Raw genomic sequence first — 71581 nt, forward strand, 5'->3', positions numbered from 1 at the left:
GTCCCGGATCTCCCTTCTTGAGGTTCCTTAACTTTAAACCCTGCTTGACCTTCAAATAGAGCCCCATTTCAAACCATAGCTGTCAAGTGTCCCTTATTTGAAGGGACAGTCCCTTATTCCAGCGCCATGTCCCGCTGCTGTCCCTTATTGATGGATGTCCCTTAGATCAGTGTTTCCCAACCTTGGGCCTCCAGCTGTTTTTGAACTACAATGCCCCTTCCGATCTTCAGGAGGAGGGGGGGTTGTGGGATCACGACCCCGCCCACACTCGCTCTCGCGAGGCTGGCGTCAGCCTCGCGAGGGACAGGGATTCCCCCAATTAGCATACCCTGTGGCGCCAGCCAATCGGCTGGCGGCAGGGGCGGGCCTTCGTAGGGGCCACTTAAGGTCAGGGCAGCCCCTGGCTCGCCCCCTTTCTTCCCTGGAGACGACGCGGTTTGGTTTCCCTCAGCTGCTGGACCACGTGGAGCTATCTCGGAAGAGGCTTGCCGGCAGGGAAGTTTACCTTTCGTTATCCCTTTCTCCTCTAGGAGTGAGCGCTGCTTAATTTGCCTTTATTGCGCTGCTCTCTTCATAATTGGGTACTTTGGCTGAATTTTGGTTGGGGGGGAGGAACGCCATCACCTCCCCCAATGCTTGAAGGGTAGTTCGTTAAAGGACTCCGAGGGGCGACGCCTCGTCCGAAACCTACGGAGGCTAGGGCCTAAAGCGCGTCCCCGAGCGGTAACCCCTCGGGGAGCGCCTAGGGATATGCATCTCGGGTGGCTCCCCCTGTTGGTGTTTAACCCTTCCCGGTCAGACCGGATAGTCGGTTAGGGCCAATGCCTAAAGCCAATACCCTTCTTTCCTGTAATCAATAAAGTTGTGGCCATTTTCACCCATTAACCTAAAACTCTGTGTCTGTTGTCTTCATTTATTCCACCTGTGGGGGGGAGGGAATAGCCACACAACTCCCATCATCCCTGACTAGCAAGACCAGTGGCAAGGGACGATGGGAATTGTATTCCAAAAACAGCTGGAGGCACAAGGTTGGGAAACACTGCCTTAGATGTCCCTTAAATGATGTCCCTTAAATTTCAAAGGAAGCAGCTCCTCTCCCTCCCTCCCTGCCGGCCAGGGAGGAGGGAGGCTCCAACTGTGTTGCTTGGCTGTGTTGCTAACCCAATAAGAAGTCTAAGAACGACTGGGGGGTGGAGCTTGCATGCCTTGTGTGTGGCTAGTTAATGCAAGCTGAGGAGGTTTTTGAATGTTGGATGCCATTTTGTTGCACTTGCTGCTGCAAACTTTGCAGTGCAAAGCCAGGCCGGGGAGCCATCTTAAGCTGAGGCTGCATAGGCCTTGTGGTGCATGTGATTCAGATTCTATTCAGTTGAACCTCTGGTTACAAAGTTGGTTGGACAGTGTTCTCGAAGCTACCCAGCATGAGTTTGACCAGACTGCAGGAAGACAGGAAGACTGGAGTGCCTGGAACAGGTGAGGCTGCAGGTCCCTTATTTTGGCTGCTGGTCCCTTATTTTCAAGGCTGCTGGTTGCTTATTTTCAAATCTGTAAGTTGACAGCTATGTTTCAAACAGATGACTGCCCTCTGAGAAACCTTTGTTGTTGACTATGGTTAGACAACTTTCTGTAGCCTTCCACCTGGGAGAAGGCACCCTTCTCTTTTCAGGGTCACGTGTCTCTTATCTGCAAGTTTCAGACCAACTGCACACAAAAACATGTGAGGAGATTAAGTTATTTCTATTTCACTCACATCAACACTTTAATGGCTGCCCTGCAGCTATCTTTCTGAAATTTGCCAGCAAATTTTATCCTATTCTGCCCCAAAGTAAAAAAAGTTATAGACATTTCCTTTCAAAAAACAAACTTTAAAGGTGTCCAGCACAAAACCCTAAGACATATTTGCCTGAAATTTGGCAAGCTTTATCTACTACAGTTGCAAATATCATCCACGTCTGCCAAATAGAAAAAAGTTATAGCATTTATATTAAAAAATCACAATAGTGAAGGGGAGGGAATAAAACAAAATTGAACAGACCCTGAGCTGAACTAGAACCTCAGAATAAGGTGGATAATTTTCCAAAGTGCTGGAATGGGGTGTTAACTAAATTTTGTGGTTGGCTCATACTCCTAATAATTATGTTCAGATCTGCACTTTCATTCAGGAGGTGAGAATCAGGTCAGTTCACATCAGAAATCACAAATAATGAATTCCTCAAGCATCCCTGTTGGGGATAAGTAACAGCTGGCCCAGCTACTGCCAAGAAGGACAGCTGAGTGGCAGTGAGGACTGGTAAGGATCTTAAGGGCCAAAGAGAAGGAGGAAACATCTGCCAAGAGAAGCAAAGTTTGGCAAAGCCAGCTTGAAAGAGAAGCTGGAGCTGGCACTCAGAAGAAGAAGAAGAAGAGTTTGGATTTGATATCCCGCTTTATCACTACCCGAAGGAGTCTCAAAGCGGCTAACATTCTCCTTTCCCTTCCTCCCCCACAACAAACACTCTGTGAGGTGAGTGGGGCTGAGAGACTTCAGAGAAGTGTGACTGGCCCAAGGTCACCCAGCAGCTGCAAGTGGAGAAGTGGAGACGCGAACCCGGTTCCCCAGATTATGAGACTCCTCTTAACCACTACACCACACTGGCTCTCACACTACACACACTCAGCCATCTATGGAGCTAGAACTCAACAGTACAGTGGTACCTCGGGTTACGTACGCTTCAGGTTACAGACGCTTCAGGTTACAGACTCCGCTAACCCAGAAATAGTGCTTCAGGTTAAGGACTTTGCTTCAGGATGAGAACAGAAATCGTGCAGTGGCAGTGCAGTGGCAGCAGGAGGCCCCATTAGCTAAAGTGGTGCTTCAGGTTAAGCTCAGTTTCAGGTTAAGTACGGACCTCTGGAACGAATTAAGTACTTAACCTGAGGTGCCACTGTATGGCTAAGTGTTCAAACTTATTCCCACCCTCCTGAGTGACACCTCAGGTTGTATTCAATGTAGCACTAAGGTGAACGTTCTAACAGCGGAAAGATTTTGTCTTGCGTGAGTGAATGTTCTCTTCCGCTTCCCTTGCACATTCGCTAAATCTGTTCTAGGTTTCCCCATAACCCTCCAGAGCAATTTGGAGGGCTGTGCAGGGCACATGTAGGGGAAAGAGGAGTGGAGAAAACCTTCTTGCACTAGCTTTAATCCCTCCACTAGTACAAAATGTGAGTTGAATGCCACCACGCAGTGGCGTAGCGTGGGGGGTGCAGGGGGGGCCGGCCGCACCGGGCACAACATCTGGGGGTTAGGGGTAGGGGTAGGATTAGGGGGCGCAAATCCACGGGTTAGGGGGCGCAAATTACTTGCCTTGCCCCGGGTGCTGACAACCCACGCTACGCCACTGCCACCACGGGTTACTTATATAACATTACCACTCACATTACAGGCAGTGGATCACATGTACTATTCAAACATCTATTTATTCTACAGTATTATGAATTGTTTCCACTGATGTCATAACATTTAGGTGGTGGAAGGAAGCCCTCATTGATTCAAAATATGAAATTTTATTCCTCTCCATTAAAGTCCACTGTTTTTGACAGTCATGCATCGACTGATGGAAGAGAGTCACTGCTCTGTTTTCTGATGATATTATTCCTATCATCCATCAACAACTTGCCCATTAAATTGTAATATTCATCGGTGGGGGAGTCGGCAGGGGAGTCTATTCCATTTTTTAAAATCCAGAAAAAAGCGGTAAAAGAAATCAATTTAATAGAACATCTCACTATCATATACACCATGCCATTTAAGATCTTAGTTATGTCTTTCCAACTTGGGTTTCATTTTTATTTTTTTATGGCTCCAGAACAAAAACTTTTCCCATTACCTAGTTCAGACAAACCCTTTTGGCTCAGGAAAAAAAATGCCCCAAAGTATAACATTTTATAAGCAGGTTATTTTCCAATTACAAGGGGTGGTATCCAATTCTGTCCATCCATAGGTAGAAGGAATCTGTCAGCAGAAGAGGAAAAAGAAACAATTTTTAGCCATTTGTGCTCCCTGCTCCAGCAGCCCACCCACCCCCCTAAATATTCTCCAGAGACTTGGGGAGCCTTCCAAAGCAGGCTTACAGGACTTGAGGGAGGATAGGAAACCTGATGCTTAGTTACTTACTGGTGGGCTAAAAGGCGGAGAAGGATGGGAGAGAGGCAGTTTGTTGTCTAGCTCACCTGCCCTCCCAGCTCCCAGTAACCTTGTTCGCTTAAAGAAGAAACACCTCCAGCAAAAACCAGCTTATTGGGAAGCTAGCAAGGAAGTTCTCAGTAGCAGTGACTCTTTTTAGATCTAAGTCTATTGAGGTGTAAAACTTGCAGCTCACCTTGATGGGGAAATGGAGAAGGGACACCACCAATAAGAACTGGCCCTTTGGGGTTGTCATTTTTTTGCTTTTATTTTGTTGACTCGTTGTTGTTTTAAGCTAGGCTGTTATGTAGCAGTATGAAGTTGTTCTCCGTACTGCTGGTGGGGACACTAGCAGAGGAACCATAGAAGTTTCATTCTCCAGGGTGCTAGCCTGTGGCTGTGGATCTTCCCTGCTTGGTCTCCACCCCCATCGTTCAGCCCGGACACTGAGATCCAGCGCCGAGGGCCTTCTGGTGGTTCCTTCATTGCAAGTGAAGTTACAGGAAACCAGACAGAGGGCCTTCTTGGTAGTGGCACCCGCCCTGTGCAACGACCTCCCTCCAGATGTGAAGGAAATAAGTAGCTATCTTATCTTTAAAAGACATCTGAAGGCAGCCCTGTTTAGGGAAGTTTTTAATATTTAATGCTGTTTTGTTTTTAATACTTGATTGGAAGCCGCCCAGAGTGGCTGGGGAAACTCAGCCAGATGGGCGGGGTATAAATAATAAATTATTATTATTATTATTATTATTAGGTGGGAGCATAGCTGTCAACTTTTCCCTTTTCTTGCGAGGAATACTATTTGGAATAAGGGAATTTCCCTTTAAAAAAAGGGAAATGTTGACAGCTATGGGTGGGAGACAGAAGCAGGTGAGTGTTGCATGCCACGTTTGTAGGATTTCAACCCCATCTTTTATTTTTATTCAAGCCATGGCTATTATAATATGGGCTTCTAAGTGTTTGGTCTGCTGCTTTGTCAGCTTCAGTGAAAGAGGAGACTGGTTTCTGTCCCAGGGTGAGATGCTGTTTATGGACCCTCTGCCCATGAGGGAGATACAGGCGAGAGTTAGGGAAGGGTGTCCCAGAAAGACACAGGAAAACAGATGGACTGATAATTACCTCTCCCAAGGAAAGGAGGAGTGGGTTTCCTAAGTCAAACTGACTTCAGAGACTAACCATAGCTACAAACTGAGGTCAGCAGTGGCCTGTGTGGTGGGGCCACCTTCCCAACATCAGAATGGCTGCCGTTTACCTGGGTGGGGATAGAGTGAGGTAGGCAGGCATGGATCCACCACCAAAAAACCCCCACACCCTGGATTGACACTGCTGGTGCACCTGTGTAATCACAACCTCGCTGTCACCCTGTCTCACCCAGGTAAGCTGCAGCATTGCTGATGTTAGGAGGTCAGCTCTGCCCTGCCACACAACTGCTCCTGATTGGTGCTGAGCTTGTGCTTGTGTTGGCATTTGATGAATAGATCAAAAACAGAACTGGGCATTAGCACCTGCCTTTCCCAGTTACTGTGGGCAAGTTGGTCTCCTATTAATGAAGCTACTTAGTTTACAACAAGACCCACTTTCTCAGTGATGCTTTTCAGAGACTCCTGCTTTGCCCAGCCATCTGTTGAGTGAAGCTAAACGAGCCAAGGAATTTAGTGACATGCTCAGGGGACAGCCAGATTCTGCATTTGGATAACACTTCTAACAGGTAATAAGAGTCCAAGGTCTTGCCGAAACACCAGTCGATCCTTGTACCAATAGTAACACCTTGAACTGATAACCTGTGCAGGTCTCTGAGCAGAGGTGTCATATGCTGGTAGGATCTCACTCCTGCCAGCAGCTGAGCTGCAGCCTTCTTTACTATCTGTGGTTTCCATGCCAAGCGCAAGAGAAGCCTCAAATACAGTGCATAGCAGTAATCCAGTCTTGAAAGCACCAGTGCTTAAACTACTGTGGATCAAGCACTCCTGTTCCAGGACATGCAACTGGCAGATTCCTTGAACATGGGAACCACTCACCCACAGTGCCTCTGCTTTGCTTATTTCCCCTCATCCATCCCAGCACTGTGTCCAAGAACTGGTCCAGGGCTATGCAGCTTCTGATTCATATGTTACATTCAACAGTGTCAACAGTGTACCAAGGGCACCTTGCCCCCAGACGTCAAATGACCACTCCCAGTGGCTTCATTTAGATATTAAATAGCATTGGGGATGAAATAATGCCCTGTGGCATCCCACAGCACAGCTGCCAGGGAGGCAAAAAGCACTCTTCCAATGCTACTGTCTGGACCCATTCCTGAAGCACAGTGCCCCCAACTCCCTTTCCAAGGAGCTGGTTCAGGAGGATACAATGACCAATGGTATCAAAAGCCAGAGAGAGAGCAAGAAGTAGGAGCAAGATTGCACTCCTTTTGTCCCACTCTCTGTAAAGGGCAACCATCGGTTTCTGATAACACAGACATTCTGGCACTGATAAGCCAATTAACACAAGCAGTGTGATCAAACTGATGGATTGCAATTCAGCCATTTCACTTTGTAGTCTTCCTTTGAAATTATTTTGTTCCAATATAGGCATCTTAAGCTTAGCTACAGAATACTCTGGCAGGCTGAAATGTTCCCCACTGTGTTTTTGTTTTCATTTCCAATATTGCCATTTCCGATGTCAGGTTTTGTATCCATTTAGTCTTCTGCATCAAGACCGCCCTGTTTGTCCTATATATAATGCAGGAGGGCATTGCCAGATGATGGCCTATATCACCTTGGAAGATCAGCAGAACCCCTGATGCTGTGGATGACATTATTAGATCCTGTGCAGGTGTTGCCAAAGTGAAGATGGGGACAGAGCTGGCATTTGGGTCTGTTCAGTTGCCTTCTAAATTTTAGCCACCCCCTAAGCTTGTAAGACTTAATCGTGAGAAAGTTGAAAATGCACAGTTGCTTTCCATTTGCTGTCCCAAGGAAATGTAAGCAGTTATTAAATTCCACACATTCTTCTTACTTTTGCCAAAGTGTGAAACTAGGCTATGCATTGCATTTCCTCCATGTGTCCTTGCATTGTACATAGCGACCTTTCATATACTTCCATTTGGATCACCAGCTTCAGCCATTACATTAGCAACACACAATTACCCCCTCAAGGTAGGCTCAAGTGCAGATCCTAACTCGACATAAATACCTTAATGAGATGAAAGTAATGCAAAACTTCTCAGTCATTCAAAGAAAGACGTTGATGTATTGCACAGGAATGCTTTCAGTTCACGTAATCAAGTAAAAAAAAAAAAAAGACCTTCGAGATGGATTAGTGACTGCAGTCAGCACAAACGTTATCAGAATGTTTGCGTTCCTTTCCATCTGAGTCATTAGGGGCTGTTTTCTGTGCAACTGCATATTGCTTCCCATTTTTTAACAAAATGATATGGCAAAGCTTCAAATTTATGCCTAGATTAATGCTCATGCAATGCACGCAAGACAACATTTGAGCACAGAAATCAACTTCATGGGGGAAACAGTCATTATATATCTTTAAAACACAGGTTTCTAGTCCTTATGGCTGCAGGGGAGAGAATATTAAAAAAAATTGTGGGGCAGCATTTCCCAGGATCATGTTTCTCAGGTGTTGTGCACTTGGAACTATACGGTATGGAATATGCAAAAGTTGGAATTCACCTTTCTCAATGTTCTTTCAACCTTCCCTGTAAATTAAAGTTAAGTTGACACTCTACTAGCTCTTAGTCATGGTCACCTGCTAGCAGTGCTCTGAAGAGTGTGGGGCAGAGGCAGGGGAGTGACCTTGGAGAGGGGACTAGCAATAAATGGGGTATGGCGCCACCTTCAAGGAAGGAGCCAGGACAGGGGGAGAAGGAAGAGTCAGGGCTGTCCAAGAAGTAGGAAGGAGTGCAGGATGTGATGAAAGAGGTGGCTGTTCTGGTGACAGATGGGTCAGTAGACCCTGTCCCCCCACAGGCTCCTAGAACTTGGAGGGGCTTGAAGTGGGAAGAGCAGTGGCAACTTCTGTGGAGGAGAAGTCTCAGGTTACAAGCACACAACCCATTGGGAAAGGATATATAAGCCAGCAGAGGGGCAGAGGCTCGTTGTTGCTGCAACTACCCCACAATGTGCAGATCTGAGGGGTAGCACATCCAGAGCACTGCGGGAGTTGCTGTAAGTGCTTCTTTTGTCAATAAAGGCTTAGCTATCAGGTGTGTGCCTACCTTAGCTGGGATGGGCCAGGACACTTGCTAGTCCAAACTCTTCTCCTTGAACCTATACTACCATTCTGTCACTACTTTCTGTTATTCCGGGGGCTGGGGGTGGGGAGAGACTATGCCCAGCTGTGGTCTTGTGTTGTTACTCACCAGTAACCAACTTTCCTCTTCAAGTTTCAGAAGACATAAGATGAAAGCCCACAAAATCAAAAAGTTGGCAAGAAAGCTTAATGTATAGAGGTGCTTTTTTTAAGAATGCAAATAAGCATCACCTGAAGGAGCTGATAATTTTATTCTCTGCTATGATCCTGGGGGAAAATTCTCCTCTGAATGTGCTATTTGCATTAGGAGAAATTTATTGGAGAGGAGGGTAGGTGCTGTGTTTGGATTTTAAAAAACATGCACATTAAATGCAAAGATGCATTTAGCAAAATGCTTCCTTTGGCCCTTAGTCAAGTGGTGGGGAACCTGTGACCATGTAGGTGTTGTTGGACCAGAGGTCCCTTCATCCATGACCATTGGCCATGCTTGCTGGGGCTGATGGAAGTTTGAGTTCAGAAGAATCTGGAAGGCCATGAAGGTTCTCCATCCTTACCTTAGATGGTTGTGGAAAATTGGCATGACAACTGGAGGTGACTAGTTTAACACCATAATCTCTGCTGGCGGGTGGGGTTCATGGTTGGTATGAAGATGTTAAATCTGTGAAATAGAGCAATATGTCATGGTGCTATTTTCTAATAAGCACATAAGGTTAGTACTTCTTCCTATATGGAATATCCAGTGTTCTTTCAGCTTTCCCTCTAAGTGGTAGTTAAGAAAAATCTTCAGTCTGCCAGCAAAGCTTCATTACATCTGGTTTCACAGCCCACTAGCACAATATATGGTAATACTGCCCTGGAGAACCATAACATTTGAAAAACTATGTTCAATCAGCTGAGAATTCTATGGAATAATAGTTGACAACCTGAAATATAGAAATATGGCTGCATTGAACAGCAAAGCCATAACCATATTGAATGCAAAAGCTTCCATCTTGGGTCAAAGAGGTCAGGTTTTACAGCCATCACAAGCCTGCAGGATGAACAATTCTGTTTAGTAAACAAAGAAGCCAACATGTTGCTAGGATATGATTTTCACTGTTTTAAATGGAACTTTCTTCCAAGTCATGTACTTGGGATACGATTCCTTGGGCTTTTGTGAGATGAATGTGCATTTCCCTCCCAGAATGGAGTTCATCACATTACTGGGCAATTTCTGAGACTGGCAGTCAGATTCACAAATTCAATCAATGCTGGCTCAAGGGGAGTCATGCCACTCAGCGCAGTGGTTAATTCATCACCTTATGTATTAGTTCAGGGGTAAGGAATCTTTTTTCCAGCCAAGGGCTACACAACCCTGATGGAGAGCTTTTGGGGCATTGGATTGCAGTAGTGGGCCGCACAATCACACCTCCTTAACACATAGACAATCATGTGTGTTGGCGTGCATACACTTGAACAATCCTCTACAAAGTATAGAAACACACAAATCTTTTCCCCATAGAATCATAGAATTGTACAGTTGGAAGGGACCCCCAGAGTCAATGCAGGAAATTCAGCTAAAGGATCCATGACAGATAGCCATCCAACCTCTGATTAAAAACCTCCAAGGAAGGAGAGTCTACTGAGGCATATAGTTCATCCTTAGTAACTCCAAGTAACTTCAAGTTTCATCTTCCATTTTCTCCATACATTGTGTAGAAAGAGAAGGAGCTCTTCAACATCCTTTATCTGTCAGATTTATCCAGATATTTGAGCTGGAGTAGCCATCCCTTATATGGATCTGCTTCAAATGATTTCAACCATTTGATTCTAGAAAGGCAGCAGAAATCTTGAACCAAAGTCTAGTATCAGTGAGTAAACAAACCTTGGCGTTTCCCAACAGTGATGAGGGCAGAAGGTGGGGTTTCTGATGGGGTGAGGGTGGGAGAAGGATAGTAGGAGAGTAAGGTTTGGGGAGCCTTCCAAAAAAAAAAAAAAACCCACCTCCACAACACAGCCACTCATAAAATTTCACAAGGCATTATTTTGTTAATATTGTATCACACCTTCACCTGCCGCAGCTGCAACAAAACATGTCTCTCCCATATCGGTCTCTACAGCTACAGCAGGCGGTGTAACTCTCCAAAGCTTTGACCACCCTTGAATGCTGATGCTTCCATTGACTCCTGAGACAAACGAATGCCTACCAACCAACAATCACCCAGTAGAATCAAGCTGTTACATAAAGTGCTTCCACTTATCTCCTTTTGTCCTACAGAGGTGGACCACTGCTTTTGCAGTGCCAATCTGCCCTTCATCTCCATGCATAAGTGCAGAACGTACCCTTTGAAGTAGTCTGTGGCTAGCAACCTCACGCTATTAGCCTGAAATTCCTTTCATTCTGCTTCTCTGCATAACTGTGACTGACGGTTGACAGTCACTTCTTTCAAACGTCTGTGGAGCGTGACCTCAGGTTAATATGCTGAATAATGAAAGAAAGCAGATGCATTTAGCATGAGAATTCTGCACTGGGAGAATTCTTTCTGGCAGAAGCAGTGAGCACATATGAATTGCTACATCGCGGTCAGCAAGTGCAGGGCTTCTTTGCACATTTAAATAACCCAGCCACTCCAAGCCATCGCCCTTTGAACAACAACAAATATTTAGGAAAATGGAAGAGCCCCAAAGCAGCCCCCTGAGGATTGGACATGGGAGCCACAAAATGCTGGCTGACTTTTGTTGTTGAGGGTGGGCAGGCAGGACTAATGGAGTGGCTAAAATCGTAGGAAGAACATAGGAAGCTTCCATATACAATGTCAGACCATTGGTCCATTGAGCTCAGTGTTGTCTACACTGACTGGAACAGCTTTGCAGGGTTTCAGGCAGGAATCTCTTCTAGTCCTGCCTGGAGATGCTGTGGATTGAACCTGGAGCTACCATGAACCTGGAGCTGGTTCTTTATTTGTCCCCACCTGCGCAAGTCAACTCTGATGGGTAGGTGAGGCATGTGACATTGGGCATGGGGCAGGTGCACATGGTTTGTGAGGAACAGCCCCTTGCCATGAAGGGACGCGGGCGGCGCTGTGGGTTAAACCACAGAGCCTAGGACTTGCCGATCAGAAGGTCAGTGGTTTGAATCCCCGCGACGGGGTGAGCTCCCATTGCTCGGTCCCTGCTCCTGCCAACCTAGCAGTTCAAAAGCACGTCAAAGTGCAAGTAGATAAATAGGTACCGCTCCAGCGGGAAGGTAAACGGCGTTTCCGTGCGCTGCTCTGGTTTGCCAGAAGTGGCTTAGTCATGCTGGCCACATGACCCGGAAGCTGTACGCTGGCTCCCTCAGCCAATAAAGCGAGATGAGCACCACAATCCCAGAGTCGGCTACGAATGGACCTAATGGTCAGGGGTCCCTTTACCTTTTTATGCCAAATTTAGCCCGTAGGCTGGAGGTTCCCCTCCCCAGCCATGCTGCAACTTTTTGCTCAGTTGCTAAGTCCGGAGGTTTGAGCCTTAAATGTGCACATCCTAACCTAGGGATCAAGGTCTGTCTGGTTGGGTGGTTGTGGGCAGCAGACTGCTCTCTTGGGGTAGAATCAAATGTGCCAGGTCTGTCATTCATGCACCCACCCATTTCATATATGGAGTGAGGAAGGCATGTGACTGGGCAGATCAACAAATGTAAATTTTACCTTTGCACGGAAAGCCAGTTTCAGCACACATTCACACTCCTCCATCCAGATGAAAAAGAACATGTTACAGCCACACAAAAGACATGGGGGGTGTCTTCGTCCAGGGATGGGGCCAGAAGTTTGGGGAATGGAGAGTTGGATCCAAGAGAGGCACCTATTTGGAGAGTTCCACACTTACGACATTGGATAACCCTAGACAGACACCTCCTGTTGGGTGCCTCCTTACATCAATGCAGAGCCGCTTCCTTTGAGAGAGATGGCTGAGAGTAAATCGGATGCTGAGCTTCTCTTTCTCCTCCAAGGTGAGCATGAACAGACTTTGTAAACCCAGCCCTCTCAAAGGAGTGCCTGCTTGCTTGACTAAATCACAGGACTCCATCTGCTGGCCATGCTGACATGTGTGCCCCATCCTTCAAAAAGTTGGTGCAGGGGGCATTTGCTTGTTGGATCAACATCTTAGTTTGTGCTTAGTTGTGCCTCTCTACTTACCTAGTACCTGTTGTTCTGTGTAATCTGAGCCTCGCCTAGGCACTGTTTTGATTTATGCATTAAACCCTTGGGAGGAAACAGAGTTCGTAGTTCCAGTGCTTCATCCAGCAGTGAGGGTCAGGACAGTAAACCTGAGAGTAGAGGGTGGGTACATGCCAGTGGTGGGTGGGGCCAGAGGCAAAAGTGGGTGAAGCAAGAAGTATGGTTTTTAGGTTTCTACATTCAGTCAGAGGTTCCTATATGCGCACAACTTTCTCAATCCAGGCAAGCAACAGTCACTATCCCCGTTCAAGATCAAGCAAGAACTCTCAAAGAGGGTATGGAAAAGGGCCAGAGAGCAGGGAGGGTGTGTGCCTGGGCTGAGTCCCAAGGGCCAATTAGAGAGCCTTGGGGGCCACATGTGGCCTCTGAGCCTGAATTTCACTTCCCTTGATCTTCAGGATGCACTCCTATTTATCCAACCTCTTTTTGTTATTCAAATGTCTAGCTATGAGCCAAGCTATTAAGAGAATAGGAGGCACAGAGACACTGGGGTGTGAGGTGGGACTTTTGATAGGCTGCAGCAGCCAAAAATGGGAGCACATCATTTGCACATGCAAGGCGTCATCAACAGATTGCATCCATTACGCCACATGCTATGTTTATAGGATCCGTAAAAATCATCCACGTCACTCTGTGGCCCATTGGAGATGAATAAATGTGGTGATGCGTGATGCATTAAATTGTCGTTGGGACCTGGGAGCAGGAAGCCTGCATCATCTCTTTGTGACAGGCTGTGTAGACTCAACCCCCTACCACTCACGAATCAGAAATGTCTCATCAGGGTCACATTAAATGCTCCAAATACCAAAGCAAACTGACACACTCTTCGTACATTGTGGGGCTATGCGGTCGTAAACTAAGAGCCAGAGAACAGGAGAGGCAGGAGAGGCCTTCCTAGGGCAGCCAGTGATGCTGGTGGGATCTTTTTAGTTTCTCTGCCACTAATAAAAACAGTTTGTGCGGTGAGGGCAGAATTTAGGAGGGAGAAATAGGAAACCGAAATGGCACTCACTCAGCAATAAAGCGATCCAGCAGTGCCATCTCCTGGCTTTTCTCACCATTGCAAATTCCTCCTTGTCTCTGGGAATTGTTGGGTCCTAAAGCAGAGATGGGGAACCTGTGGCCCTCCAGATATTCCTGAACTACAACTCCCATAATCCTTGGTTATTGGTTATGCTGCCTTAAACTGATAGGGGAGATTAACAAATTCTGGAGCTTGCCTGTTCCTGACATCAGGCATATGCTGTGCCAGGATACTAGATCTGGGGCATGTTTAGGTGTGGAGATTAATTCCCCCTCAAGCCTTTCACTGATGTTACCGCTGCTGGTTTAGGATTATTGCAAACCAATTACAGTGGTGCCTCGCAAGACGAAATTAATTCATTCCGCGAGTCTCTTCGTCTTGCGGTTTTTTCGTCTTGCGAAGCACGGCCATTAGCAGCTTAGCGTCTTAGCAGCTTAGCAAAAGGGGGGGGGAGGGAAAAAACTGGCAAGAACTCGCAAGACGTTTTCGTCTTGCGAAGCAAGCCCATAGGGAAATTCGTCTTGCGAAGCACCTCAAAAACGGAACTCTTTCGTCTAGTGAGTTTTTCGTCTTGCGAGGCATTCGTCTTGCGGGGCACCACTGTACTGGTTAATTTAACTAAGGATGGTTGATTGTGGGTTCATCAGTGCATGAATATGAGATAGTCTGGTAAATGGAGATCTCTTTCTTTCTCTCTCTCTCTCCAGTCTGTTCTTTAGGAACAGAAATCGTGCGGTGGCAGCATAGCAGCAGCAGGAGGCCCCATTAGCTAAAGTGGTACCTCAGGTTAAGAACAGTTTCAGGTTAAGAACGGACCTCCAGAACAAATTACGTTCTTAACCCGAGGTACCACTGTAATCTAAGGACCACCAGCCTCTTAGTTGCCTTCACCTGAGAGCCTGGAGAGCAGCGGGACAATATGTTCCATGCATGCAAATGTGGTCCAGGATTCAGCAACACATTCTGCACGGCAGCAAGGCACTCGGCTGAAGGGTGGCATCAGAAAAGGAAGGGGTGGTGATTACAGCATATTCTCTGAGAAGAAACACCACAGTACACTGGCATCAGCACAACCGGATGCCTTCATCTGCCCCCCAGCTGCAACAAAACATCTCTCTCACGTATGGGTCTCTACAGCCACAGCAGGTGCTCTAACCTTCCAATAGTTTGACTTCGCTGCGAAGGGCACTCTTCCATTGTCTCCCAAAATAGACAAATGCCAACGAATCTATGTGTGCCGTTGTACACTCTGCTCCCTGTACAGGGATTGACCTGCACCACTCCTTCAGGGTTTGGGCTGTGTGTTTGTTTTTAAATAACCCTGCATGCTAGAGGGAAGGCAGGTCTCACGCTGTTCATATTCTTCGCTGGGAACATAAGGTCACAGAACAGCAAAGGCTGAGCACCAATTGTTTATATTCTACTTCTTCCCCCAGTTTAGCTTCTTCAGTTGTATTCTGTACCACGGCTGTGGCTAGGAGGAAACCTAATATTTACTTTCACCTGTGTACACTCGTTTGAGTTTATACTGCTCTGTAATCTGCTCCAAGATAATAATAAGGCAGTGTGATGTAATTTATAACAACTGTTTTAAATTCTGACAGTTCTGACAGTTTCCAAAGTGTATTTGCTTTTAGGATTTGCTTATCTGAATGGCATTTCGTGGGGAAATATTTGCACATTCTTCAGTGTATTATATAGCCAAAGATGATGTGGTTGGGAATATGCAACAGGGACAGAACGGAGGAAATCACAGTGGCCTGCCTTTTCTAAGTCACATGAACTTTGGCTGAAAGCCTATGGAAGGGAGAAAAAATGGCGGAATCAAAACTAATGGCAGGAGACTTGGATAAATTCTGCTAAGGCTGCGAAGGTGGGTCTCTCCATCCCACAGGAATCTCATGAGGTGTCTTTTGTTGTAATACTCAGGGAAATCTACTGGCTTTATCGCATATCCATTTTTGTATTTTTTTTGTTTTTTGTAACATTTATCAAGTAGCTATAAACTCCTGCACTGGAGCTAGAACAACATGCCACATGTTTTTGTACTGTTTCAATACTTAGTACTGAATTCTGTTTCTGTACTGAATAAAGTTTGCTTGTTGGAATCTTGAGTAGCTGGAAATGCAATCAAGTAACAACTCTCTGGAGTCTTGAAGCAACTGGAGAGGCCACAGCAAAGAAACATTTTGCGAAAAAGTTAGCTTTCATTAAGAAGCATAGCAAAAGATAACAAATGGGAGTCAAGTATAAAATCAACAGAAATAGCCTCTATGGATTTAAGACTAAGACTTATTCAACAGAAAATAATATTCAGAGTCCACTGGACTCCAGCAAAACTATACCAGAGGAAAATAACAAGTGCAGACAGCTGCCAGTGTGGTGTAGTGGTTAAGAGCGGTAGACTCGTAATCTGGTGACCCAGGTTCGGGTATCCGCTCCTCCACATGCAGCTGCTGGGTGACCTTGGGCCAGTCACACTTCTCTGAAGTCTCTCAGCCCCACTCACCTCACAGAGTGTTTGTTGTGGGGGAGGAAGGGAAAGGAGAATGTTAGCCGCTTTGAGACTCCTTCGGGTAGTGATAAAGTGGGATATCAAATCCAAACTCTTCTTCTTCTGCTGGAGATGTGGGATTAAAATGTGAACTTAGTACATATGTTGATTAACTGCCCAACGATAAGATCATTTTGGTGTGAGGTGAGGATATTTATAGCAAGAGTAATAAAAAGAAATTGTTATTTAGGGGAACTGAATTTAATTCTAAATTATATTCTGGAAAAGTGGGAGATTTCAAGGGGTAAAAAAAAAAATGAATGTACCGTGCTATATTAGAAGCAGAAAAAACTTGTTTTGATAAATTGGAAGAGCTGCAAAAAGATTCCATTGGGCACATGGATTGATAATATGGACAGATTAGCTACATATGAACAAATTGCATGTCGACGCGAAATAAGAATTGATAAATATGAAGAAATCTGGAACGAATATGTTATGTATTAAGATTAAGTTGCAGTTCTCACTCAGGGCCACCAGTATGTAAATGAAGGATTGAAAACTGTCGCTCCTAATTGGTTAGCTGGTTGTCAGTTGTTACTGTTTCAAGTTACTTAGTATTATATAAAGCAGCCAGCTAGACTGCAGTCAGTCTGATTCCAGGAGCAGTTCTAACTGCTGCAATAAAGAGCTGTGAATCCAACAGAGCTGTGTTCTTCTTCCATCTTTTCCACTATTCAACAGAATATTTAAGCGGTAGGGCAGATAGTGGTGGGAAATAGGCGGAGGAGAGGGAGGTGGGAAAATATTGTTTATTGTGTTGCTATGGTTTTTGTTGTATGTGTCTTTTGCGGTTGATGTTTGTATCAAAAAAATGATTAAATAAATTTTAAAAAGAAACATAGCAAAAGCAATCATACACACACACAATGTCAGAAACATCTGGCTGCCTTGGCCATGGTGATGCTGAACTGAAAATAGCACCCAAGTCCCTATGTCTGAAAAACAAGGTAATTTATCATTGTTAATGAGCGGGGGAAACCGGGGGGTTGGGGAAATGAAACAACACATCCTTTCTTGGAAAGAGGAGAAAGACAGTCAAGCACACTCAGAATATGGAAGTTGCCCACTCTTCCAAGGATGCAGAAATAGAAATATAGGAAGATTAGCAGGGAGGCACACTTCAGTAAACAATGCAGCTCTGCTGTACATGGAACAGGATCAGGTAGCAGAAGGCTGATATGGCAGGTTGGACTGTACCACTTCAGACTCTAGGGCTGGATCTAGACACATCAAAGAAGCATTTCAGTTTAAAGCATTGTAAATTTAAACAGAGAAAACAGGCTGAGGAAAATGGGACTCTGCATCGCCATCTGGTGGCACAATGCTATATCGCATATACAACACACACAAAATGCTTTTTCTTTACCAGTCTAGCTGAGTCCTAAGTAGGTAATGAATTTGTTTTAAATTCTCCCCATTATTTTTTAAAAAACAAAAACAAATTAGGGATTTGCTGCAGGAAACCCTACAAATAGACTTACTATAAATGGAGGTACTCAAATAAATACTGCAACAGATAATACACAAATAGATAAATATATACCATATAAATAGATAAAACATACTGCAGATAAATAGATGGTGCAAAAATAGAAATACCCAAGTTAATTTGTTGTAGGAAACTGTTATGTACTGAAGTACTCACCCTGGCCACCAGGAGTATCGTGTATATAGTTTTCACTCAGGTCCACATCAGTTCCTCTAGGCGGGAAACCCTGGGTTGTTGTTGTTACAATGTTGACAGCTGGCTGCCTATAAAAGCAGGCCGGCTGAGCTGTTTGCTGTTCAGTTCAGTTCCAGCTTACTGTAAAGAATCACTTGGAGAAATCTCTGTGTTGTCTGCTTTGTCAACCCACTACTTAATAGAAATCTTACAGATAGAAAGCCAGCAGCAGGCAAAGGATTGGGGTAGAGCTTTTTCCCTGATGTGTAAGTTTATTGTATTCTGGGAGCATTTTGTTTTTTCTCCTGTTTTTAAGGTGTCTGACTTGAGGCAACCACCTCAGTATTCTCCCATGGCATTGCCATCTGCTTTACTTGCATATGTAGTCTAGACCAGGGAGGCCTTGTCCCCTGAAGAGGCCTATATGGATTTGTCTGTTTCGGTAATTCTGATATTACAGAGCTCTGCAGCTTCCCTGACCCCAGTCTTCTTTCTCTGACGTATTTCTGCAGCTGGCAAATAGCAGAAGAAATGTTAGGGCAGTAAGGCACGAAAGGGATCTCATTGCAGGTGTTGCATCTCTTATGCCAGCATAAGCAAGACATCAGAGGAGATGTGATGGGGATGTAGGAAATTACCTTATACCCAGCTGGGCTAGTGAATAAGTTCCAGAGTTTCAAGGGCAGAGGGAGAATAAAGTACCATCCATGAGGGCAGCAGGGTACAAGCTTCCTCACCCTCTCAGGCCCAACCGCAGTGTTATGTACTGAAGTTCTCACCCTGGGCCAGCAGGGGGATACTGTAGATAGTTTTCACTCAGGCCCACATATGCAAATAAGGGATTGAAAGTGACGTTCAGTGATTGGATAGTTACAGAAAATGGTTACTGTTGCATTCTAGTGGAGCTCTATATAAGCAGGCTGGCTGAACCCTTCAGTGCAGTTCTGTTCTGGCCTGTGAATAAACGAGAGCTGTTTGAAGAATCACTGTGTCGTCTGATATGTTCACCCACAACTTAACACACACTATACATTTAAAGCTGCATCATAACACTTTAAACAACCACGGCTCCCCCCCCCCCAAAGAATCCTGGTAGCTGTAGTTTGTACAGGCTAATAATAATAATAATAATAATAATAATAATAATAATTTATTATTTATACCCCGCCCATCTGGCTGGGCCTCCCCAGCCACTCTGGGCGGCTTCCATAGAAACCAAAAATACAGTAAAATATCACACGTTAAAAACTTCCCTGAACAGGGCTGCCTTAAGATGTCTTCTGAATGTCAGGTAGTTGTTTATCGCTTTGACATCTGCTGGAAGGGCGTTCCACAGGGCGGGCGCCACTACCGAGAAGGCCCTCTGCCTGGTTCCTTGTAGCTTTGCTTCTCACAATGAGGGAACCGCCAGAAGGCCCTCGGCGCTGGACCTCAGCGTCCGGGCAGAATGATGCGGGTGGAGAGTTATTAGGAGAGTCCTTTCCTCTTCACGGAGCTACCATTCCCAGAGTGGTCTGACAATCAGCCCCAACTTTGGACTTGTGCCTCTGAGAGGAATAGGGGTCTACTGACAACCTCAGCACCCTTAACAAAATTCAGTTCCCAGGATTCTTGGTAGGTAGCTGTGGCTGTTTAAAATGGTGTGATACGGCTTTAAATGCACAGTGCAAATGGGGCCTACAGCTAAGACTACTATAGCATCACTCCAGGTCAGACTATACCTAGCTCAGTATTTTCTATTCAGCTTTGACTGGCAACAGCTCTACATTATCTCAGAAAGTGACCTTTCCTATTTATCTGCTACCTGGCCCATCAAACTGAAGGTGCCAGGGATTAATCCTGGCACGTGCCCTATCACTGAGCTGCAGTTTCTTCCCATGGCTCTCTGTATGCTGTAATTTTGCATGAATATAGTCTGTTAAGGTGACCTGCTCCAGAATTGCTGGCTTGAGATGTGTGGTCTCCTTTGTTATGGGGAGCTGAATGACACAGCTTGTTTCAATAGTATGTTTAGATGCTTCGATTGGACTCTCATCCTTAATTACCTATGATTCATTTAAATTAAGGCCTTCAATTTTGAGAACACAATCTGGAACCTTAAGTTGGCTATTGCTTCACATATATATATGCTCCCCCCCCCCCCCCAGCATGTGTTTATTTTTTTGCGTGAAGGATGACTGTGACTGAGTCATGTGCAATCAAACTCCAGAAGGACTCAACACTTTGTGTGGGCTGGTAGTGGCAAGTCATTTGTTTGAAAATACATGCTTATTTTTTGTTTGTGTTTCACCTTTCTTAGAAAATGACAGAACAAACATTGTATTCCCCATTACGCAGTAACTCAGCACCCTCTTCCACTGTCTCCTCTCCAGTGTGCTCAAAATGAGCATCCCAAAGTGGCCCAATTCATTATTTCATTTGTGCCCAGATTGGAGACTGAGGGTTTTCAAACAAAGCATTTGCCGAAAATAACCAGCAGCAAATAAAAAGATTTCATGTGTGGGTAATTAAGGAACTCCCAGCTTACAAGTAAATGGGCCTTTATTGCTAGTCCTAATTTGTTTAATTGGAACTGCAAAAAGGCATCCAATGAAGGTTGTTGGAATGTTGCTGATAGAAAACTGTGCTGCAAGGAAAATATGTTTTATGTACAGTGAAAAACATGAATCCGTGAGAGCCATCTGGGAGACATCCTTCAAAATCTGATGCAACTCCGAGATTTGTTCCAGATATGAATATGGATTTGAGTGCTTTAGAAACTCTGTTCAAAAAAAAAAGTTCAGTGCTGCAGAGAATCTGTTTATTCCCTCGATTCTATTATATTTTGAACAATTGCTTTTCTTTTAAAGAAGCTAAGATAAAGAACAAATCTCATGGAAATCAGCCAGTTTAGAAATACTAACTGTCCCCTGTGTGATGATTTCTTGCAAGCATTCTCGAAATGAATGAGGTCCAGAGGGGTGTCCACATGCAGAGCTTGGTGGACTGTGCCCAATTAACTTATTTATAGATTTTATTCTATTTTGTTTATGGCATTTGTGTGCCACTCCATAACATAAATTTGTCTGGGAAGCAAAACCATAACATCAAAAGCAATGCAACAAAAATACAACTCCCACACTGCACTCCCAAAGTTAAAATAGAAATTTGAAACAGAGAAGCCCAGATTACATGAATTATTTAAAAGCCCTGGTATAGCAGGAAGGTCTTCACTTGGTGCTGAAAGTACTGCAAAGATGGCACAAGATGGCCAAATTATGGGAAGCCTGTCTCATAACTGGGGTGCCGCTACTGGAAATTCCCTCTCTGGCCATGCTTATGTGCCTCAGCTCATAGTGCAGGGGGACTCTGAAGTGTCTTGTATACCTGTATAAAGGTATATACAATAAGTACTTAGAGGATATTAAGCTATAAAACTGGAGGTATGTATGACCATAAGTATACTCACTGAAGCATCGACATACTGAAGGCTGAACCTTGTCCTTGCCAGGGAATCGTTTGCCCGCGTCCCCAGTGCCGAAGAAAGAGCAAAAAGCACCAGGAAAGTTTCTTCTTTGGAGAAAAGAGTTTATTGCAATCTGTGCACAGTGACAACCAGCAGGATAGCTCCTGCAAACTGGCTGTGTCGCAAGACACTTCAGCAGACTTTCTTATACTTTTCTGAACACTCTCCCCCCTCCCATACCTTCTCAAAAACTTCCCCAATCAGCTGGCAAATGTTCAACTTATTCCCTTATATGGCACATCTATATTGCTTACTAAACACATTTTTACTGCTTGCTAAACATTCCTCATACGTGTCTTTCTGCTAGCTAAGCACTCCCCCCCTCCCCTCTTGCTTGTTGTGTCTTTTCTTATCTTTGCATTAGTAAGCATAAGGCAGGAAAAGGGGCCTCTTTAGCAGGCCTGGTTAAATCTGCAGACAGCAGCTATAATGTTCTTGCAAGCTAACAAGGCAGGAAATGGACTTTTGACCTGCCAGCCAAATTTAGCAAACAGTCACTGGCGATGTGCTAACTGTCTGGCCAAAATTTGCAGAAGTAAGATTAGCACAGGATTTTACTGCAGATAGCATTTGAGAGCAACCTTTCTTAGGTACAAAGTACAAAGCACAGAGAGTATTGAGAGAAATCCTTCCCAGCTCCCTTTAATACCAGTTGGATACTCAGCCTCAGCAATGATGTGGAGCTACAGGACGAGAAACAACTCCTAGTTGCTCACAGTCTGGAAGTTCACAGCCTAAGTGGGAGCAGGACTTATATCCAATGCCATCTGTAATTTAGTGAATGAAAGGCCACTGGCAGCAGTGCAATGGGAAGAAGAAACCAGAATAAAAGAGCTCTCTTGTGCACAGGACAAATAGGAACTTCTAGGAGCTTGGGGAATTTTTAAGAGGTGATCATTAAGGAGGGATCTGCAACAAAATGTTCCAATGTGGAGTGCTGCTTTTCTGGATTCATAGAATTATAGAGTTGGAAGGGACCAAGCCCTGAAGTATACCTGAAGGAGCGTCTCCACCCCCATCACTCAGGCTAGACATTGGAGTCCTCCTCTGAGGGTCTTCTGCTGGTACCCTCACTATGAGAAGCGAAGTTACAGGGAACCAGGCAGAGGGCCTTCTCGGTAGTGGTGCCCTCCCTGTGGAACACCCTCCCTTCAGATGTCAAGGAGATAAAGAACTAAGCAACTTTTAGAAGACATATGAAGGCAGCCCTGTTTCAGGAAGTTTTTAATGTTTGATTATATGCTGTAAGCTGCTCAGAGTGGCTGGGGAAACCCAGCTAGATAAGTGGAATAATAATAATAATAATAACCCCCTGCAATGCAGGAATATACAGCTGCCCCATATGAGGATCGAACCTGCAAGCTTGGCGTTATCAGCACCAGCGTTGGATTTAGCCTTGCTTTCTTTCGGGATACTCCATTTCCCCTTCCATAGTAGTCATCCCCTGCTCCCTCAGTGGGCCCCCTGAGCTCCTTTGGGAGCAAGGATTGAATAGAAATTTAATGAAACTAATTCTAAAAAATAGTAACAATCAGTCAGCATGGTCTGGGAAGAGTTCCCCGGGCCAGGTAGAGTGAACGTGAAGTCCCCAGGCCTGAAGTTCCCCACCTGGAGCAGCTGAAATGTCCAGACTATATGCGAAAGCATCCCCTGAGACACAGAGAGGCTATATTCAACTCGAGATAAGACCTCATTGACTGCACTCCCTTTCACTTGGGGCACCACATTTGAGGAAATGATGCCCTCTAGATGTAAGTAATGCAACTCGACTGCACTTCGAATGAACTCTGAATCAAGGTGACTGTGGGTTTTTTCCCTTCTGTGGGGAAGCCGATCAGCAGAACTCCAAACATCTGCTATGACTTGGCAAGGAAGCATCAGACTTATTATTGCATTATAGAAAATTGGCTAAGTACTGTTGAACAAGAGCATCATTAAAAGTATTGTATGCATTAGGGAAGTGGCTGGTCTGAATAGCCAGATGCTTTCTAATTAGCAGCTTTCATTATCCTTGACCTTTTCACTCACTCGCATATATACACACAGAGAGAGAAAGGAAATTATCTTCTCCTTTTGTATTATCAGAGTCAGATGCCTGTGATTAGTGGCGTGTGCTGTCAAGGGAGGAACTGACTATTGCATGCCTGCGATGGAGGAAGAAATGCATCTCAGTGGCTCTCTGACACAATGCTAGCCCTGTGTGAACAGCAAATGATGAGAGGAGAATGAATACATGGAAGGGGAGGGGAAATGGCTTCCCTGGACCCACCATGTACTGATCAGGTCCTTTGCACAGAGCCTCTGTGAATTCAAGCTGCATTTATTCATTCTGGGGTTTGTTTATTTATTTATTTTAATCAATTTGTAGACCACCCTTCAACCAATGGGTTCCCAATGCAGCTACCAACAATACAAAATTATATAAAACAGGATAAAAACAGATGGCTCAAAGCACACCCACACAATGAGGCCAGCAAGCGAAACCAGGAGATTAAAACAATTAAAGCTCACGGCTCAAAAGCTTAAAAAGGCTGGGAGGATATCAAAGTCCCTGCCTGCTGACAAACTGGTAGCTAATGGGTGTCAGGAGATCCTTTCTAGGGAGGGAATTTCACAAATGGGGCAACGCCACTGAAAAGACCCTCACTCCAGTCCCTGTCTCAGATGGGGAGGAAATCCAGAGGAAGGCTTCAGTTGTGGACCTCAGTGAATGGGTAGTTTAATGTGGAAACATTCGTTCAAGTATTCAGGTGTCCCAAGCCGTGTAGAGGTTTGAAGGCCACCACTAGGGCCTTGGATTGTTGTCTTTGTGGTCCAGGCTCTGCCAAAATGCCTGAATGGGGCTTCAGACAGCCAGTTAAGATGTTGCCAGGAGTGGAGAGGGCAGATCCTTGGCTATTTGCCTAGAGCGAGCACACCTGCAATATTGGTGTAGTAGGTAAAAGGGTCTATGTTCCACAGGGATTGTAAGGCAGGAGTGGGAAAACTGGCCCTCCGGACATTGCTGGACTGCAGCTCCCATCATCATTGACTATTGGCTAGGGCTGATGGGAGCTGGAGTTCTCCCTCCTTGTTGTAAAGCAGGTGTGGCAGGGCTGTTTATCAGCCAGAACTCACCGGAATTCAGTTCCAGCACCTCTCAGGTGAGCGCCATTGGCATTGTAAGAGAACAAGGGAGGCATTCATGGTGAATTCTGGCACTTTTTTTCTTAAAAATGGCACTGGGCGTGGCGAACCTTTGGCCTTCCAAATATTGCTGAACTAAGTGCCAGCAAGCATGGTGAATGGCTAGGGGTGATGGGAGATTACTGAAACAAAATAAAAAAATTCCTTCCAGTAGCACCTTAAAGACCAACTGAGTTAGTTCTAGGTATGAGCTTTCGTGTGCATGCACACTTCTTCAGATACACTGAAAGTGCTTTGAAGTGTGTTGAATCCTGAAATGCCCTATATTGAAGCAAAATGATGTGATAGTATTGCCTTAACAATTGTTCCTTCACATAAGACTCTGAGAATGTCCCCTTGAATTTTCATGCTTGGGCCCAGGGCATTTCCTGGAGCCCCTTGATGCAGCACCCCTGTGCCTGTCAAATAGACTATGAGGGGGCCATCGGCATGCCATCTTGAAGACAAGACAGAAATGTAATAATTGGAAGGTTTTGCCCTCCCCACTTTAAAAAGCTCTCTTACCCTAGAAGTTCAAGAAAGCTTTTCTACGCCTTGGATTTAAGCCTGTTTTGTCCAGTGGTGATAATTTGGGGAAAGGGGATTATCTAAGTTAGCCATGATGTTTCAGTCCTTGAGTCTGAAAATCTAAATGGTGCTGCAGCCATAATAGGAATGACTTTGTTTCTTTTACATGTGGGGGCCCCATTTAGATTTTCAGCCTCGAGGACTGATATATATTGGCTATCTCAGATAATAGCCTTTTTCCAACTAAGCAATGCTCAACAAAACCACCTCAAAATTAAATGGTATCAGAATAAGGCAAATATGTTTCCCCAAATGGTGCATCAGAATCTATCTTCTGCCATGCTGAATAGTTAGGGCTGATTCTGATTCATTAAAAGGATAGCATTTTATTATATTGTTGTATGGGCTGCCAGTCTCAAGTTCTTAGTTGTGTGTTGGCCACTGAAATTAGCAAGTAATTAAATAGCATCGTCTTAATATTTCCATTCCATAACACAGGAAATGATGTGATGGGGACTTGCATCTGAGATGGTGTCGGAATTGGCTTTCATTCTCACATTACGAATTCTAGAACAGGCAATAATACCCAGTGCCGTAGCGTGGGTTGTCAGCACCCGGGGCAAGGCAAGTAATTTGCGCCCCCTAACCCGTGGATTTGCGCCCCCTAACCCGTGGATTTGCCCTAACCCCAGATGTTGCGCCCGGTGCGGCCGGCCCCCCCCTGCACTCCCCACGCTACGCCACTGATAATACCCAGTTGCCAGTACAGAAAAGGTAACTTAGAAAGTTCCTCAAGTACCAATTTCAGTGCATATATTGGGGATGGCTGCGTTGGGTATTATGGAAGTAGGTTTTCCCCCCCAAAATAAATCTGCCTAAGTTTAGAACAAGGGTGACATCTAGTGGTTCAAGTATAACCCATCTTCCCATTGATCCTTTATTTTTGCGCCATGAAGCAAGATGAAGGACACAGCTACCCAAGTAAGAGATTCACAAAAGGGCATCACTTTCTTCCCTGCTGCCCCCTCTCATTCTTTGTGGAAACTCACTGTTGTTTGCTGCGAGGAGCATGGATCTGTAATTATCACAAGTACTGGATTCTGAGTGTCAATTGTTACAGAGACTGTGGGCACAATTAGGGCTTTGAAAAAGGGGGAGCATTCACCCCCCCCCCCCAGTGTGCTTTTATACACAGTGGTTTGCGGTTGTGCGCACATTCACACAGTAATGTCATCTGAAGCTGCTGTCCCTGTTGTCCATACACACAGGTGGGCATGTTTTCAAACTAGTGTGCAATGTTCTCTAGTACCCTCTCCTCCGTTAGTGTTTCCACAAACCTACTTTTTAAAAAATAAAAATAAAATTCTCAGTCTTTCGAAAGCGAGAAGCTGGAAGCTGGTGTGTTGATATACAGAGGATATATAGATACATATTGGTGTACAGAAGGTGGCTGACTGTACTGCTTCCTATTTTTGCCCATTTAATTCATAGACATGTTAAACATGGCAAAGGGTGAGTGGCACAGTGCATATTGGGAGCCAGGGTTGCTATTTTATTAGCTTCCCCATCCAGTCTCTCTCATGCTTTCTCTGTGCCATCACACTAAAACTTGGAGGGGTGATCTTACTCCGAAAAATAAAAAGCTTCCATTATTGTCTATACAGTGGTACCTTGGGTTACCTTCAGGATACATATGCTTCAGGTTATAGACTTCGCTATGCCAGAACTATTACCTCAGGTTAAGAACTTTGCTTCAGGATGAGAACAGTGCTCCGGCAGCGTGGTAGCAGCAGGAGGCCCCATTAGCTAAAGTGGTGCTTCAGGTTAAGAACAGTTTCAGGTTAAGAATGGACCTCCGGAACGAATTAAGTACTTAACCCGAGGTACCACTGTATTCTAGAACTTAATCCACAGTTATGCACAGGGTGCAAGTTTGGTAACAAGGATACATTTGTAAACTCTGGGGTTTTATCTATTGTTATTTGATCCTATCACAAATTTAGGATAGGCAGTATAAGACAGTGGGTATGATAATGAACCATGACTTATTAACTCCAATTTCCCTGTTGATAAACTCTGGTTTATAGGAGACATTAAGCTAGGTGTGGCATCTAAACTCTGCTCCTATTCCATCAGGAGAAGCTGTACCGGTAGGAAGGAATTGGTAGTTTTGGAGGAGTCATAGATATACTATCCCTGCTAAAGAGCACATTTTTGTTTGTGGACTTTTTCAGAGAGAAGGGCAGCCCACATCTGCTTTTGCCACCATTATTCCTCCATTCTGCAGTTGCTCCCATGCCATTCAAAACAAGAACAACACAGACTCAGTGAAGCTTCTTCTTTCTTATTCATGGCATGTCCCCAGCCAAGCAGGAACGATGTGAACACCAGGATATCTGAGCAAAAGAAAGGTGGGAAGGAGGTAACTGAGTTTTTTTCTTTAATTTACAAGGAGGCTGGATGTCCCACCAACCCGTTTAATTGAACAATAGCCTCTCTCCCACGGACGTCATCGACTGAAGGGGAAGCAGCAGCAACAGTTTAGTCCATAACTCACCTGTGTGCGCTTGTTTTTCATGCCCAAAGGGCGCATTGGAATGTGAACCTCAACACTAGCAGGGCTCTTAATAGCAGTGCTGGAAGACCTGCAAATGCCGAATAATGCCCAGGTGTAGGCAGGTAGGAACGAGGCTCAAAATTTTAAAATACAGCTCTAAATAGCAGTTCTGGAAGACTTACCAATGCCCAGGTGTAATACTGACACCTAAGCAGTTACTAATACTAATGGAATAGAGCTCAGGAAAACATGTAGAATTGCGCCTGCTGGTTTGCTCATGTGTCTAAAGGAAGTAGAGGAACGTTGGGGTGGAAAGGCAGAACCACCAACATGAATTGTCATCTGAAGGCAGAGAAGCAGGTCACAGGTCATGTGTCTCAAGATCATCCCCACTGCCAAATGATGAGACATTGTTGTGCTTTAAACATTCATTTTTGCACCAAAGGGAGACCTTTGTGTTAGTACACATTTGCCTTGCTTAGTATGGACAAGAGGAAACAAACATCCCATCAGCTCACAAAGAACCTTCCATGGCCAGTAAGAACTGTTGGGTCAGTTCTGGGGCTGCCCTCAGGGAAGGCAGAGGTCAGGGAGTCCGGAGCACACGTACCATCAGCTCCCAGCTGGCCTGAGAGGACTCTGTCCCTCTGCATTTTATATGTGTTTGTTTTTGTGTTTCAAAATTGTAAATCACTTGGCAGAAAGACAGCATAGAAATCCAATAAATGAGTGGATTGAGTCAGGAAGCACAGTGAAGGCACTCCAAAATATAGTGTGTCCACAGCTTATGGCAGCTCCTATTATTTCCACATAGTAGGCCTTAGGCTAAGAGGAGATTGCACAAGCTTTGAATATTCTGCTTATGAGATCTGAGACAAATCTTTGTCCTCTTGGGAGTCAATCTGTTTTTCTTCTGTGAAGCTAACAGGTGTATTCCCGGGATAATTTCGCATTTTTTGAACAACGGTGAAGTGCAATGTGACCCTAAGCATGTGGGTAAAGAAGTAATTCCCAAAAGATGTGGCAAATGCATTAAAAACTAGGGATAAGAGGATTTCCTCAGTTCTGTTCTGTAATTGATCTGAGATTAGCCTTGCTTTGTTTCCCTTCCATCTGAATTTCAGTTAGAGATTGGGATTTGGGGGTAGTGGCAGAACTGGCGCTGCACCTGGTATTCAATTTTTTAAATTAAGAAACACAGAGACACACAAAATTCCAGAGTTTGGTAAAAATAAAATAAATGCAGAGCATACAACAGTTGCTTTGCTCTCCCTCTCTTCCAACCAGTGTGTTGAACTCAGTGCAGTGCAGGATGGAAGAGGGACTGGAAAGTCAAGAGCAATTATGGAAATAAATTTATTATTTCTTTATTTAAAATGAATGCTGTTCATTAAAAATCCCAAGCCAGTTTTACAACACATAAGAACCAATACAATAAAAAGTCCAATATAAACTTAATATGTACAGTAAATAATTAAAACAGAGCAGCTAAATCAAATCAAATCACGGTAGCTGAAAAATTATCAGTGGCTTGATATGAGTGATCAGCAAAAGCCTGAGTGAACCAGTACAGAAAGTGCTGAAAACTCAACAAGGTCATTTGCCTCCCCCCCCCCCCCCCCGTGGTAGGAGCCATGATGGAAAAGTCTCCACTCACTTGTAGCTGCCAGGTGGAGTTCCATAGGCAGTGGCTTGTTCTGAGATCTCAGCAAGTGGGCAGAGGTGTTGTGTCAGGTAACTGGGTCCCAAGTTATCCATGGCTTCATAGGTCCAGACCGGTAGCAAATATACTGGAAGGAAAACAAGTTCCAAAGATTTGAGTTCTGCTCCAGAAAACATTTCTAGTAGAGCAGAACCTCAAAGTCTATGGTGGAATACAACAGAGGCAAATTCTGCAATCATCCCTTATTTAAATGCCATGGATAAAGGCCTTAACTGTGCTCCATGTCATGTATAAATTTGCCCTGTTTGCCTTTCTCCAGTTTTGCAGAGGATTTCACATGTTCTTCTTCACCTCCCCTTGGAAACAGATGGGGCTAAAAAAATATGGAACGAATCAATTGGAACCTGAGGGTAATCATGCCCATGGCAAAGATCCTTGGACCCAATTTTCTTGTTCCACCTTAACAGGCAATGTCCAGTTTTTGAGGAGGCATCTTTTCTTCTTGCTCCAAAATGTAGGGTTGCCATATGGCATGGCTTGGCATACACCCGGATTTTCCTGGACATTTTGCCAATTTTTTCTAGGACACTGCTTCAGACTACAGATGGGAGATGGCAACCCTACTTGGACCTACATTGGTCTGTCTAGCTTTGTTTATTGCACACTAAAAAGTCGGGGTGCAGAGTGGGCTCCCCAGGCACATATACACTACCAGCCGTACCTGGAGATTCTGGGCGTTGAGCCCTTCCAGAGGCGTACAACCTGTTTTCCCAGAGATCTAAAAATGTTAAATTGGAGCACTCATCTCTGTGGTATGAGTGAAAATAATAATTCCGAAACTCAAATATGTTTTTTCCCGTAATGAACATATGCGGTTTAAAACAAAGGGGAAAGCAATTAACCCAGCACTTTAAATCCAACTGATAATAAAACCCACAACCAACTCAACAGGCAATAAAAAAGACTAATCCAATTTACGTTGGAGGTTTATTATGGTTCATTACAATCTGATAAAATAATTTTGCAATCGGCATAATCAGCATATTTTTTTTATTTTGCGATATATACTACAATCTTTGTCTTTTAGCATGCAGAGGGTAAAAGTACAATCACATGGATAAAAGGTTTTTCCATTATAAAACTGAAGGGGTGGGGGAGAGGGAGAGTCTAAATTACAAAATATGGCTTTACTTGATAAGTGGTAAAATGGATTTATCAAGATTTCATGTTATGCAAATGGCAGCATGTGCCCATTTAAGCAAATACTGAATACAAAGGGGTAGAATGTATAGCTGAAACAAAGAATTGCAAATGTATGAAAATCAGCAATTTTCCCAGTTTCACTAGTCATTCCTTTCAAATTTGCAAAATTTAAAAATGTCAAAGCCAAATTTAAATGTGCGCTTCTAATGTGAACTTTTTTCTTTTTTCTTTTAGCTCAGAATTTAAAAGCAGAATTAAATCCATTGATCTTGGTTGGGTTGGGAACTCTATTTCTCCTGCTTGCAAGCAGCAGCAGATTCTTCTGAGCATGCTCTGAACCACTCCTGTACAAAATTTTAATGCCAGGAACATCAAACATTACAATAGCCTTGTAATCTCAATCAGTATTACTAATATCATACTACTGATTGCAGGGGGGATGGTGAGATTTGAGGGAAACGGTTATTTGCCTAAAGCAACCTAGTGGCTGAGTTAAGGCTTGAACTAGCGGCTGCCTGGGCTAGAGCTCCTTCTCTCAGACTCTACACTTTGCCAGTGCGGGCACCAATTATGCCTCAGGTAAGCGTGACAAATGCACAATCATGGTCCTACAATATTAACACAATGGTGACCAAGGAGTTCTCTAGGAGAGGTGCCCCATTTTCCTAGTTACAGAATACTGAAAGAGAGATGTCACTGCAACAATAGATCCTGACAGAAGATTTTAGGACTCTCTGCCACAAATGAAAAACATATGTGCATTATTACCAAATTCTTTCTGGAGGAATCTAGCAGTTCAGTCTTTTGCAATGTTTGATAGACTTGACATAAAATTAAAAAAATTGAGATAATTTCTTATTCATGTATACAAATACATTCTTCCTCCCTTCCCTCTCCCTCCCCTTGAAATTATTTCAAGAGTCCAATATGCCACAGGACATCTGCCGTCGACATTCATTCTGTTTGGTTACAAAAATAAACTATATTAATATTTGTCACCATGCAAATGCATGGACTTCCCCGCTTCTGGGTAAGCCCAAAGAAATGGACAAAAAGGCTTGATGGTTGCTTTCTCTAGGTGCCTTCCAGATGCTATGGACTCCAATTCCCATTATCCCCTGTCTCCATGGCCTCTTGTTACAGATGGTGGGAGTTGCAGTCCAAAACATCTCATGGAAATCATAATGGGAAAGGGTGATGGAATTGTTGTTGTTATTATTATTATTATTAGTAGTAGTAGTAGTAGTAGTAGTATTAAAAGCTGTCTGTGATGAGCAAGCTTTAAATCATGGGTGACTAACCTGTGGCCCTCAAGGTGTTGTTGGACCACAACTCCCAGCAGTCGTGATTCCTGACCATGCTGGCTGGGAATGATTGGAGATGGTGTCCAAAAACATTGGAATAACTGCACTCCTGCTTGAGTGAAACATTCATCAAATTAAATGCCAATAGACCTGAGGTAGACATGGCTGTAGAATGACTACATTCTGGTACAGAAGACTAGCAAGGCATCAGGCCAGGGTTTCCCAAACTTGGGTGTCCAGCTATTTCTGGACTACAATTCCCATCATCCCTGACTGCTGGTCCTGCTAGCTAAGGATGATGGGAGTTGTAGTCCAAAAACAGCTGGAGACTCAAGGTTGGCAAACCCTGCTTTAGGTTAAAATACTTTCCTATGACTCCATTCATACATAGTCTGGTGTGCCAGTGAAGCATGAACACCATTGTATTCTCACCGCTTAAACTGTGGTGCAGTCATCTGAGCAGGTAGCCTGTTCCCTACCTTGTTTTCGGTGGGAGAGTGTATCAGCAGCCATCTGGTTGTATAGGTATGCCATACCTTGTGCAGCAACCATACCTATGAGTGCTAATGAAGCAGATGTAACCCTAATGGTATCACCACCCATTAATGCACAATATGCAGCAAAGATTCAGAAATAATGAGCCAAAATAGACCAGAGGTCTGACGTAAGAACATAAGAAGAGCCTAAAGCCCTGCTCTCACGGTGGTTAACCAGATACCCATGGGAAGCCCACAAGCAAATCCTGAGCACTGCAGCACTCTCTCAATCTGTGATATCCCGGAAGCTGGTATTCAGGCATATAGTGGAAAATAGCCATCATGGCTAGCAGCCATTTGGAAATGCCTTGGACCAATATTTCAGATTTTTGTCAAGCTGATGATGGCAGCATTGTATACAATGCTGAGCCAAATTTTCTCATCAGGCTTTTTCCCCCCATGTAAAAATAAAAGAAAATCTATGGCTTTTTTCCTTAACCCCCTAGGAAATGGAGGCAGTTTTGCAGACTTTCCTCCCAACATTCTCCATCATATTTGTGGTGGTCACCATCTCACCTGTAGTCACCCCCCCCACCAAAACAAGCACACACACACACGGTTCCAGGGGCATTGTTGGGGATGCAAAATGGTGGCTGGGCTGTCAACACAGCTGCTGCTGTTGTGACTTGCAGTGACTGTGAAAGAAAGAAAAACTCCCGGGGGGGGGGGGAGCTGTGCTACTGCCTCTGTGATATGTGAGAAAAAAATGATGAAAGATTTGCCCTTCCCCTGCAGAAATTCAATTGTATTCCATCCAGTTTCTGTGCTGAGGGTGGAGAATGTTGACAGGCTATTTGTGTACACAGCTGTAATAAAAAGTGACAGAGAATTACAGACTTGCAGCAAGTGACCTTTGGCTCCTCCACTCCAACCAACTGCTCCATGCAGGAGCTGCAGTGCAGGATTCCTAGCAGATGGCTGGCCAGACTCTGCTTAAAGACCTTGAGGTCAGTGGCGTAGCGTGGGGGGTGCAGGGGGTGCCGGCCGCACCGGGCGCAACATCTGGGGTTAGGGCAAATCCACGGGTTAGGGGGCGCAAATCCACGGGTTAGGGGGCGCAAATCCACGGGTTAGGGGGCGCAAATTACTTGCCTTGCCCCGGGTGCTGACAACCCACGCTACGCCACTGCTTGAGGTCAAGGGTTGGGTTAGCAATAACAACAGGCAGTGTTGCAAAACATTTACAGGTTGTCTGGAAGTAGTATGTACTGAAAGCCTATCCCGTGCCCTTGCAGTGGGAGAATGGGCAACTGTGCCACAGTAAGGAAATGCTAAGCTACTTCCCATGTCTTAATACAGGCTTGCCATACATCAGAAATATTCCTGACCTGTCCTGTTTTTTGGCTGAAAAAATGATGTCGGGGGTAATTTTGCCGAAGCGGAAAAAGCACAATGGAAAATGCAGCAGAAACAGCTCCAAAAAGCTTAAAATCGCTATTTTTCAGGGAGGCTTCCTAAAAAAAAAAAAGCTCAAAAACGTTGGGGTCTTCCTAAATAAAAGCTCAACAGGAATTTTAGCTTTTGAAACATGGCAACCCTACTTAATAAAAGCAAGTATATGTGCATTTGCAAAATATGCATTGCAGAAAACTGCAATTTAGTTTTTTAAAAGCTGAGCTCAGAGCCAGCTATGATTTATAAAGTAGGCACTGTAGCTGTGCATTTAACAACAGCATAATGTACAGATACTAGGTAAAGATGTTTGCTGTTGTGCTGCACTTAATAAGCTGCTACTAAACGCACAAAGCCCTCCTTCCTCTGCCCCTGATCAGTTGGCAATCTCATTGGCAAGACCCATAGGAAATCGATCAAGTAGTAGCCCTTAAAATGGATTATTTTTTCCACGATGCAGAGGGACCTGCACAATCCCATTAAAACAAATTGTTGAGAGGTTTTTCTTAGCCATGGGCTAGCTAGAATTTTTCTTTTGGGATCTCAGGGATACAGGGTCATTAGATACCCCATACTGGGTTCTGGGGATGGGTAGAGATTCAAATGGATTGGTACTGTTATTTTATGTTAGTTTCATCTCACGAGTAATAATGAACGACCCATTCCCTCAAAGTGTCCCTATTTTCCAGGGACAGTCCCAGATTTACATAAGCCGACCTGGTTTCTAATTTGATCCTGGAATGTCCCGATTTTCCTTTAGGACATCCCTATTTTCACTAGAGAAATGTTGGCGGGTATGGAGTTATGCGACCCCCAAACCAAGGAGATAAATAACCATACAACCTTTAGAAGACCTCTGAAGGTAATGATGTTTGCTGTTGTGCATAGGGAGGTTTTTCAATGTTTACATTTTTATTATGTTTTTATATATGTTGGGAGCTGCCCAGGGTGGCTGGGGCAAGACAGTCAGATGGGCAAGATATAAATATTATTATTGAATATGATGTCCCTATTTTCATCGGAGAAATATTGGAGGGTTTCCAGAATATTCTAACCCTAAAGTTCTGGCGTTTCACTCTGTCCACTCTAGAAAGCAAACCCCTACAAATTTTATCACCAATGATACCCCTGCCCAGTTCTGATGTAGCTTTCTCAGGCTGCTGACTTGTGCCTGAAAGCAAACAGTGGCCTCTATTCTGTAACTCTGCAATCTTCCATTCTCTTCCCGGTCTAAAAGTACGCTTCAGCTCCTCTCATCAATGGCCATCAGTGACCATGGATTTCATCCTGAACCTCCTTCAGTTTCATCCTTGACCTTTAAATCTGTTTGAATTTGGATTGGATTTTTTAAGGTTTGGTTCACTCGGGGAGATTTTATCCGGTCGAAAACAGTGTGCAGATATCTCCCTTGTGGGATTATTCCTAAATAGCGCTTGCTTAAAGAGTGCCACCCTTGTTCCCATCTTTGCTGACATCCAAATTAGAAGCTGCAGCTGCAAGAGGAATGAAAACAACACCAGACCCAGCCCTTTCCCCACAGATTTCAACAGCTGGTGTCTCTTTGGCGCAGGCTGGGGTCCAGTCCTAACAACCCCTCTGTTGTTCTGTAGATCAGTCACAGTGGATAGCGGTTCCTTTGTTCTTAGCCTGACTTTGGAGGCTGCTGCAAAGATATGGTCAGACACACCTCTAAATCTTCTGTGAGACTGGCTTAGCAAGCGTGTAATACTACCCTAATCATTCTCCCTTCTGTAAGAAGGAAGGAAACTCTGAGCAGCGACAAGACTGCAAAGTGAACAGCCTTCACAGTTCAGGGAATTGCTGCCAAGTTTTGTCTGCTGCAGCTAATACAATATGGGGCGAGGGGGACAACAATTTAAAGGATGTGTCATTTCCCAATGATTAAAAAGGGTCTTGCATTAGAAATGTTTGCTAGGATAGGGTGCATATAATATAAAGCAAGATAATTGCTAGTATTGCGTGGGGATATCTCAGATACATTTCCCCCTATTATTTTTCACTGAAATGAGATTTATTAGATTGCCTGCTGCAACATGGTTAGCTTTATTGATGTGGGCTTAATTTGCAATTTGATTATTATTTTAGCATTGCTTGATTCAAGTGTAGACACACACACACACACACACACACACGTGTGTGCATTTGTTGCCTAGTTCATTTAAAACATTCTTTACTCTGGCTGGCATTTAGTTGTGTTGTCTGTGTGGCTGGTTGGCTAGAAACTGGTTCTGTTTTGCTGTATCAGAAATGTACTGCAAAAGTTCCCTAGATGCCTCTCCTTCATGTCCCCACATAGGTGGGGTAAGGCTAAGGAAATCCTGTGAACTTCAAAATGCTGAAGGGAGGGTCCTGAGGATTTAACCATGGAAAGGAAGAGGGATGCTGAACTGTCTGTTTTTTGTTTGCTTGTTTTTTAAGGCGCTCTTGCGCCCTTAACAGCTATATGGCAGAAGTTCAGCAGGCACAAATTCTCAGTTTGCTGCAGGATTATGTCACAGAGCTGGCGGGGGGCAGGTGCTGCTGTGCTCATGTCCTCTAGACGGGCTTCCCATAGGCATTTGGCTGGCTTTGAGAACAAAATGCTTGGCTAAATTGGTGCATTTGGTCTGATTTGTCAAGTACCTGTGGGGAGTCGCCAATACCAGAACGTAATAGGAGATTCTTGCGAATCATGTAGGTCTGTTCAAACCCACTGGCTCTAATAGAACACATAGCTTACATTTTGTTGCAGAGGTAAATTTCAAAGACTGAGATAGTATCCTCAATATGCCTGGCATATGCTAGGGCACCAGCTCCTATGCATCCACTGGGCACAGTAAAGACCTGCTCATTTGTTCACAAGGATGAAATTGCACACCTTTTTCAAATTCTGAGTCTTCTTAGGCATTACATTAAAGGGACAGCTTCGCATTGCCCATCATCGTGGAATTTGGACCTATCTGTGAAAAACAGGTCAGCTTTCTACAGAGCAATGGGTATTATCAAGCCAAGTTGCCTTAAGAAAAATGCTTTAGCCCCGTTTCCAAAGTACATAGGATCGTACGAAGCTGCCAGATGCTTAATCAGACCACTCGGTCCATAGAGCTCAGCACTGTACTCACAGACTGGCAGGGGCTGTCCAGGCAGGGGCTGTTCAGAACTTGCTTCTATGCCTGTTCAGTAGGAAACAGCTCCCCTCGATTTCCATACGAGTTGCTTCCCAGGAAACATGCTTAGGACCAGGCTCTCACTCAGGACTGGCCCCACCATAAGGCGGAGTGAGACAGGTGCCTCAGGCAGAGGTGGGGAGCGGCAGCTACACAACCCACCTTGCAACCCCTAAGCCAGCCTGCTGCCTCCAAGTGCAGTGGCGGCTGCTCGTCTGGCACCTGTGTTGAGGTAAGGTTCATCTGCCAGTCTGCTTGGCTTTTCTTTGTGGAATTCTGGGGTTGTGGGCGGGGGGGGGGGGGAGGGAGAGAGAGCATCTCGTTCTTCTCTTTCCAGTAAAGCATCAAGGCCCATCCCTGTCTATCAGTGTTCTTCTGGCCAGTCCTTGCCTTGCTGAAAACAGCATGCAATCCAAAATCAGAGGGCCAAACATGTGTTGCCCATCTACAACGTGGGCATGTAGGGAACACAATCCTTTCTGGCAGAGGTAAAATGAACGAATGAACAAACAAAAAACAGAAACCATGCACCTGGAGCTGCAGAGATTGTGCACCTTGAAGGAATGCTGATGGGTCATTATTTAGGCAGGTTACATCAGTGGTCATGGTTGGGTGGGGGAGATAAGTTGGGATGGACAGAGGCGCAGGAGCAGCCTGTCTACAGGCAAACAGGGCAAACTCTTTGGTTGATGATGGTGACCTTTGTACATTCACTCACAAGGTCTCATCCTCTAAGGTGGGCAGGGTCCCTTTTTCCTAAGTCAAAAGCCTTCACACTGGCTGGGACTGATGGGAGATGTAGCTCAAGACATCTTTGAGGGGGAAGGCCACCAGCATTCTTTCTTGGCAACTGCAAGGATCGCACTGCATTTCTTGCAGGGAAGGGGGACATCAGCTGTCTAATATTACATTGCTTCTTGCAGTGAAAAAAATACAAGCAGCCACTGTAGGTCTCTAGCATTAAGGACGATGCCGCATCTTCCTTTGTAGGCATGCTCACTCTTGAAACCACAGTGACACTGTGAGCAGAGAGGAAAGGGGAGGGTAAGGGCCTGGCACATTGTGATGTGTCGTGGAAATTGGTCTTTCCCCTACCACTCAGCTTTGAAAAGGAATTCCATCTATGTAGGTTTCATTGGGTCCTTACCATCACACTACGAACCTACCTAGCTTTTGCTAGAAAGGCTCGATGTTTTAAGGTGACACAACAGAATCCTGCAGCCAGAGGGACTCCTCGCCACTGCAGCAGCACTGAAGGCCAAGACATTTATGATCATAACTGCTGATTCATTATGCAGCACTTGAGAAAACTTAAAAAGAGTTCCTACTTTAACCCCCACCACACGCTCCCCTAACAGCACAGTGATCTGGTAGGCTGCAATCCTGCATAGAGTTATGATCCTTAAAACTCAGTGATGTTAATAGACGTTAAGGCATCAAGCAATGTACAGGATTGAGACCTTGGTCCATATAATGCCCTGTGAAAATAGTGCCTTTTAAATAATAACAACAATGCAAAACCTGGATAATTTACAGAAAATGCAAACAATAAATCAGGAGTGCTGCTACACTGATTTCAGTAAGCAAAAGGTACATTCAGTTCAATGTAATATTTTCACATGCACGGAATGGGAGGGGTTTTTTAATCTGAAAAAAATAGAGAGAGAGATTTCATTTGACAACATATACTAAGGCTGGGATTTTCAGCGGCATCAAACAGTAGCCCAGATTTCGATGCCAATTCAATAATAACTGGGCAGCAAATCCCCCTAAGGCAGCAATCCTCCTGTGACTTACTTGAGAGTAGTCCTATTTAGCTCAAGTGGAAATGCGCTGGGGGTTTGGTTTGCTGTCTGGAGCACCTTTGAAAACCCCACCTGAACAAATTACACAATTTGAATGTGACATTTTTTTTTAAAAAAAGCATAACATCATGGAAAAACATTTACCATATTTTTTGTTGGGTGCTGCTTGCTGAAGCGAGGCAGGGGCTTTAATGCCTGAGGTATAGGAAGTTCCTGGATGCTTTTAGGGAAATGGGAGGGTGGGAGAGTCTGAAGGATGGTTTGCATAGCTTGCAGGTATAAGGATGCAGGCATGTTCCCCACCAGGCTATTGAACTTGTCCTCCCCTAGCAGAACTGCCCAGTGCTCTGGATGCTCCTGCAGCACCTTCCTCATCTTGAACCGGGGGCTGGGCATGAAGAGCAAGAGGTAATCGAGGCAGAGCTTTTTGGACACCACGTTGACTTTGGAGTCCCACATCTGCTCCAAGATGACATCCAGGGGTGTCAGTCCTTTGCTGTCCTCTATCCTGGGAGAGGCCCCGTTGCCCAAAAGGATCAGAACCGTCTCTGACCTCAGGAGCTCGCAGGCGAGATGCAGAGGGGTCTTTCCATCTTCCAGGTGGAAGCAGCCGGTTCTGTTGATGTAGGAGTTCAGGCTGGGCAGCTTGTGGGAGATGCTGATGATCAGCCCCAGAATGTCTCTCCTGTCGTAGGTGACAGCCATGGCCAAGTGAGGAGCAGAGGAAGGGCAATAGCAGAAATGTTCCCCGGGGACTTTGAGAGCCTCCTCCGGAAAATGAGACAGCAGGTACTGGGCATAAGGCAGGTGGTTGTGCACCACAGCGTAGAGCAGGGCTTCGGAAGGGGAATACGTCCTCAGGCTGGCATTCTCTTCCCAGTAGAAATACTCCATAGTCCTCATGTCTTCCAGCATCCAGACAGGTTTGTGATCTCTGACAGCTTGGTAAAACATATAGGATAAGAACTTGCAATGCCTGCTCTGGTCATCCTGTAAGCTGGCCTGGTTACTGGCCATGTCTCGGAAGTCCCAATGGTGAACAAGCCCTTTTGTGCCAAAAAGGGGGGGGGGGCTCCACTTGCAAGCGAAGGCTGATGTTCAGTTTGAATGCAGATTCCAGAAGCTGCTACAACCTTCAGACTGTCATTGCAGCAGCCTGGACTGCACTAGCCGGAATGCATAGCTCTTTCTCTGACGGGCTGTTCATCTCCACCCATTCATTGTTTTCCCTTTCTCACTGCGGCTGGTTTTGTTGAGGTAAGCAGAATCTCGCCAGCTCAGTTAACCATTGCCATGCAAGCACGCAGTAAATGCAGTCGGTTCTCTGTTCGGCGCAGGTTAATGGGATACAGATAGCTGTGATTTAACAGCCAAAGAGAGAGCTATTTGCAGGGGACTATAATTAGCTTTGCAAAAGGAGCAATTTTCTGCCTGCAGTCAGGGCCGAATCAAAGCTACAATAACTATTGCAACAGAGTGTGTGCTCCTAGAACTGTAGGGGCATGTCTGTGTGATGTCACTTATACGCATTCTCCATACAGATGCAGTCCCTCAATGGATTAATCAAATATAGTTATTTTATATTTTTAAAAGTATATACCATATTCATGAAAAATATCATTGTGGTTTACAACAGTTGTGCATAAAACCATGCGACAAAAAACAAAAATGTTAAAATCAGAAATCAGCTATTGTGGAAATGTGTATTCTTAATTGCCTGCATAAACCTGACAGAAAAGTTTTCAGCAGGCATTTAAAAATTAAAACAGAATGCGCCTGCTAAATCTTTAATGAAAGAGTAATCCACAAAACTGGGCTGACAACACGAAAGGCTCCGTTTCTTGCTGCTGTCAAATGAACCTCGCCAGTTTGGTGGACGATCAACAACACTCCTGCAGATGATCTCAGGGATCCAGCTGGGCTATAAGGCTTCAGGTGGTTCCTAAGACAGCTTGGACCTAAATTGTTCAGGGCTTTGTAAATTAACACAAGGACCTTGAATCTGGCTTGCTAGTAGATTGACAGACTGTATGCAGGCTGAGACCCTACTTACCCGCAGACTGTCTCGCCAGAGTGGTGCATACTCTGGTTATCTTGGACTACTGCAACATGCTCTATGTGGGGCTACCTTTGAAGGTGACCTGGAAACTACAACTAATCCAGAATGCAGCAGCTAGTCTGGTGACTGGGAGTGGCCGCCGAGACCACATAACACTTGTCTTGAAAGACCTCCTAAATGGCCTCGGCCCAGTATACCTGACGGAGCATCTCCACCCCCATCGTTCAACCCAGACACTGAGGTCCAGCTTCAAGGGCCTTCTGGCCCTCACTGCAAGAAGTGAGGACACAGGGAACCAGGCAGAGGCACTGGCAGAGAAAGAGGAGTGCGGGGGGAGCACATTGCCCCCAGCAGTGCGATCCCGGTGGGGTGCCATTGCAGCTACCCCCACCCGCACTGGGCACCACACCCCCAGGACGAGTACCACGCCCCTGCGGGTGGTGCGCCATGCCACCGGGACATGTGCCAGCCCCGCCCCTGCCTGCTCTCCACCCCCCGGTGCCGGAGCATGAAGCTCCGCCGCTGGGCAGAGGGCCTCTTTGGTAGTGGCGCCTGTCCTGTGGAACGCCCTCCTATCAGATGTTAAAGAAATAAACAACTATCCGATGTTTAGAAGACATCTGAAGGTAGCCCTGTTTAGGGAAGTTTTTAATGACTGATGTTTTAATGTATTTTTTATATTTTGTTGGAAGCCACCCAGAGTGGCTGGGGAAACCCAGCCAGATGGGCGGGGTATAAATTATTATTATTTTATTAATTATTATTATCATTATTACTAGATTTTCAAAAAATAGTGGCACAAGTTGTCAGCCCAGGGCCCACATCATCATCATTTTTTATTTGTATATCGTCTTTCTATCTTACAATACTCAAGGCGGTTTACAAGCTGACGAAGTCTCTCCCCTCACTGTTCTTCCTCCAGGAACAGCTCCCTCATGAGGAGTCCCAGGGCCAGGGGGTGGGGCAAGGCAGGAAGAAAGAGGCCTTGCTTGATGGAGTCTCTCCCCTCACACATCATATGGAAACTTACATCTTACTTTTATTTATCTAACAAATTTATATACTACTTGGTTTTAGTAAAATTTCTAATAGATTACAAGAAATATTAAAATTATCAATACAAACAGCTTTAAAAAATTTAAATTAACAGTAAAAGAGATTAAAATATGTTAATGTGTCTGGATGGGGAGTTCTATCGGGACTGGAAGAAAAGCATCCCTACAAAGGAGCCAGGTAATGAAGATGCAGGGCCTCTAATATCAGCAGAGATCCAAGTGGCTAACCCACCCATAACTCATGCATAATGATGTTTCTTGGTAGCTGGATATGAAAAGGGCCTAAAACTGGAATTGTTTAAAACACACTCCAACTGGTGGGCTCCCGTACTTGCTAAATTATTTGCTGAGATCAATCCGATTGGCTTAATTCCAACTGTCTGTAGTTTATCCTATTTTTTCCAACTGACTTTTAAAGTTACTCCAAATATGAAAGCGATCCCCCAATCACTTTGGGTAGAGTCTAGTTGATGCCATTGTGCTCACAGAAGGGCTTTTGAGTCAACTTCTGATCTACTAAGAGAACAGGAGGGCATACAGTTGCCATGCTATTTTCCACCCTGCTCTGGCAAATCTCCCAAATGAAGTCCTTAGAACACTTTGATCCACTTTAAGGGCAGGAATACTTTCACTTGTGCAACAGGATTTACCCTCCTCCCCTCCCCCAAGTGGTTCGGGAGGGGGAATTGGGGTAACTCTCAGCACCCTGCATAGGGTGGAAAGATGGAATATCATTCTGCCTGACAAGCAGAAACGTTTGCACCACTGGAACAATCAGAAGATTAAAATGCTGAATTCCTCCCATTAAGCACAAACATAAATTCCTACTTTACAATGAACATCTGGAAGAAACTCTAGTCTTTCCTTAAAATCACTTAAAAGTATTCATCACTTCTGCATCTTTTAGCAGAAAGGTCTGCATATCAATTGTACTCAGTCTGGGAACTAGTTTTCAGATTTTGACTTTTAAGACAATCTAGAATACAAAATTACACCACCAGCATCCCCAAAATTATCTACCTAATTAGCACTGCCGGCCATTCATTTGCTTCTGTCCTCACTTTTTACACCTCCCCCTCCCAAACCATCTGTATACATACCTGTAACTCAGGATAACACTCCATGCACCTGACAAAGTAGACTGTGGTCTATAAAAGCTCATGCCATTTTAAATCCTTTAGGCTGCTTCTAGACGACCTGTTTATTAAGCATTGATTCTGGTTTGTTTGCAGGGACATTAGAGGACTCTATTTAATGAGCATTCATCCCAATTTGTTTGTAGGAAGGCGAGATGACATTGCATCAAAACAAGTGCTATACCAGTGAATTTTCCGATCTTATTCCTTATCGCAAATAGTTCAATCTTTGGGGGAAAGTAGGGTTTGCCATGCAAATACTCCCAATCAATTGTGGGTACAGTGGTGCCTCGCAAGACGAAAAGAATCCGTTCCGCGATTCTCTTCGTCTAGCAGTTTTTTTGTCTTGCAAAGCAAGCCCATTGACAGCTTAGCGGATTAGCGCTATTAGCGGTCTAGCGGCTTTTAGCGATCAGCTGAGAAGCGGCTTATCAGCGGATCAGCTGTTAAGTGGCTTAGCGGCTTAGGGAAAGGGCGAAAAAAGCGGAAAAAACCCCGCGGGAACTTGCAAGACATTTTCGTCTTGCGAAGCAACCCCATAGGGAAATTCGTTTTGCGAAGCGCCTCCAAAACGGAAAACCCTTTCGTCTAGCGGGTTTTCCGTCTTGCGAGGCATTCGTCTTGCGGGGCACCACTGTATATGTTTTTCACCAAAAATAGCAGCTTTGAGATGCCATAAGACTTCCTTTTCTGCAAGACTTAAGAGGAATGCTACTCTGGAAACCCTCAAGATTGTTATTTACAGTTATTTTTTAGTGCAGATCCAAAGGAAGCGTCCCACTGCTGTCTTGTCTAATAAGCGCACAGAGAAATATGGCACTGCATCTTACTGCGGAGTGCTGAAGCTGCTCCAAAAGGTTGGCATGGAGTATTTCCTCTAATGAGCTATTACATACAGGCCTGAGAACAGAAATCCATTAAGTGGATTTCCTCTGCTTTAGCTGTGTGGTACAGAAATGAATCAGCTTTCCAAGCCCTAATGTATGCCACATCCAAGGGCTCCTTCCTTTTATTAGCATTATTTTCAATCTTCCCGAAGTGGACATAACGATTCAATCAAATCTTTTTTTAAAAAAAAAAACCACAGCTGGTTGATTTGGCACAAGCTGTTGTTTTTCCCTCTATCCCTGCACTATCTCACTCTTGGATCGAGGGTTCCAGCTGATATTTTTTGTTCCCAAACATTTATTTGCTGGGTAAGATGTTTAACCCTGTTGGGCTCTTGTATTCTGGCCCTGAGCAGATGTACTGCTTCCCCATTGCTACATTATAAAGCCAAAGGGACAGGTTTTCCTGTGTCCCAAAACAGGACAACCTCAGGTACCAATCAACTAGTGCTGTGCCTTGCACCCCTGGATGCATTAGTTGGGTTATGCTTGGGAAAACTTTGCAGCAGACCCACAACAACTCTTTCTGTCTCTCCCCACCAAACCTCCAGAGTATATGATGGAAACAGGAACAATAGATGCTGCAATCTACTCAAGGCACAGCTAGGTCTCGTTTATATTTTATATGGTTTTACATTATTATACATGTGGCAAACCACTGTGAAGGGGTGCGATATTGCATTTTGAATAGTGATTGAGACACTTATGAAACAAATAAATAGAAGTTAAAAGTAATGGCCACCACCTTGGATGGCATTAAGAGGATTAGAAAAACTCAAGGTGTATAAGGCTATCAGTGGCCACTGGCAACAACAGCCATGTTCTCCAGACTAGAGGCAGTGTACCTCAGAATACTAGTTGCTGGGAATCGCAAGTGGGATATTATAATATCTATTGATGTATTTATGGTTGTTGAATATGATTCTAGAAAGCTATGGCAATCTGAAGAAATTTTATTATATGGAACCAAACTGTCAAACAGAACAGCTGATCATCCTACAGCATCCAATTCTGAGGAGGAGGAGAAGGTGGACAATTTTAACAGATGCATGTTTGTAGTCAAAAAGGTATGTACTGTCTAAATAGAAATGAATCTGCTATGCACCCTACTCCATTGAAAACAGCAATCCATGTTGCTTTACCTACTTGTAATAATGCACCCTTTAAAAAGCAAAATAAATTCTTGCTGTCATAGCTTGCACCTGAGAAGGAAGGTTTTATTTTGGCCTGGAGAGACCAAAAAGAGATTCCATTACAGGAAGCCAGGCAGACTGTTCCAACCAAGCTGTGTTGCAATATACAACAGCTATCTCCTTCCACTGTAAAATCTCTGCCATTCCTTCCTTACATTTGTATATTTAAAACAAGCAAAAAAAAAAAAAAAAAAAAAGTCTCAAGAAGTGTTCTTGCCAGTGAAGCATAGAGCTGGAGACCATGCTGAAGCATAGAGCTGGAGACCATGCAGGACAAAACATACTTTATTGTACTGCAACATCAAAAATACATGTAGAGTACATCAAGGACTGCCAATCACAAGTTGCCAGTTAAGTTACTAAAATAATCGGGAAGTACTGAAATCAATAGTAAAGTTTACTCATCTGAGGCACAAGTACACTATTGTTTAAGTATCCTGATTTGACTTAGCTCCAGTACACAAATCTACATGTTGCCCCTCTAAGTTGCATATTAGAGCTACTTATCAAGCTAAGAGGGGTGCCCAAACTACAGCTCAATGGCCAGAATGCCACATGTGGAGTGCAAGATACAACTCCTCATTCAGTCTGCAAGTTATATATGGGAGGCATGGCTCATGAACAGTATTCCTAAAGGCACTTGCAAAGGCAACCCCTTGCCCCAGCCTGTGCAAGTGTGGTTAGGACTGAAGTAAGGACCACTGATCCTCCAGATATATGGATGCTTTATTTGCATTCCTTGCTCAGTGGCAGAACTTAACAGGTGCTATCTGATTGCTGAGGATCAATTACAGTAAGGCAAAAACCTTGTCTAGGAAGTAACTGGTACTGACAAGGAGAGTACAAAATTGTGATTAATATTTTTAAGATGCAGGTCTTGGACTTCCAAGAAATGTAGCTTGGCAGGCCATGCTGGCAGCAACATTTGGGCACCCCTGAGTAAAGAGTCTACAGAAAGGTTTTTTGGGTGAGCAAGATCCAGTATTGCAACACAAGTAACTGCTACAGGAAGCAACAGATAACCTGTGACTAAGTACAGCCAGATGAACTTCTGCTGGTGAAAGCAGTAAAGGTGCAGCACCACAATGGAAAGATGCAACTAAGAGTAAGAGCTTTGATATTAGAAGCAGCATTTGAAGACAAGTTGTTAGCCATTTAAACAGATTTAGATCAGATGCCTAGTTGTAGGCATGGCTGTACATGCTGGCATGCCCTTCTTCCTTATAGTTAGGTTTCTAATGCAAAGCTATGGATTAAAAAGGAGGGGAATTCTCCGATTAGGAGTTGCAACTTTTCTATTTAAGGAAGTCAGCCAAGAAACAAACAAATAAACAAAAGAAAAAAGCTGCAGCAACTGCTCAAGTCCCACCCATCACTACCTACATAGTTCTGAAGCAACACAAGACTGGACAGCCATTTGTCTATATAATTAGGTAAGTTACATCAGGAAACTGAGAAGACAAGCAGTTTTGCCCTATTAAAAAAAAAGTCAACACCAGCCTTATGGTGGAAGGGGTGCTTAGGTAAATGAGGAATGAAAAAAAAATTGGGTTACAAAAAAAAAAAAAAAGGTACAGACAAGCACAGGCTCTGTACTACCAATGAACCCCAACAAGAATATGAATCAACGGCCAGCACAAACTGGACTAAACACTGAACCTTTAGCACTCATCATAAATTCGGACCTCTTAAGCCAGCAGATCAGGTGAAAAGTCTGGCTAAAATCGAATTAAAACGAAGGACAAAAAATTGAAATAAATTAAAAGATTGCTACACTTAAAATTTTCCTTTTGATGTAACAGGTTTTACAAGCTAAAATCCAACTGTATTCTCTCAAATGAAAGAAATATTCCAAATTGCTTTCAGAGGATTTGTAACTTCAAATGCTTACATATCTGATACTTTAAGAGAAAAAGCAAAGTTACAGCATCCATTCAACATTCCCTATGAACTGAAAGGGATAAAAAAGGAGAAAGAAATAAAGGAAAGTTCCGTCTGAAATTCTCTCACAATCTTTCCCACTCTCTAGTTCATGAATCCAACGCTGATGCTAAGGTGACAGTGTATGTAAGTATATTTTTTGTTGTTGATTTCTCTCTTTTTAAAGTTTCAACAGAGAAAGCCTGGAGACAACTGAGATGTTCATTCATGAGTTATCAGATGGAACATGCTCCTCAAACCCCTCGCTCTCTCGGACTAGAGCTCTTTCCAAGATAACACGGCCTTCCTTATACCGCTGGCTGTCTTCAGTGGCAAATTCATAGATCCAGCCTAGCTTGCTGTTGCAGTTCTTGCAGCTCACATCACGAACCATGTGGCGTCCAGTGAGCATGACCCGATCCTGGACTTCACTGTACTGCAGATTTACTACCTGTAGTAGATAAAAGGGATAGAAAGAATTTGAGATGTAGTTAATCTACAGAGGAATTGCTTAGAGCTTCATCTCTAACTGCAGGGACACATAACAGTAATGACCTTCCTGGGGCACTCTGTGAAAGAAGCATCCAGACCAGTACACCTGCTGCCAAAGCTGACAGTGCCAGATTTTAAAACTGCCCCAGCCTAATACAGCAAACCACTGATTTGGGGGAAATTTGAAAGGAGCTCTACAAAGAAAAAAGTAGACAACACTCAGTATATTAATACAGTTGCCTAGTGTTTTATAATGAACTATGGATTATAGGCCTCTGATAATCCCTCTCACCAGTTGGTTCCCTATAAATGTGACTTTGACTTTCAGACAATGATAAGAGTATTTCACAAGTTGGCTTTGCTTGCTTTCTTGTTTCCAGTGCTTCGGCATTTATTGCTTTCCCATTTCAAATCTGGAACCGAGGGCTGACTTTTTTTCCAGAAAGGTCCAGCTACACATTTTGTTAACCACTTAGCATGCAGTCTACAACCTCAGGCACTGTTAACATCACATTGTTCTCCAGCGTGCAATTCTGTTTCACCATAGCAGGCACTGCAGGAACAGAGTGTGGTGGCACTTAAGGAGTTGCAGGTCTCTTTAACTAACCTTGTTAAATAGGAAGGCTCGACCAGTAGCCCCTGTGAAGCGAGTAGATATGAGTTCTGAGCGGTTGGTCAAGATTGTGTCACAATTTGCACAGGAAAACAGGCGAGTACCACCAATATGATCCAAGAAAATCCGACCCATTTTTAAAGAATGCTACAGCCCTAAAAGGAGAGAGAAAGAGCAAAGCTGAAAATGCCACCAATTTATGTCAACACCTTTGAAAAAAGCTGGGATGGAATACATGTTTTTATGTTAGAGATTTCCAGTAAGAGCTGTTGAGTAAATATCCAGCAGTGCTACATTTAGAATACAGAATCTGTGTATTCTCCTCTCCACACACACACACCCTCCTGATAGAAAAGCAGTGGGGAGCAAAATCAATTTTGTGCAGCAGCCCCTTATCCCAGCTAATCCTCTGCTGAAACTTGCAGCAACCAAAATTGCTTTTCTTTGACAAGGAGTCAGAATATTGTCACATGTGGCTGGCTATAGCAGAGGAAGAAATGGGACAAAGGGCTTCTCCATTATCTCTGTTGAGAAGCCTGCAACTAGTTTATCATTTCAAGAACTCTAAGAACTAATGTCCATTTGCTTTTTCTTCTCCCCTTTCAATCTTCAATCCTTTTTCCTTCTTGCCTTTTAGATTGTAAGCCTGAGGACAGGGACTGTTCTACTACTGAACTTTGCAAGCTATTCTGGGAGCCTTTTTAACTGAAGAGCAGGGTAAAAATCCTTTAAATATCTAGTTTGGCCCATAGGTTCTGTGCCAAGTATAGCAAACAGAGATGCTGAAAGAAGACTATGGATGGGCCCAAGGAGAAAGAGTAGCTGGGGAAAGGGCTATGTCGTAATGATATAGAACATGTCTGCATGTAAAGTCCCAGGTTTAATCCCTGGTATCAAGTTGTCAGGGACTAGTTGGATGCAGAGGAATGGTGGGAGGAACCAGGTGAATCTCCTCCTGTGTATGACTAACACTGGATATCATCCATTATCCTGAAGCTTAAGAAGCTCAAGTATGCCATGAAAAATACTCTTAAGAACAGAAGCTGTCACTTACATTAGGGAAGTCAAATATTCCCAGTGCTGTCCTAGTTCAATTAATAATAATAATAATAATAATAATAATAATAATAATAATAATATATTTATACCCTGCCCACTCTGGGCAGCTTCCAACCAAATATTAAAAACACAATACAGCATTAAACATTAAAAACGACCCTAAACAGGGCTGCCTTCAGATGTCTTCTAAAAAGGGTTTACCAACAACCCTAAGCCTGAAAGTTTATGAGAAACTAGTTAATAAGCAAGAGTTTTCCATTACTGGCTTACAATGGCACACAATAAATTTATGTGAAAGCAAGCTTGTATGACGAACATATTGGCTATAGCCAGGGATGGGGTGCCTATAAACTTATAACCATACATCCTGAATGCATATTATAAAAGAACAAATACTACTAATGGCTCACAAGAATGATGCAAGCTGAACAACAAAAAGCCATCAAAACCCACCCAGTAGAAGTGGTTAACCGGGGGGGGGGGCATAAAAGAAAAGAGAGAGCGCGCTAGAGAGAAGAGAAAACCAAACGCACTGTGACTTTCCTTTTGTTTTATATTGTCACTTCTGTTCTTGTGTGGGCTATATGTAGAATTTGGATAAACAACCTATTATTAAAATGAACAATTTGAGCACAAAGATCTGAGTATTCATGCTAGGGACTAAATTTAGAAAATCATAGCCTCAGGGCAACCAATCATTAAACTTTTCAACATTTTCTTCCTTTTATACAGATCCTTTTTTCCATGAATCGAAACGGGTTCAAGTACTTAAGTTATTCTTGAAACTGGTGCCACCACTTATTCTAACTGGGCATTCCTTCTTCTTTACTGCTGTAAGGCAATTCCTACCACTACTTGAATAGGTTTAAACAAGAAGTTAGCATTGACTACATGTAATTATTGTGCTCAATTAAAAGGCTAGTTTACACCCTATCCCCCCCATGCTGATATTTATATTCTAAATCTGGCACCACTTTCTAATGAGCTGGTGCAAATTTTAAAGGCACATAACTTTTTCAGATTAAGAAGCAAAGATCTAAATACATGAACATACTAGAAGGTAAATCTAGGTAAAGGAACCTTAGGTCACAATGCTGGGAAATACCTCTCTGCCCAAGATCCTGGGAAGCCACAGCCAGTTAGAGAAGACATTAGATGGCTAGACAATGCAGCAAGCCTAATTAAGGTATTTTCCCTTTCAAGAAGCCTAATGCATTGTCCCAGAATACTGAAGAATCCAAATCCAGCCATCTTACTAATGGCAAAGGCACACCCCTGAATAGAACAATCAAGTGTTCAAAATTACCCAGGTGCATTTTGCACCTGGCTATTGACCACTTACAACCAAGTGAAGATACCTGGGTACCAGGATGGCGCCTGACAATCTTCACCATCTGGAGGTACATGCCTGGGGATCATTGGATCTGGACTGTTTTCAGACACCAATACCCCAAAATGGCAACTAGACATTCCATTTTGGTGACTGTAACCTTAGTTTAAGGAGCTATTTGGCATCTAGCTAATATATCTGAGTTTCTAACACTGAGAACAATCTCATACTGTTACCCTCCCTTCTATGGCCAGAGTACTGGTGTAGTAAGTTGCTCAACTATTACTTGGAAGTTTGAGAACATCTGCTACAATAACCTGGCTTCTGTTACTCTGCCTTTTCTACCCAATGTCACTAAAACTCCCCAAACACAAATGTATATGAAGGAGATTCAAAATAATTTTTTAACATCATGTTCCTGCCATAAAGACTTCTGCTTTTCTGGTCCCATGGGAAAGACAAAGACAACAGCAACACTTCAGACAGTATAATTTACTGAAGTGCCCAGGATACTGGCTGTATTCTATTTTCCTGCAAAATGGAAACCTAGAAGACCCAGGCCTCCTTGCACATGCAGGTTTTACTTATGACTGAGATGCTTTCCTTCCCACATTCTTATAGACATCATTCAACAATGCATTACAATTCTCCTGCTTGTTTTAGATAAAAGTAATCTGATTATTTTTTAAAAAATAATTAAGCAAATAATGGATATTTTACACTCATATTTATTCAATTTACACAATATTTAAATTTCTAAAATGAGCTCCTCTACACTTAAATGCCACCAATATGCATAACTGTTTGGAACTTCTACATGTAAAGTGCACTGAACTTTTCACTAGATGTCAATGGAAATGATGTACAGTGGTGCCCCGCAAGACGAACGCCTCGCAAGACGGAAAACCCGCTAGACGAAAGGGTTTTCCGTTTTGGAGGCGCTTCGCAAAACGAATTTCCCTATGGGCTTCCTTCGCAAGACGAAAGCCCATAGGGAAATCTCCGGGACAGCGGGGAAGCACAGCGCGTCTTCCCCACTGTCCTCGGACCTCCTCCAAAGGCTGGCGGTGGGGTGGAGAGACCTCCTCCCGCCACCAGCCTTCGGAAGGCTCCTCCGAAGGCTGGCGGTGGGGCGGAGAGACGGTGGGGCGGAGAGACCTCTTCCCACCGCCAGCCTTCGGAAGGCTGCTCCGAAGTCTGGCGGTGGGGCGGAGAGACCTCCTCCCGCCGCCAGCCTTGGGATGGCTGCTCCGAAGGCTGGCGGTGGGGCGGAGAGACCTCCTTCTGCCGCCAGCCTTCGGAAGGCTCCTCCGAAGGCTGGCGGTGGGGCGGAGAGACGGTGGGGCGGAGAGACCTCCTCCCGCCGCCAGCCTTGGGATGGCTGCTCCGAAGGCTGGCGGTGGGGCGGAGAGACCTCCTCCTGCCGCCAGCCTTCGGAAGGCTGCTCCGAAGGCTGGCGGTGGGGTGGAGAGACCTTCTCCCCGCGCCAGCCTTGGGATGGCTGCTCCGAAGGCTGGCGGTGGGGCGGAGAGACCTTCTCCCCGCGCCAGCCTTTGGATGGCTGTCCTGAAGACTTGCGGTGGGAGGAGGGTTTTCCTTCCCACCGCCAACTTTCACAATGCTCTTCTGAATGTTGGCGGTGGGGAGGAAAAACCCTCCTCCCACCGCAAGCCCCGGGAATAGAGGAGAAGCGCAGCGCGCCTTCCCCTCTGTTCCCGTACCTGTCCTGAAGGCTGGCGGTGGGGAGAAAAGCCTTTCTCCGCACCGCCAGCCTGGCAAGCGGTCTCCATAGGAACGCATTAATTGATTTTCAATGCATTCCTATGGGAAACCGTGCTTCGCAAGACAAAAAACTCGCAAGAAGAAAAAACTTGCGGAACGAATTAATTTCGTCTTGCGAGGCACCACTGTACTACAACTATTTTCATAGGGTTTGGAGATGACAACTTATATGTAAAAACACTAAGCACTCATTTTAAAATCTCACAAAATTGCTTCCCAGTTATTAACATTATCTGTCTTTGATAAGAAAATGAAACAGATAATCAGTTAACTCTAACAACAAAGAATTCAAAATTAAATATAGTCACAAGTTTCTAAACAACCCCTTGCATGGTATACAGCTGACAAGTAATTCAGCTTCCAAACGCCACAAACCTGGAAGTAAGTGTTCCAGTTTGCGAATGTTTTTCAGAAGTCAAACATCCGTTTCGGCTGTTGGCATTGTTTCTGGGGCCAATCAGAAGCCACGCCTTGGTTTTTGAACATTTTGGAAGTCGAACAGACTTACAAAACGGATTGAGTTCGAGAACCAAGGTACCACTGTATAGTGAAAGCATACTCTCCCTGCACCTCTGAACACTCTCCCAAGATGAGTGTGATGTAAATATTATTTCATTTTCAATAGGTATAAAGTAGGAAAAATAGCTGTGACAGGGCATCAGGAAAAAGAAGAAAACAAAACAAGATACAAAGGCATGTAAAATAAGTACAGTTGTTTGTGGAGTATCAGAGTCCAGATCCAGAATAAGATGAAAATTGTTTTTCTGTAAATAAAATACATTGGTTGCATGTGACCTTTAAGTACAATTTCAAAAGACGCATGCTTGAGATAACTTGCAACTTATTTAAGCTATGGGAGCTCTAATGTAGGGTTTCCCCTACTTAGGAATTCCAAGAACTCTGGGAAATCCTTAACACGGAGCACTGACTTTCTATAATTTTGTTATCATTGAGGCTTCCCCTGGTCCACAGGTTTCAGAGTTCAGAAAAAATAAAGGAAATTACTTTCCCATTTCCCTTACCTTTTTTCATCCATTATGGAATAATAAGTCTGCACAAGTCACTTCCCAGGAAGTCTCCCACCCAGACACCAATCACATCTAGAGCTGCAGCAAAGTGATTGCATCTTGTGCCTTCAGAGAATGCTCTGGCCATGTATGAGGGTACAAAACAGTGGTATACAGGTTTCCTCTTCCTCTCAATATCATGGGAGAAGAGCTGTTTGCAATGTGGTATTTCATACTGGTACTAATACTGGCATAGAGAAGTAAGAGACTGATAATAAAAAATAGGTAGTATCTAATTCATATTTCACACCTTCCACTACCTCATGACAAACCTTCTCTGCCTCACATATACCTGTCTTATAGGATTGCTGTAAGGAGAATCAAAATAAAGTGCTTCAAACACTTTACTATTACTTAACTTTATACGATGCTTTCAGTATGTTTGCAAAATGTACCTTGTTGCACAACAGTAAGCTGAACAACATGAGGTAAAGTCTGTTTGAACCAGCCATTGATTTCAATGAGATGCTGAGTACTAAATGTTATCAACACTAAATTACTTTTTTTAAGTTTGAGCTCAATGTAATATATATAAAATAAAGCCCCTAAATATCCATAATTATACGGTGACCCTTAAGACATTTTAGAAGGTGATACATCACCAGGAAGGGGGGGTTGGAAGGATCTGAAAAAGAATTAAATCACTATTGAACAGTTAAATAAAAAAAATTCCACCCTTTATAAAGAACGCAGAAATCATTATGAGTCATATACAACCATACTTGGGGATAAAGAACTAAAACATTAGAAGGGAAGGGAAGCAGAGCCTGTTCCGCTCTGATAATGTTTTAATCACTTGGGCAGCTGCTCTATTTGGTAGACAGTAAAGCGGGAAGAGAGCAGTAACAGCAGCAGCACCCTCACTGCAGCAGGATCCTCCTCTCTCAACAGCCACTGCAGAGCACCGCAAGAGGAGTGTGTTTCTGCCGCCTCCCCCAGAAGACCCAGAACATACAGTCCTGCTCTTATTATCCAAAACAGTAATTACACACAAAGAAGGTGGTGGAGGAAGGGAGCGCACCCTGATTCTGGTCACATGGCCTACGACATCCAATCAGCAAAGGTTCTGCCCATGTCTGGTTTGAGAATGAGACTTTCCCAGAAGCACAGGCGATTTGACAACAAATAAGAGGAAACAGCTGACAAGGGAGACCTGTGGGCCCCAAGTCACTGGTACCACACCGTCAGAAAAGCAAATCAACAGTCTCTCCCCCCCCCCAAAAAAAACTTCCTATCAACACTCTGCTCCGGGAAATACTGATCTCACGCATTTGTAAATTATTGGAAGAACGCTGAGTCTGCTTATAGGATTATAAATCAAGGAAGTACCCATACTAATCCAAAACTAGAGCATTTGGAACAACGAAGTGACGGGGGCACTAATAATTCTGAGCAGGTGTCCTCCTGGAATTGAAAAGCAAGGTGCCAATATCTGTTTAAGGCAAAACGAGAAAGAAAAGTTATTGTCCCTGGCCTGTTTTGGATCACAGAATAATGCAGCCAGGGTAGGGGAAAGAAGCAAAGCAGGAAAAGACCGGAAGCAGAGCCTGACCTGTTTTCCAACATATGTAATTTACAGTTGTTAAGTGTGTGAGGCTATAGTAATTGATCTATTTGTGAACATCTCAAACAGACTCGGCCGTCCAGACACGAAAAGCAGGTAAAGAAAGAGGGAAGAGGAAAACAAAGAAAGCAGACTTTTTAACACGACAAAACTTGCTAGTCATGCAACAGCTGCATAAGACAGTAACAGCAGCGGAACAAGGCCCCCAATAAAATCGGCAAGCTTTCCAAGCGCGACAGGACCCTTCGCTGTTTTTCGTTGAGGTTGGGGATCCATGGGTGGCGACAGAAAAAGAAAGAAAGAAAGAGCTTACAGTTTCTACGCAGCTGAGGCTGCACAAAGGGCGTTGTGGTGTTGTTGTCGTCGTCGTCGTTGTTGCGGCCGACGTTGCCTTTTGCGCTCTCGGGGAGGGACAGGGCTGGCGGCGGAGGAGGAGGAGGAGGAGGAGGAGGAGGCTCGGCCGCCCAAGCTCCAGCAGGAGGGCTTGTTATTGCGCTCGAGGCTGTGGAGGAGGAGGAGGAGGAGTTGGCGGGGGGGGGGGCGGCCGCAGCGGGATGATGCAAAGGGACAAGGGGGTGGGGGGGGGAGAGGAGGGCGAGGACGTTATTGTGACTACGCGAAGGAGGGGCCTGGTTTGGGGGGGAAGGGAGGCTGTTATTGTTTATTCCTCAAGCGAAGTAAGGAGGGGGGAGGGGAAGCGTTTTGCGCGTGGGTTAAGAAAACACGCAGGGAAAACACCACACCTACACGCACAAGGGTCTTCGCCGAAGCAGGGAGGGGCGGGGGGGGAGACGGGAAGGAGGCAGCCAGGCAGGCAGGCAGCCCCCACCTCCTGAGCGACCCGCCTCCCCGACCTCCCCCTCCTCCCCCCCCCCACCAACGAGCCCGGCGCGAGCAACAGCCGTTACCTGCGGGCGGACGCAGCGACTGACTGGCCACGCGACGGCCTCAACCAACTGACCGACTGTGGGGGGGGGGTGTCGCGTCTCCTTCCCCTGCCGCCGCTTAAACAGCGCCGGCCTCTCTCTCTTTTTCTCGACTCAGCTGGCGGGGTGAGACTCACTCTCCGGCTCTTCTCCTCCGCCCCCGCCCCTGGCTCCGCCTCTTCCCCGCTCGAAGCCACGCCCCACCCCAACGGCGCCTCGTCTCCGCCGCCGCCATGCTGGCTCGGTGGCCACGCCCCTCCCGGCACGTGCCGCGCCTCCCCGCTCTCCTTCTTGCCGGCGGCGCGCGGACGCCGAGGTGGGGCGGGGCGCAAAGCGGGAGAGAGGCGGGGCCTCCTTAAAGAGCCAGGCGCCGAGCAGCTGAATACCTTTACTTGGTCTCTGTTGGCGACGCTTAGAAGCCGCCGCCGGCGCTATGATGTGGCTTAGTTTGGGGTGGTGGTTTTTGCTTTTGCTGATCCCAGGTACTGCTTGTTTATTTGCCTCAGAACCTTGACTTAAGTGTTACCTGATACCTGTAGCAGCGATTGGCTCACACTTACCCCAGGGCGCAAGTCTCCGCCTTGGAAATGTGCCAGGTGCTCTGCAGCTCCCTCTGGTGTCACGTTTTAAAAATGCATTAAGAACCCCTGAGTTGTGGGTGCAGGGGAACCCATAATTTCTGGAATTGGTAGAATAATTATTCAAGCTTTGGTTAAAACTGTGCCAAACACTGCTGGGTTAAGTTTAGGATAATCCTTTATTGGGGGGGCCTACATACCCATCCAGGGGAATTTTTATCTCTTAAAGCAAATTTCCCGGCAGCTTGGACTCAGTGGCGGCAGCTGGCCTTGGGCAAGTGGGTGATCACACCCAAAAAGCTATTGTGCGAAAAAAAGCCAAAGTTAGCCCACCTTGGCATAGCTGACTGGGGATAAGCCATTAAGAAACAAAGGCTGACATGACCAATAATTAACGACTCCTATCATCCCTGCCCCCATAGAGAAGGCTGATCGCCAAAGAATTGATGCTTTTGAATTATGGTGCTGGAGGAGACTCTTGAGAGTCCCATGGACTGCAAGAAGATCAAATGTATCCATTCTGAAGGAAATCAGCCCTGAGTGCTCACTGGAAGGACAAAACATGAAGCTGAGGCTCCAATACTTTGGCCACCTCATGAGAAGAGAAGACTCCTTGGAAAAGACCCTGATGTTGGGAAAGATGGAGGGCACAAGGAGAAGGGGACGACAGAGGACGAGATGGTTGGACAGTGTTCTCAAAGCTACCGGCATGAGTTTGACCAAACTGTGGGAGGCAGTGGAAGACAGAAGTGCCTGGCGTGCTCTGGTCCATGGGGTCACGAAGAGTCGGACATGACTAAACGACTAAACAACAACAACAGCATCATCCCTGCCCATTGGCCATTCAGGCTGGGCCTGATGGTAATTATAGTCCAAAAACATCTGCAGAGCTCCATGTTGGCCACCTCTGGTTTATGCTGTTTAAAAATCTGTTGGATACCACAAGACTCTTTGGTCCTTGAGGTGTATTACTGATTCTTTTGTACTGATGTTTCACTGCTTTGTCTCTGTAACTGATTTTTCAAAGTGGTGGAAGTATATTTTGATGCACCAGGGTTGTTTATTTTGAACCTATTAAGCTTTGTTACAAATTCTGTATATTTTTATGCTTGCGTTTCTTTTGCCACCTTGGGTCAACTCAGCCCAGAAAGGCAGCTTATAAATATTTAAATAAATGCATGTGAATAAACAGATTCACTTTTTAAATGTTATTTTATGTTCTTTTTTTAAAAAATAATATTTATTACTTTTAAAACTTACAAAAAAGAAAAAGAAGAAGACAAAAGAGAAAAAAGAACAAAAAAGAGAAAAAACAATACAATATATAAACTATACAAAACACAACCTTAACACATTAAACTAAACACAATAAACTAAACAAAACAATACAAAAACAATTTAAAAGCATACATCATACCTTTTCCATATTCTATCTTTCACTCCCTTGTTTCATCGACCTCCTCTCACCTCCCTTTTTGTATTCTACTTCTATTAGTTGTCTCAGCAATTCCTTTGCCTCTTTCTCTATTTTCTGTCATATAAATGTCTTAACATATTTTTAATCTTATTTTCCATTAAAACTAGTATACTTATTTAAGCTTAACTCCTTAAAACATTTCCACTAAGGCCATAAAATTTCATTCCAACATTTTTATATCAGTCATTAATTTTACAATATTTCTATATATAAACTTTAAATTTTTCAATCTTCTTCCACCATCTCCTCTCCCCGGTCTCAGACTCTGCCAGTCACTTCCGTCAACTCCATACAGTCCATCAACCTGGAGATCTTATGTCCGAGGCTCTTAACTCTTTTCCACGTCCCTTCTGCAGGTCTTCTTCATATTCTTTGATGCTAAAGAGCAGATCTCGGGGAAACGCCGACCTAACGATGCTTTTATTCCTTCTCGACAGGTCAGCCAAATTTCCATAGTTAAAGCTAAGATCCATAAAGTATTTCAGGGCATGTTTCAAGATTCCTCCAAATCCAAAGGCCCCCAGAACTCCAATCTCCTCCTGACCCAAGTCCATGTCCCAAAAGTCAGTTAATCCCTGCATGGAGGGATCTTTCCAACTTTCCTTTTCCAGTCCAGGCCGGGCTCCGATCCTCAAAATCTGACTTTTTCTAGTTTCAATCATAAAAGGCCTCAACTTATAGTCCTCAATTTGCCTCTGTAAGGCTGAGGCTCCCACTTGTATTACTTTAGGTTCGACAACAACAACTTTCTCCTTCTCCTTTTCCACAATTTGTCCTGCTAAAGTAAATTCCTGTGCCAAATCCTGAATAATTTCTGTATTGGTGCTCACTTTTTGTCCCAAATTAATCACTTTTTGTCCCAAGTTATCAATTTTAGTAGTCAAAACATCTGCCTTCTTGTGAAGTTGTTCCAACGAGTAGCTTATCTTACATAACACAGTCACTAAAGCTTCTCCTGTCGACATTCTTAAATGGTCCAAGGTCAATCCCTGATTCTCACAGTTCTTATCATGCAGCTGGAGATTCCCCAGCTCCACTCTTGTAACAGTTTCAAAAGCTCCCTCTAGAGGGAAACAGTCTCCACTTGTATCAATCCTTTCAAGCACAGTTCAAAAAGTAAAGTTAGTTTCAATTTTCAGTTACTTTTCCTCCTTTTTAAACGCAGAAGAGGACAATGGAAACAATATATTTCTCTTATTTAACTAACTGTCAACATACGTTCTCTTCACTGCCAATGAACTCTCCCAAAACGTCAATCTACTGGCAGCCCGTTTCCGGGTTCAGAGCAGTGGTAATTTAATTTTTATCACTCTCTCCTGCAGGCTACACAATCCAAAATTTCCCCCCTCTTCTCCTGCTTCCAAGGGGGGTTTAATGATTTCAATCGATGGAAGTTTAATCCTTTACATAAGGTTTTCCAAGACCTTAGCTTGCAGCTTCTTTGCTTCAATCTATTTACAAAAGGGGAAGGCGGACTTCCTGTTTGAGACCTTCCCGTTTCAGTACCAAATTAAGACGTTTGTAAATCCAATTTTCCGTTCTACTCACGGGTAGTTGTTTGAAGTCAAATTGTCCACAGGAAAAAGTCAGCGCTCTCCGGCAACAGCAATGCGGCTTCACTCCGTGAAAAAAGCAATCAATTTGAAGCACCACGCCACTCACCCCACGTCGCTCCGGATCCCCAAAACTGGGTTTCCCTGCGAGCAGGGGAGGCGCAAAGGGTGCCAGCCGAATCCCACGTTCACAAGCTTCTTCCGCCTGTGATTTTAGTGAGTCTCTGCCTTCGCTGTGGCGGTCAGACCCTGATTTCCACAGAGCAAATTCCTCCCGATCGGAGGAACTCCGCCATTGCCGGAGGCGCCAACCCTGTTATTTTATGTTCTTGCCTCCATTGGAAACTCACTTAGCAAAAACTTTCCTGGATGTCCCTTTATTTATTTATTTATTTTAATATTTATTGACAATTTTTTTATAATTACAATACAGAAAAACAGTGTAACACATATCTTAACATATTTTCTTAACTTCTTTGGACGCCCTCACATCTCCCGCTCCTGCGTTGCTAGATATAAAATTTTAACCAGCAATTTATCACCTTATTTCCATTCTTATTTTCTAATTTTCCAATTGTATCTCTAGTTTTAGATATCATTTATTCAAACTTTAAAAATTTAAATTTAGCCTAATAATTATCCAAAATTTGTCTTTTCTTAGATTTGACTTATCTTCATATTTCACTTCATCTAGCTTAATGGTGCCAGGTTGTTTATAATCTAGCATCCTTCTTAACATTCATACAATTTACAATGTTTCTGCAAATAAGTCTTGAATTTCTTCCAATCTTCTTCTACCGTTTCCTCTCCCAGGTCTGTCCCTTTATTATCTCGATCGTCTGGAACATTGCTATAAACCTTGAGAGGTTGTCCTATTAACTTCCTGTGACTACCAGAGAATGTAAGTGGCTGAAGCTACCTTGTAATTAACTGATATGGATGAACCCATGTTATTGTGCCTCCAATTATACATAGATATGATCTTTATTGTTCCTAGAGTGGGAGACAGATGGAGGCGAGAGCTAGACTGAGATTCTGCCTTTGATCAGCAAAATCAGGTACAAAAGCCTGAGGTAACTCTGCCCTACCCTTGGACAGATTCCACACATATTGATGAGAAGTAGGCTTGTTTTTTTAAGGAAAGGGCTGATGTGGCACAAAGAGTACTGAGAGCACTCTCACAATGGGAGGAGATAATTAGGTTCTTATTCATAAGCAATATTCTTCCATTCCTGTCAACAGGATTCTAAGGCTACTCACAGAACTGCCCTGAAAAAGCTAATTAATCTTCCTGCGTCTTCCTTTTCCAGAAATATTCCAGTGCTGCTTATCGCAGTGGTTGAAAAAAAATGCTGTGAGGTAGGACTAAATATCTTACTATGGCCTTGTTCACGGTATAGCTCAGACTGCAAACACTCTTTGGTAATGAAAACACGGACCAAACAAAGTCTAACTTTTTTTCTGGCAGGGCTCCTCTGCTTTTAACCATTTAGGTTTCCAATATCAGCTTGAAGTTGCTCTATAGTGACTGTTCTTTCTGTTAAGTTGTGGGTGAACATATCAGACGACACAGCGATTCTTCAAACAGCTCTTGTTTATTCACAGGCCAGAACAGAACTGAACTGAAGGGTTCAGCCAGCCTGCTTATACAGAGCTCCACTACAACACAACAGTAACCACTTTCTGAAACTATCCAATCACTGAACGTCACTTTCAATCCCTTATTTGCATATGTGGACCTGAGTGAAAACTACCTACAGTATCCCCCTGCTGGCCCAGGGTGAGAAATTCAGTACATAACACTTTCGTTCTTGTAAGCTCCCAACAGCTTAAAATGCCACTCATTCTTTCAGGACAATGTTGTTCATTTAGGAGCATCATTTTGAATTGATGGATGGTGAGTAATAGATAATAAAGAGGTGAGATGCAATGTCAGGGATTTTTTCCGTATAGAGAAGGTATTTTTGATAAAGAGGTTTTGAATGTCAGCTAAGTTTATTCATTTTTTATTTTTTAAGCAAGGGTTGTACCCATATGCATTTCCCTTTTAACAAATTACTTCTATATTGATCCATGTTTAGATGTCTTTGTAAGGATGGTGATAATAATGCAGAGCTGAAAGAATGCATAGTATAAGACCAAGCTTAGGAGCCCCTATGACCCTCCAGCTGGTTCAACATACAGATGTTTCAATGGGAACCTAGGTTTTTACCTTGAAATACATAGTCATTTAGAATGTTTTGCTATTGCTTCAGCTGCACCAACCAGAGCACGATGTAGAGAACTTGCATAGGTAGAGATATTTTTGTATGACCTTCATCTGGACTGCAGCAAGCCACCCAAGGAGTTGTAAGTTCCTGTTTTTCCATTGTTTAATCAGTTTCTTTGTTCACTGTATCAGCAAGGGGGGAATTTAGGTCATATGATTTGCTCAACTTTCATGGTATATTTAGTCCCAAGCATTGAAAGGACCGGGGATTAATTCAACTACTCAATAATTTCTGAAGATGTAATTGATCTCTTGGTTTGATACTGAAAAGATAATATTGGAGTTTTCAAAGCTAATTTTTAAGCCAACCATTTTCTCATCTGTCTTTAAATGTGATGTAGCTTGCAACGGTCACTCAGCCTAATGGCAATGTTGTCTGCATAGAGCCTTATATGATTATGTTCTTAACCCTCAATCTGTTGGCCTTGGACATGCATTATACCATGCAATGAAATTGCCAGTGGTTCCAGAGTGGGGTGAGGGGGGATCGCCTGTTTAGTCTCAGTGACCAGCTTTATGGATTGAGAATCATATGAACAAGTGCAGAGTGTAGCATAGAAGAAGAAGAGGAGTTTGGATTTGATATCCTGCTTTATCACTACCCTAAGGAGTCTCAAAGCGGCTAACATTCTCCTTTCCCTTCCTCCCCCACAACAAACACTCTGTGAGGTGAGTGGGGCTGAGAGACTTCAGAGAAGTGTGACTAGCCTAAGGTCCAGCAGCTGTATGTGGAGGGGCGGGGAAGCGAACCCCGTTCACCAGATTACGAGTCTACCACTCTTAACCACTACAGCACACTGACATAGTTCTCTTGATATGATTTAGTAGTGATGGTTTGTATGAACTTTTCTCCCATTTGGTATTTTCATGAAACTTCTGGGATAAAATCCCATTCCAGGGGGGCAAAGGCCTTGTAGGCACCTAGAGACAGTGGGGTGAATGCCCTTGGTGTATGTACACAATCACAAAAATAGGGTCACCTACATAGGCATACCTAACTTATTGCCCTCCAATAACATAAAGCCTCCCCCCCACCAACATAAATCCTGGCTACTCCCATGGTCACCTATGTGATATAAAGTCTCAAAACTCTTGTTCCATTTCATGAGCAGATCTTCATGGAGCCTTATGATTTAGACTGCTACAGGGTTTGGCTAGTCAGCAGCAGAGGAGGTAGATGGTGCTTCACTTTCAGGCCTTTGGGCATGCTCCAGGCTGCCATTTTTTGGGGGGGAAATACAGCCTACACTGTCCTTCATTTGCAGACCGGTGAGTAAAGGAAAGAATTAAGCCAGGTTGTTTTTATTGTTCGCTGGGTTTATATCTGGCGCATGCATCACAGATCCTCCAGTTCTGGCAATTTTTAGAGGTGTGGGATGGGCAGAGATCAATAAAATTGGGAGGCGGATGACTCTGGCATTAAGCTGCTGCTGCTTCTCCCACATGTATGTGCCCTCCCTACTTCTTGTTCTTTGATGTGCTCTGAGGGAGGCATGAAAAAGATTTAAAACAGGGGTCAGCAACCCTTTTCAGCCATGAGCCAGTCCACCGTCCCTCAGACCATGTGTGGTGGGCCAGACTATATTTGGGGGGGGATGAACTAATTACTATGCTCCACAAATAACCCAGAGATGCATTTTAAATAAAAGGACACATTCTACTCATGTAAAAACACGCTGATTCCCAGACCATCAGTAGGCTGGATTGAGAAGGTGACTGGGTCACATCCAGCGCACGGGCCTTACGTTGCCTACCCCTGATTTAAAACATTTAACGGAATACACTCAATCCAGTGGCAGTATCTGCTAACAAAGAGATGAGGAGATTATTTTTTGCCAATCCCTCTCCTCCTAAAACTCCCCACATCACTTCTCAGCCTATTCTGGCAGGTCCTCCAACACCCTAGAACTGATTTTCAGACCTGTGCTTTGGTTAGTGCAGGGCTATGATAAACCTGTGTTCCTTCAGAAGTCATTGGACAGCAAGTCTTATGATCCCTGCCTACTGGCCATGCCTACAGAAGGACAAAAGTTCCACATGACTGCACCAATTGGATTCCACCCATGGGGGCAGGTTATTCCAATGAACTTCTCCCTCCCTCCCTCCCCCTCTCTCTCTTTTCCCTGCTTTCATAATTAAGCCAGCCCAAGACATTTTGCTGTCTGAGATGGAGCAAGTTAATTTGGCAATGGAGACATAGAATCCCACAAGCACCTTCCAAGCTGTAGTAATCAAGGGAAGTAATAGTGCCACTGTATTCTGCTCTGGTCAGACCTCACCTGGAGTACTGTGTCCAGTTCTGGGCACCACAGTTCAAGAAGGACACTGACAAACTGGAACGGGTCCAGAGGAGGGCAACCAAAATGGTCAAAGGCCTGGAAACGATGCCTTATGAGGAACGGCTAAGGGAGCTGGGCATGTTTAGCCTGGAGAAGAGGAGGTTAAGGGGTGATATGATAGCCATGTTCAAATATATAAAAGGATGTCACATAGAGGAGGGAGAAAGGTTGTTTTCTGCTGCTCCAGAGAAGCGGACATGGAGCAATGGTTCCAAACTACAAGAAAAAAGATTCCACTTAAACATTAGGAGGAACTTCCTGACAGTGAGAGCTGTACGACAGTGGAATTTGCTGCCAAGGAGTGTGGTGGAGTCTCCTTCTTTGGAGGTCTTTAAGCAGAGGCTTGACGACCATATGTCAGGAGTGCTCTGATGGTGTTTCCTGCTTGGCAGGGGGTTGGACTCGATGGCCTTGTGGTCTCTTCCAACTCTATGATTCTATGATTCTATAATAATAGAAATAGTAGTAGTAATAGCTACTAACAATTTGTTGCCCGTTTATGACACTCCAGATCTACTGCCTGAGGTAGCAGCCTCACTCTGCCTAACAGGTGGGCCGGTCCATCCACTATCCCTCAGCCAGGGCTTCTGTGCCTTTGAACGGGTGCACATGAAACGGATATTTAACAGGCAAAACTTTCAAGAAGCTCCAGTTATGACTGTTCATTGGGCATAAAGCCATTATTCTAAGAAAGTTGTAAGAGAAAGGAACAGCAATTCAGCCCCAAATATGACAAATGCTTCCTCTCAGATGAACTGCTGCTGTTGATAGTACATTTTAGTCATGCACCACGAAATCTGTTGATATGATACACATGCTGAAGACATGACTAGTAACGTCTTAATCACTACTACAGTATCTGCCAACTCACATTTTGCATTTTGATATACGAAGCTGTCCCCACAGTCAGTTCAGTACATTCCATCACTGTAGCAAGGTTGCCAGGTTATGTGCAGATGAGATGTTGGGAGGACTTCCTGTGGTCAAAGACAGCTAATTAAAGGCAGAAAACAATCATTGCAACAGGAAGGATCTGGATAAAAAATATGTTTTGTCCATGAGATGCCTTTTCAGTGGAACAAAAATAATGTGGAAGTATAGCTTCAAAATTATGGATGACCTTGGCATTATCAGCACCAGACTCTAACCAACTGAGCTATCCAGGCTTGATGTTGTAGGGCTACAACTCTCATTATCCCTGACCATTGGCTGTGCCAGCTGGGACTGATGGAACTTCAGCACATCTGGAGGGTCTTTCATTGCCCCCCCCTGCTGTACATGGTGCTTTGCAGAGTAACATGACTCCTCTCTCACCCACTCCAAAAAAGCTGGCCTTCTGCCTTGAGGAGTTGACAAGCTACATTTGAGCATGATCTCTGCAAGAATGTGTTAAGTGGACATCTGGAGTTCCTGGGTTTCTTCTGAGCCATGCTTAATCTTTTCTGCCATGTGCATCTATAACTGGAAGTGTTTTCATATTCTGTGTAGAAGGACTAGCCATTATTATTAGAACTGCATCTAAGAAAGCCTTTGCTGGATCAGACCAAAGCTCCATCTAATTCAGCATCCACTTCTGCACAATGATTCATCATATGACTTCCAGTTTGCTTCCCTGGGTTCAGGAACCTGGATGTCTGAAGCCTGACCTGCTGTTTCGGCCTGACAGAGCATACTGTCTTTGCAGATGAAAGTTTAAACTAGTTTTCACAGCTAGAGAAGCTCTCAATCTCTGGAACAAAGGAGGGCTAAGTAGCTTTGGATTTCATTTAGCAATGCCCACATAACCTTTCCTGTTCCCCGCACCTTGCCTGCCTCCCCTTACACTATAGCCTGGCCAAAAAGTAAAGCAATCATTGCAGAAGACAACTCCAAGCAACTGGTCACCAAGCTGATTCTCATGCCTTGTCCTCAATGCACTTGTGCTTATACTTGGAGAATATACAGTTCTTTTCCTGTGCTGTGGCTTATACTGTTGCTGCATGGACAAAGTCTCATGCTGAAAGAGGGAAGAAGATTACATGAGTCTATGAGCCACCGTGGGAAGTCAATTGGAGGAGGAAATGAAACTGGCTTTAGGATGATCGTGGCTCCAAAGAGAAGTCATCACCTTAGGAGACTCAGAATAAATTCTGCACACTGAATGGCTGATACCACACAGGAAGAACCAATTCAAGTGACCGTTGAGAGGCAATTTACTCCTTAGGCTTGTTCAGTCATCTGTTGCTGACTACTACAGGAACCTCGCTCAGTGGGCAACCCAAGTTATTGGTGTTTTGTTTTGTATAAAGAATTGGAAGCAGTTTTCAAGGTAGCTCAACATCTCCTTCTGCTGTTGGGAAAGAAAAGCACATAAACAGTTGGGATAATTTCCATCATTGCACTCCTTTTTAAGAAGCAACCCTTGTATTCTTATGCAGGCACCTGGTGCAAAACACCTTCACTGAAAAGAAACAAAATTAATGCTTTCTATGTTCTGTTGTGCTTTCTGGGGTGCCCACATTTTGTAACGCTTGCATTGATAAATCCTCCCCTGTGAATTTGAACTCCATTTCCTTAGCAATAATTTATATGGAAGATTTCAGTACAGTATTGTTTATTTCTTTATAAAAATATGTATATTGCTAAACCATAAAAAATAGAGGAGTTTTCAGCAATAAAAATATTTTTAAAACCATACAATAAAAGCATAAAAAAACCAACTTAAAAGCAAGGTAATTAGCCAGTTAGCACATGCTGGGGCATTTATCCATTGTCAGCACCCATGTATTTCATGTTTTCATCTGACCAGCTTAACAAGGCCATCATTGCCGGCATGCACTAGCTATGGTAATTCTTGGACAGAGATTGCCTACCAATAGTAACCCATGCGCTGGTAACCTCCATACTGGGTTTCTGTAATGCATGCTTCATGGGGCTGCCTTTGGAGACAGTTCAGAAGTGGCAACTCTTGCAGAATGCAGCTGTTAGGAAGTTGTATGGTCCAAATAGCCCTGATCCTGAGGCACGTTTGCTGGTTGCTTATAGTTTTTTGAGCCCAGTTCAAGGTGCTGATGTTGACACAGAAAATTCTAAACTGCTTGTGGACCAAATATCTGAAAAAAATGCCTTTCCCTATATCAGGAGTGGAGAACTGGATCCTTATTTCCTCTACCTCCAGTGGGCCAGTTTTTGCGAGATAAGATGGCGCCCGGCACGCTTCCCCTGTGCCGAGGAACGCCTGTGCTGATAGAAAAAACTTGAGCTCTCTTAGCAGAGTCCTTAGCAGAGTTCTTAGCTGCGGTAGAAAGTGTTGCTTTGTGTGTGGATAATAAATCAGACTGAATGCAGGCTTCTTGCTAATCTCCAACAGCCTTTAATGAGAAGAAGTTCTGATTCTCCTCACAGTTTTGACAGGTGTGCAGCAGTGCTGCTTGTCAGTCGCCAAGATGTTACAATGATGTCAGGTGACTGAAAGCTGTCAAAGGAGGTCATTGTAACCATTGATCAGCTGATCAGCAATTACAGCAACCTCCTCTGAAAGCATGCTTTCAAAGGAGCTTGCTGTAACCACTGATCAACCTTGTCTTCCATGCATTTGTCTAATCCTCTTTTAAAATCATCCAATATCCGTAGGGAAGAGCCCACAGTTCAGTAATATACCACATGTAAGCTCAGTCAGCAGAGCATCAAACAATCTCAGGGTCATGGGTTTGAGCTCTACATTGGGCAAAAGATTCCTGCGTTGCAGCAGGTTGGACTAGATGACCCTTGTGGTCCCTTCCAATTCTATAGTTCCATGATTCTTTGTTTGTGTGGAGCAGATCTTAGTCAAAACAAAATAAAAAAATTCCTTCCAGTAGCACCTTAAAGACCAACTAAGTTAGTTCTTGGTATGAGCTTTCGTGTGCATGCACACTTCTTCAGATACACGAACGATGAAGTGTGCATGCACACAAAAGCTCATACCAAGAACTAACTTAGTTGGTCTTTAAGGTGCTACTGGAAGGAATTTTTTTATTTTGTTTTGACTATGGCAGACCAACACGGCTACCTATCTGTAAGCAGATCTTAGGTAAAGGTAAAGGGACCCCTGACCATTAGGTCCAGCCATGACCGACTCTGGGGTTGCGGCGCTCATCTCACTTTACTGGCTGAGGGAGCCGGCGTTTGTCTGCAGACAGTTTTTCCGGGTCATGTGGTCAGCCTGACTAAGCTGCTTCTGGCGAAACCAGAGCAGCGCATGGAAATGCCATTTACCTTCCTGACGGAGCCGTACCTATTTATCTACTTGCACTTTGACATGCTTTTGAACTGCTAGGTTGGCAGGGGCTGGGACTGAGCAACAGGAGCTCACCCCATTGTGTGGATTCGAACCGCCGACCTTCGGGTTGGCAAGCCCAAGAGGCGCCAGTGGTTTAGACCATAACTAAAAAGATCTCTGCTGTAGACCTTTGAAAGATTCATTCAGAGGAGATTATACTGGACTAGAATGGATCCATATCGTGTGTTGCTATCCAAGCTTCAGGGCTAGCGCTTAATTCAGTCCTAGTCCTAGTAATAGCCTCTACTCCTTGTAGAGACAGGAGCTGACAAGGAAACCAAGGGGAGTCTGTCTGATCTTTCCCCCAAGGCTTTCTGTGCTAATCCAGTCTTGCCCCAACAATGTATTTCTTGAGTCTCTCACGTTGTCACTTTGGCTTATCTGTCCTTATCTTAGCACAACCATGTTTCCAAATAGCTTCCTGGCCTTGGGTTATCAACAATACCTGGATAACCAGTAGTTTAAATTAATATTTATTCAGGATTGCGTTGAGGCAACATGGGAAAGGTGGACAGTTGGGATGCAGAGTAAAACAAATTACATCACCTTGCCAACAAAGGTCTGTATAGTTAAAGCTATGGTTTTCCCAGTAGTGATGTATGGAAGTGAGAGCAGGACCATAAAGAAGGCTGATCGCCGAAGAATTGATGCTTTTGAATTATGGTGCTGGAGGAGACTCTTGAGAGTCCCATGGACTGCAAGAAGATCAAATGTATCCATTCTGAAGGAAATCAACCCTGAGTGCTCACTGGAAGGACAAATCGTGAAGCTGAGGCTCCAATACTTTGGCCACCTCGTGAGAAGAGAAGACTCCCTGGAAAAGACCAGGGAAAGATGGAGGGCACAAGGAGAAGGGGATGACAGAGGACGAGATGGTTGGACAGTGTTCTCGAAGCTACCAGCATGAGTTTGACCAAACTGTGGGAGGCAGTTGAAGATGGGAGTACCTGGCATGCTCTGGTCCATGGGGTCCCGAAGAGTTGGACACAACTAAACAACAACAACAACTGTTAGTGTTGCTGTAGGTGTGGCGATCTGGCTGTGTTATGGTTGAGGGTGCTAAGAGAGGAGGGAGAGGCTTCAGCTTCAAGATAAAAGGGGGAAATGTGTGTTTGGGACACAGGGTTAAGCCCCGCCTGCCTTTGTTTCATATACAACATGGTAATAGAGACCAATAGGGTTAGGTTCATCCTTGCTGTCAGGGGCTCAGGAGCTGAGGCACAGGGAAGATGGGAGATGGAGAGCGAGGGGGAGGAATCCGAAGGGAGCGTATTAGGGGACAGTGGTCCGAGGGATTCCATGAGCCTCTCCAGCGAATCGGAAGATTCACAGAAGGGAGCGCCAGTGGCCAGGGGCAGGGGGGTCCCAAGGGGAACGCCCCAGGAGCAAGGGGGCAGCAGGGACTCCCAGAGCAGTAGTTGGAAATCAGGACCACCTTCCCCACCAGAGCAGAGTGGGGGGGAAGAGTCCCAGGCATCAGGGCCAGTGCTTTCCCCACCAGGGAGAGGAGACGAGGCAGAGTCTACCACGCCTCCCTCAGAGAGTCGGACAACGGAAGGGAGGTCAGATCCGGCCAGTGTCACGGAAGAGGGAAGCAGTGATAGAAGTAGTGTAACGGTTAGGAGAAAGGTCACTGGGTTGGCGCGAGAAGCAAGTTCAAATGTACAGGAGCGCGGGACAGCAGAGAGTGAGGATTGGGAACCGGGTCCTAAAGCACGCCGGAGGCAGGGGGAGGAGCTAAGCGACTCAGCGTTGGAAGAGTCCAGAAAGGGCAATGCCCCAGAGGGCAGGAGGACCCAGAGGAGAAGAGAGCAGCGCAGGAGGTGGAGCAGGGCTAGGATCTTAAACTGGTGTGGAAGGGGCGGAGACTCAGATGGGACTTTGCCAATCTAGAGTCTAGACGTAGGGCTGCACGCTCTGGCTTTGAAATGGAAATTAAACTTCAATAAAGACTTTTGTACATAACATCAGCCTGGCGTTGGTCCTCTGTGAGCTGGGACCTAGAGGCAGCTCTGACACTTGCGCATAAGATTATCATCAACATCATAATCAATTTGCAACTCTAAAGTGCAAAGATGACAATTAAGAAAAGAAATTATTGCATGTGAGATTTTGAGTCACACTACACATTAGATTTTGATATACAGTGGTACCTCGGGTTAAGTACTTAATTCATTCTGGAGGTCCGTTCTTAACCTGAAACTGTTCTTAACCTGAAGCACCACTTTAGCTAATGGGGCCTCCTGCTGCCACCGCGCCGCTGGAGCCCGATTTCTGTTCTTATCCTGAAGCAAAGTTCTTAACCTGAAGCACTATTTCTGGGTTAGCGGAGTGTGTAACCTGAAGCGTATGTAACCCGAGGTACCACTGTATGGCATATTTCTCTCAATATGCAGAAAACTCGTTTATCCTGCAGCGGATGTGAGTTTCCCTAAGAAGAGCTCTGCTGCATCAGTCCAAGGGTCTATATCTAATCCAGCACCCCATTTCCTGTAGTTGACAACCACATGCCTCTGATGAACTTCAAGCAGCCCTTTCTGGCTGCAGTTCCCCAGCAGCTGGCATTCAGTGGCATGGTACTGTACCTTGATCCTGCAGCGATGGGGAGGCTGTGGTCTTCCAGATGTTGCTGGTCTTCAACTCCCACCATACCTGATCATTGGCTAATGGGAGCTGGAGTCCAACCACATCTGGAGTGCCACAAAAATGCCCCATCCCTTGTATAAACGGTTGTCAAATTTCTGAAAGACCATCTCCTTCCCTACTGCCCCTCCCAGGTGTTAAGGCCAGCGGAGAGGGTCTTCTTGATAGTTCCACCTCCCACAGAAGTTCAGGTGGATGACCTAAAAGAGGAGAATCTCTGTGGCAGCCCCTAAGTTGTGGAATTCCCTCTCCACAGAGGTGTGGCTTCTTCATTGTACAACTTTAAGTGACCGTTGAAGACGTACCACTTTACCTTTTACCCCTGAGATGTGTGTTTTCTAGGTCAACTCTATTCCTGTGACTGTGCTGTTTTGCCTGTCCTTAATTAACAATTTTAAATTGCCATCACATATGCTGCTACCTGCTTGGTGAAGGATAAATTTAATCATCACCATCATCATATCTTGCAGCCATGATGTCTGCCAGCAAAAAGCATTTCTGCCATTTGATCTTCTACAGTGAACACATTTTATCATTCTAACCCAACTCCTCGCAGCTTGTTGTTCTGCTGGGTTGCTTCCAACCAGGCCAGGTTTCCTGTGCGTATAAGCTTACATGCTCCCAGAATGTGATCTGGATGACAGCCCTACCGAGGAAAGGGGGCAGG

The 71581-nt window shown here is 44.4% G+C and overlaps 2 protein-coding genes and 1 long non-coding RNA gene across 8 annotated transcripts; 1 reads left to right on the forward strand and 2 right to left on the reverse strand.

Annotated features, from left to right (window-relative positions):
• Positions 1–28953: 28953 nt before the first annotated feature.
• Positions 28954–40761, reverse strand: LOC309337591 (ankyrin repeat domain-containing protein 9-like). Its single transcript, XM_081854223.1, has 2 exons — positions 38817–40761; positions 28954–29392 (listed from the first exon to the last, which is right to left on the reverse strand). The coding sequence occupies exons 1-2, from the start codon at positions 39687–39689 to the stop codon at positions 29333–29335; spliced, it is 933 nt and encodes a 310-aa protein (XP_081710349.1). The 5' UTR covers positions 39690–40761; the 3' UTR covers positions 28954–29332.
• A 2803-nt stretch (positions 40762–43564) lies between these two features.
• LOC309337627 lies at positions 43565–46620 on the forward strand. Its single transcript, XR_014154455.1, has 2 exons — positions 43565–45199; positions 45235–46620. It is a non-coding gene; the product is annotated as an uncharacterized lncRNA (long non-coding RNA).
• YPEL5 (yippee like 5) lies at positions 45272–55930 on the reverse strand. Of its 6 annotated transcripts, XM_081854237.1 has the most exons (4): positions 55143–55688; positions 54572–54697; positions 48022–48182; positions 45272–47373 (listed from the first exon to the last, which is right to left on the reverse strand). In XM_081854237.1, exons 3-4 carry the CDS (start codon positions 48160–48162, stop codon positions 47149–47151), a joined length of 366 nt encoding a protein of 121 aa, XP_081710363.1. In that variant the 5' UTR covers positions 48163–48182; positions 54572–54697; positions 55143–55688; the 3' UTR covers positions 45272–47148. The 6 variants fall into 6 exon arrangements, with proteins under 6 accessions (XP_081710363.1, XP_081710362.1, XP_081710361.1 ...); XM_081854236.1 differs by lacking the exons at positions 54572–54697; positions 55143–55688 and adding an exon at positions 55738–55930; XM_081854235.1 differs by lacking the exon at positions 54572–54697 and having other exon boundaries at positions 55143–55686.
• Positions 55931–71581: the final 15651 nt, after the last annotated feature.

This window comes from Podarcis erhardii, assembly GCF_964252035.2.
Source record: "Podarcis erhardii genome assembly, chromosome: 3".
Classification (NCBI taxonomy): domain Eukaryota; kingdom Metazoa; phylum Chordata; class Lepidosauria; order Squamata; family Lacertidae; genus Podarcis; species Podarcis erhardii.

Coding starts and splice junctions, on each gene's coding strand:
- LOC309337591 (XM_081854223.1), bottom strand. CDS start 39,689: ATGGCCAGTAACCAGGCCAGCTTACAGGATGACCAGAGCAGGCATTGC. Junction 29,393..38,816: donor AGCACCCAACAAAAAATATG/GTAAATGTTTTT, acceptor TTTTCCTTCCAG/TATATTTGCTACCGGTCTGG.
- YPEL5 (XM_081854236.1), bottom strand. CDS start 48,162: ATGGGTCGGATTTTCTTGGATCATATTGGTGGTACTCGCCTGTTTTCC. Junction 47,374..48,021: donor GAGCCTTCCTATTTAACAAG/GTTAGTTAAAGA, acceptor TATCTACTACAG/GTAGTAAATCTGCAGTACAG.